This window comes from Nicotiana tabacum, chromosome 23, assembly GCF_000715075.1.
Source record: "Nicotiana tabacum cultivar K326 chromosome 23, ASM71507v2, whole genome shotgun sequence".
NCBI classification, from domain to species: Eukaryota; Viridiplantae; Streptophyta; class Magnoliopsida; order Solanales; family Solanaceae; genus Nicotiana; species Nicotiana tabacum.
The window spans coordinates 42,923,538-42,995,626 of NC_134102.1; the positions used below are offsets into that span (position 1 = coordinate 42,923,538).

At 37.8% G+C, this 72,089-nt stretch overlaps 1 protein-coding gene and 1 pseudogene across 10 annotated transcripts; one reads left to right on the plus strand and one right to left on the minus strand.

The window, feature by feature from the left end:
• Positions 1-7,248: 7,248 nt before the first annotated feature.
• Positions 7,249-28,416, plus strand: LOC107763751 (ent-kaurenoic acid oxidase 1-like; annotated as a pseudogene).
• LOC107763745 (transcription termination factor MTERF4, chloroplastic-like) lies at positions 21,749-32,774 on the minus strand. Of its 10 annotated transcripts, none has more exons than XM_075246213.1 (5): positions 31,029-32,774; positions 30,576-30,662; positions 29,523-29,663; positions 25,559-29,046; positions 25,229-25,460 (listed from the first exon to the last, which is right to left on the minus strand). In XM_075246213.1, the coding sequence occupies exon 1, from the start codon at positions 32,512-32,514 to the stop codon at positions 31,036-31,038; it is 1,479 nt and encodes a 492-aa protein (XP_075102314.1). In that variant the 5' UTR covers positions 32,515-32,774; the 3' UTR covers positions 25,229-25,460; positions 25,559-29,046; positions 29,523-29,663; positions 30,576-30,662; positions 31,029-31,035. The 10 variants fall into 10 exon arrangements, with proteins under 10 accessions (XP_075102305.1, XP_075102312.1, XP_075102310.1 ...); XM_075246212.1 differs by having other exon boundaries at positions 29,523-29,713; XM_075246205.1 differs by having other exon boundaries at positions 29,523-29,737.
• Between the last annotated feature and the right edge of the window lie 39,315 nt (positions 32,775-72,089).

The window sequence follows — 72,089 nt, forward strand, 5'->3', positions numbered from 1 at the left end:
ATAATTTTTTCGGAAAGTTTTATATGAAAAATGGATTAAAATGTGAATTAGAGTTTTAAAACTCAACTAAGTTGACTTTGGTCAATATTTTGAGCAAACAGACCCGGATCAGTATTCTGACAATTTCGGTAGGTCCGTATCGTGATTTTAGACTTTGGGCGTATGCCCGAAATTAAATTCCGAGGTCCCTAACTCGAGATATGGAATTTTGATAAAAAAATTAAAAGCTTGAAAGCTTAATAATTTCTAAGAAATTACTGATGTTAGATTTATTGACCTCGGGTCTGTATTTTGGTTTCGGAGCCCGATATAGGTCTACTATAATATTTATGACTTGTCTGCCGAATTTGGTGAGAATCGGAGTTGATTTTACGTAATTCAGATGTCCGGTTGTAAAAATATAAGTTTTAAAGTTTTCTTGAAAACTTCCTTTGATTTGTTGTCCAATTCGTAGTTCTAGGTGTTATTTTGGTGATTTGATCGCGCGAGCAAGTTCGTATGATATTTTAGGACTTGTGTGCATATTTGGTTTGGAGCCCCGAGGGCTCGGGTGAGTTTCGGATAGGCTACGGGATGTTTTGGACTTTGAAAATCTGGTATTTTGCTGCAGCAGGTGTTCTGGCATATCCTTCTTCGCGTTCGCGAAGATACACTCGCGAATGCGAAGAGTAAACTGCGCAGCTAAAGTTTTCTTCTTTGGAACGCGAAGGCTTGGTCGCGAACGCGAAGCGATGGGGGCAGTACCCTTCTTGAATGCGAACAGCTCCTCGCGAACGCGTAGTGTTAGGCACACCTGGGGGCGGGTTGATCATTTCTTCATCGCGAACGCGAGCAATGCCTCGCGAACGCGAAGGCCAGGGTGGGAAAGCCTTAGCGAACGTGAAGGAGGACTTGCGAATGCGAAAGTCACGGGCTGCTACTCATCGCGAACGTGACAGGCCCTTCGCGAACGCGAAGAAAGCCTGACCCTGTGACTTAAAACCTAACCAAAACGGGATTTTTTCTATTTTTCACAAACCCTCAATTATAACTCGGCTTAGGGGAAATTTCAAAGGAGTTTTTCGTGATTTCGAACCGGGTAAGTGTTCTTTATCAGATAGTGATTGTATTTCATAAATCTAAGCTTATATTCATCATTTATTTCGGATTTAGATGGAAGAAATTGAAATTTTTGTAAAACTTTCCAAAAACAAAAAATTAAGATTTGAAGGTCCATTTGATATCGGAATTGGACAAATTTTATATGGTTGAACTCATATCGGAACGGGTGTTCGGATTTCATGAGTTTTTTCGGGATTAGAGACGTGGGTCCAACTGTCGAATATTTTAATAAATTTCGGATTTTTTTCCGAAAAATTTATAAATTCATATGGAATTAATTCATATGATTAGTATTGAATATATTGAATTATTTGTGAATAGATTTGAAGCTTCCGGAGGCAAATTTAAAAGGAAAAGTTATGGTTGAATAATTGATTTGGAATTTACAAAATGAGGTAAGTGTCGGGGTTAACCTTGACTTGAGGGAATAGAACTCTTAAATTTTTTGTTATGTGAAATGCTTGTGAACGACGTATAGGCGAGGTGACGAGTGTCTATACGTCGTCAAATTAATTGTTTGTCTACTTACTTGAAAAATCATAAATTGTTTTAAATCATGAATTAATTGTTATAATATTTGTTTCTCTCCTATTCTTTGTCAAATATTAATTCTTGAATTCTTGCATTAATAGTTACATGCTATTGGAATTATGTGTCTTAATTGTTATTTGACATTTAGCATATTAAACATTAAACTGTCTATTTTCTCTCTGATTTCCATAATAACTTGCTATTTATCATTGTTTGTTTCATAATTAAATCATAATTATTGTATGCTTGTTGTCTTATAATTTTATATTAATTGTTGCATTTATTGGGGAAATTTCTTCTATAAGAATTGGTAAATGAATATATTGGAGGAGCGGGTTGCACGCCGCAACAACATTGAATTGGTAAATGTATATATTGGAGGAGCGGTTTGACGCCACAACAGAATTGATTGAAATGAATATATTGAAGGATCGGGTTGCACGCCGCAACAGACTTATTAAAAAGTCCATATTGGAGGATCGGGTTGCACGTCGTAACAGACTTATTAAAAAGTTCATATTGGAGGATCGGGTTGTACGCCGCAATAGACTTATTAAAAAGTCCATATTGGAGGATCGGGTTGCACGTCGCAACAGACTTACTAAAAGTAAATATTTGGGGGATCGGATTGCACGCCGCAACAGACTTATTAAAAGTCAATATTTTGGTAATCGGATTGCACGTCGCAATAGACTTATTTAAAAGTCAATATTGGGTGGTCGGATTGCACGCCGCAACAGACTTATTTGAAAGTCTATATATACTGGATTGAAATAAATATATGAAAGACTTGATTAAAAGGAATATATTGGGAGAGCGGGTTGTACGCTGCAACAGAATTAAATGTGAATATAGTGTGAGAGTGGGTTGCAGCTGCAACAGAATTGATGGAAATGATAATTGGTTATGACTGCTGAATTGGCTTCAATTATTATAAATGAGTTATCTGATTTATTTCTATTATGTGTTGTTGTTACTAATATTGCGTACAGGTTAATGTAAGTGAACCGCCTTAGCCTCGTCACTACTTCATCGAGGTTAGGCTCAGCACTTACCAATACATGGGGTCAGTTGTACTGATACTACACTCTGCACTTCTTGTGCAGATTTCGGAGTTGGTCCCAGTGGCGTACCATAGACTTGCTCGGATTTCAGCTACTAGAGGAGACTTGAGGTATAACTGCACAGCGTCCGCAGTTCTGAAGTCCCCGTCTATTTTACTTTAGCTGTGTATTTGTTTTCGGACAGCTTTATTTTATTCAGACCTTTATTTGTATTATTCTAGAAGCTCGTGCACTTGTGACACAAATTCTGAGATGGTATTTAGACACCGTTGTTTATTTATGGATTATTCACTATATTTCAGACTTTACTTCCGCATTTGTTTCTTTGTTATTAATAAATTTAAAAATTATTTTAAAATGGATAATATTATTTTAGCGTTGGCTTGCCTAGCAAGTAAAATGGTAGGCACCATCACGGTCCGAAGGTGGGAATATCGTATCGTGACAGTTTGATATATATTTTGGACCAAAATTATTTATTTATTTCCATTATTTATTTGCTCCTTTTAGGTTATTTTTTGCGCAGAATTTTAATGTTAAAAATTCGCAATTTTCTTTCTCCCAATGGTAATTTTTAAATTGAAATTCGGGACCGAATAGATATGAATGAACACTTTCGTCAACAGACACTGCCTTGTTTTCGAACAGGCACCTTCGCACCATTTCAACTTCAATTGGTTGGCTATAAATTCAGAGGCTTGACCTCATTTTACTCCAAAAAATCTGCAATCACGTTCCTCTTTTTTCTGCATTTCTGGATTGTTTTCAAATCAAAGGGCAAGTGTCAAGAGTGATTTGCTCCGCCATTTGAATTCGCTGAAGTTCTGTGATTTGTAATGCTACTATCATAGAATAGTTTTCCGTTCTATCCTGTGAGGAATTAATCCAAATACCTTGAGCAATAGCGATGGAATTAAATTCTTTAAAGGACACATAAGAAACTTATGGGTTTGGAATATTTTTTTCTTTTATTTTTTGTTTGTCTTTTATTTTCTGCTTTTCTGTTAATGAACACAATTTTATTAACAATTATTAATATTTAGTACTCAAAATTTTCATTAAAAACACTCTGATTTAATCTTTAGTATATATTTTCTCAGGAAATACTTTTCGCTCAACCAAAACACCTGGAATATTTTCCATGATAAAATGACTTATCATGCCACACACTATGTATATTACGTTTTCTTCTAATTGTTTCATCCATGATTCAATTAGATGTCATGAATGAGTCCTTGAGGCATAGATATGTTCTGCCTGCTGTTTACTTAAATCATAATTAATTGATTTACTTCCTATATTTCTATAATCTTTCATTTTGTTTTGGCAACCTAATAAGGCTAAGGGAATATTTCAAAGAATTGGACGATAAAACTTTTCATTGTAGGTCAATTGAGTAGTTTATTTAAGGAAATCTTACAAAAATGTCTCAAATAAATCCCAACTTACTAACCTCTAACCATTAATCATAAACTTATCAAAACTAGCCAAGCACAAATAAAAATTGAAAACCCAAATAAATAAGGTTCTTTCTCTCCAAGAATCACATGCAAAAATCTCCTTCCATATTTCTAAGCGTGATCAGCAACATTAGATGCAAGACGGAAAGGAAATTTCATGGATGAGGTAGCAAATAAGGTGATGAAATACAAAAAATATATATATACAAGATTCCAAAAATCTAAGCAAAAAAGGGACCTTTTTCAATAGGTGTGGTTGAAATTCATTGAAAACATATATATGAATCAACATAAAAAATTGAGGAAGACTGGAGGTGATTTGGACTGATTTGATATCAAAATTTGTAGTTAAAATCGAGTTCACAAAATTCTTCTGCGACACATGTATCACGCGTGTATCTCACACACACGTATACATGGATATACATGTGATACACATTTGATACAAATATGATACATATGTAATACACATATCATTTTTTTTATGTTAATCTTCTACTTCTAATTTTCAATTCAAACTACCTTAAAACTCCACTAAATCAATCCAAAACTGAGATTCAAGCTCCTTAAGATGTACCCAATCTATTCTAATAACACTCATTCAAAAGAAAGCAAAACTTTATCCATTTTTGGCTACAAATAGCTAATTGGCTAATATTAGTAATATTTAGAAATATTAATAATATTTTATGAATTGACCAATTTTATAAGAAGTTACTTATAAATGGACATAGCTGATAGTTTCCCTCTGCTTAAAGCAATAACAATGATGTCAGCTTATGCGTTTCCATGTCAAATAGGCATTTCGATAGTGGAATAAACACTTCACGCTAAAAGATACCAGATAAGATACTATTCTTTTTTTGTTCGATAATAGTGGCATGAGGGCCGGCGCGCACACCTCGACTACTTTCACGGGATATCTGTTATCTCCTACTAGCACAGGTACTGAGTAACTTTATCCAGCAAGGCTTGGACAGATGAGAAATAATCACTTTATATTTTTGCTTTCGTTGAAATTTGAATGATTCTGAACCTACTTTATTGACCACTAAGCTACACTTTTGAGCGCCATTAACATACTATTCTTTCAAAGATACTAGTCCAATCGCTAGTTACTAGCCTCAAGTTTTAGAAAACATCATTGGACAAGATAACAAGTGCATCTTTTACAAATAAAAAACGAGTACCTACTACATTAAGTCATCTAACAGAAACCTAGGCACAAAGAATGCCTAAAACATAAGTGCCTATAAGGCATATAGTACCTACTTATTGTTCAATTTTCTTGAGCTTGGTCAAAAAGGTTAGCACCAGAAAGTGAGAACGTCACTAAAATAAAGATAATTCTATTTTTAGTCAGCTAACTGAGGATCTAATAGATAAAATTGCTTCCCTCATTTTTCTTCCCATCCTAAATTTGTTCTCAAAGGTCTTTGCTTCTGCGTAGAAATAAACTCTCCAAGTTTATGACCAACATACGGCTTATGCGAAAGAGAATAACACTTACCAAAAAAATAATCCACTTTCCTAAAATCTAATCCAGACCAGAGATAAACCTACGTCAAGATAATTCCATCTCTGAAACACTTCGATAATGCTTCCAAATAACGAATCCGAGCACACCAAGCCATTTCCTTCATATAATATAAATTTGTTGCTTTTCTTTTGGTTCTTGTTTTAGGTCATGTTATGTCAAGTCTTAAAAATGTAAAAACATAGCTGGTTTAGCCACTTTTTGGACCAGCTATTAGAGTTTAGCCAGTTTTTCAAATGTGTGAGCAAAGTAGCCACCAGTCTGAGTAAATTGACGTTTTGCACCTAACTATGATACAGAACAGAACTCCAGCAATAGGAGTTCGAAGTTTTGACAAGGGGAACTCTAACACAATATGCTAGACTTCAAACTCCAAAAACGATTCCTCGTGTTTGAACTTTTACTAGTTCAAACTCCAGGATCGACCCCTAGTGTTTGAACCTTTACTAGTTCAAACTTCAGGAACGATTCCTAGAGTTCAAACATTTAGTATAGGAAATCTGGATTGGTAATTTATCTCCTTAAATACTAACTCTGAAATGGCTATGTTCTCATTGGTCAAATGACGACAACGACTGTCTTCTCCTTCGATCACTAACTTCCATGTTGCAGTAGCAGAGGACTTTTGAAACCAAACAAGGAGTAAATAGTAGGTGAAGAGATTAGTTACAGCTAATAGAGATGGATTTGACCACTGATCGGTCGAACTCCAGGTACGACATTGCAGCAGGCGCGAAGGAGAAGAATAAACCAAGATTCAGCATATGATACTAGGGTTTTACCTTTACAGATTTCGAACTCCAGTACACGGTAGTGGGTTTTCACCTAAGAGAATTTTTGAACTCGAGTACGGTGTGCTAGAGTTACACTTGTCAAAGCTTCAAACTCCAACACCAATTTTCTAGAGTTTATCCCCTATTTTAGTGTTGGGGGTATTTTTGTCCAAATATTTTTCCATGTGAAAGGAGTGGCTAATGATATTAGCTTTTTAAATACCTGCTAAACTCTAACAGCAGGGGTTAAAAGTGGCCATTTTTCAATTTCTCCCCTTAAAAGCTCTCCTGACCCTTTTTCACATTGCTAGGGTGGGTATATTTCGGTCCGAACCGAAAAAATCGATCGAACCGAAAATATTTTTATTTCGGTTATTCGATTTTTTCGGTCTCGGTTTAAAATTTTAAAATTTCAATTTTTCGGTTCGTTTTCGGTTATTAGTTTATTTGGTTCGGTTAACCGAAAAACCGAATTATTAGCAAACCAACAAATTTTAGGTTGGTTTCAGTCTAATTTATCAAAATTTTGAAACAAAACTAACAAATTCGTCAGTCCAATTATTACATAGAGAGAGCCCAACATAATAATATTCAAACCGAACCGAAATTAGAAAACCGAATTGAACCGAACTTATTTCAGTTCGGTTTCGATTACTACTTTTACAAAACCAAAAACCAAATAACTGAACCGAATTTCTTAAAATCGAACCGAACCGACCGAACACCCACCCTTACACATTGCACTTTGCTAATTCGGACAAAAAGGACTGTAGAAGGCATTTATGTTTGGTAGTAGTGTTATTGTTACAGTACCAGAAGCTTGCAGGAGGGTTTTAACAGATGATGAAGCCTTTAAGCCTGGGTGGCCAACTTCCACCATGAAACTAATTGGGGAAAAATCATTTATCGGTATCCCATATGAGGAGCATAAACATTTAAGGAAACTCATAGCTGCATAAGTGAACGGGCACGAGGCATCATCGATGTACATAAAATACATTGAAGAAAATGTAAGATCAGCACTGGAGAAATGTGCATCCATGGGACAGATAGAGTTCTTAACAGAACTGAGAAAGCTTACATTTCAGATTATAATGTACATTTTTCTAAGCTCTGAAAGTGAACAAGTCATGGAGGCTTTGGAAAGGGAATATGCAACTCTAAATTATGGTGTTAGAGCTATGGCTATCAATTTTCCTGAATATGCTTATCATTAAGCACTTAAGTTAATGTTCATAGTACCTCTTATCATATTGTTTATATCTTTGACATTTCATTTCATTTTCTTGTGTAGGCATATAAATTTTATTGGAATTAAATCAGTAAAATAATTTGGACTATATTTTAAAATTCAAGATATATTAGTTCAAATAAATTTATTGGGCTAATATAATTGGATTAGTTATATAAGTCCAACATATATGGATTAAATAAATAAATCTTAATTCATTGGGCTAGCCCAGTTAATTGGGCTAAAGTGATGAGCTCACTTAATTAAGCCCAAGATATCATCTTCCTAGAGGCCCAGCTTGGTGTCACATGTCAAATGACGTGGCACGTCAAGTCAAACGGAAGAGCCAACGGATCATGCCACGTGTCAAAATGACAAGGTATGCCAAGTCACATTAAAAGGCCAATGAAACTGTGCCATATGTGCAAGTGACTGTTTTGGCCAATTAAATGCAGCATTGTCACTCTTCAATCTGATTGGTCGGAAAGAGTTTGTTCTTATCATAACTCTTCCCTCCCACAACTATAAATAGGGGTCTTCATAATCCAAAAAAGGGACCAGAAGTTATAACAAGAAGCAAGAGGGAGCTCGTGGATCAAACGTTGCGGATTTCTCTAAAAGCTACAAGCATTCAAGTGTTTTAAGGATTAAAAGATCAAGACGAAGCTTCAAGAACAAGCTGCAAGCCCTTGGATTAAAAGTACGTCAAGATCAAGATCAAGCTTTAAGCACTTGGATTAAAATAAAATAAAATTCAAGATTAAGCTCGGAGGCTCTTTTATTTACTGTTGAAAAGAAGAATCATAGGATTCATACAGATTGTAACACTCAATTATTTGAAATAAAATACTACGATTGTTGCAATAATTTTCGGCCTGATTTTATTTTCTCGACGTAATTTATTGTTTACAAATTCTGGCACACCCAGTGGGACAATCTCTACCTCCCATCTCAACTTTTCAATTATCAAAGTTCAAGAACATTGAAATGGCTTCAAAGAAAATCAACTCGAGTTCAACTTCCACCAAGGCTGCTAATTTCAGGTTCTATGCTGATGTAGAAAGCATCCTCGATGTTACCTTTGGAAGCTTTGGACCAGTTACGAGGAGTAAAGCAAGCTCGTTAGGACAACAAGCACCCCAAGTGTCGTCCGCATCAACCCCTATTTTCGCATCTTCATCCTCAAAAGGAGCAAGATCTTCCACAAACATACCCGAAGGAGGAAGCGATGTTGCTGAAAAGATCAAGAAAACTATTGCTCTGCTTGACCTCTCCGGATCCAAGAACTCGGTTGTGAAGGAAGATGATGATGCTTCAAGTGATGGATCCTCCCCACTTACACCACATAGCGTGAGCCAATCAAGGATCAATCTATATGAAAATCCATGCTACTCTCCATCGTCCACGACAATCATGTAAGCCATGGTGACAAACACTTCATCTGTGAAGGAGCACTTGGCAAATTTGACGGAAGCAATCGCTGGCTTGACCAAGTGCATGCAAAATCAAGATGCTAGAATCGACAAGCTAACAGATAGGGTGGGAATCTTGATGGAAGAAGAATCCACCCATGCACCTGGCAAACTCCCAGAAGTTCAAGAGATTGATCCTCCCCCCACGACAAGTTGCATCCACTAAGAAAATTTCAGTCTCTTCGGAAGGGATGATTCCAATCAATCAACTAAAGGAGTTCATTGAAGGGACTATAAAAAACAAATATGAAGTCGCTTCCAGGTCCTCCTTTACCTACGCAAAGCCGTACACTTCAAGGATCGATATGTTGAAGATGCCTGCTGGCTATCAACCTCCAAAATTTCAACAGTTTGATGGCAAAGTCAATCTAAAGCAACATATGGCACACTTTGTTGAGACATGCAACAATGGTGAGACTTATGAAGATTATCTCGTCAAGCAGTTTGTCCGCTCATTAAAAGGAAAATACTTTTGATTGGTGTACGGACCTCGAGGCTGGATCTGTTGATAGCTGGGATCAACTAGAGCAAGAGTTCCTCAATCACTTTTATAGCACGAGACGTATTATGAGTATGATAGAACTTACAAATACTCATCAACGAAAGGGTGAACCAGTTATCGACTTTATCAATCTTTGGAGGAATGCAAGCCTTAACTGCAAAGACAGGCTTAGGGAAACTTCAGGCATAGAGATGTGCATCCAAGGCATGCATTGGGGATTGCGCTACATCTTGCAAGGTATCAAGCCTAGCACATCTGAAGAACTTGCAACTCGTGCCCATGACATGGAATTGAGCATGGCCTCTGCTGGAAATGAAAGGTTGCCCATCTTTAAACCTCGCAAGGGGAACGACAAGCAAGAAGTCAGGAAGTGGGGCAAGTTCGTACCCAAGCCTGAAAGCAAAGAAGCTATGAATGTCAACACATCACCTGTAAAATTCACGATGAAGGTGAGCAAAAAGCAGAGTATGAAATCCATTTCGTTTCAAGATAAGCCAAGTGAAAAGTTGACTCTAAAAGAAATGCAAGAGAACGAGTACCCATTTCTGGATTCCGATGTGCCAGCCATTTTCGAAGAACTCCTCGAGTTAAATCTCATTGAGCTTCCAGAGATGAAGCTACTAAATGAAGCTGGGAAAACAAATGACCCAAATTACTGCAAATACCATCGAATTGTAAGCCACCCTCTGGAGAAGTGCTTTGTCTTCAAGGACAAAGTTATGGACTTGGATCGCGAAAAGAAGATCGTGCTTGAAGATGAGAAAGAAAGCGCAAACCAAGTATCTATCACCTTTGGCTCATTCAGTCCGGATGAATTATGTGGTTTTAAAGAAAGTAAAGATGAAGTATTACTGGAGAACGACAAAGCTGAAGTCAATCAACCTGATGATGATGAAGGTTGGACGTTGGTGACTCATCGTAGGCACCACAAAAAGAGCCCACGAAAAATATTAGTAGAACAACCAACAAGGAAAATGATGGTAAAACAACCAAGGAGATGGAATCCGGTTAAGCACCTAAAGAAAGCAAAAGTGGAGATGCACCACTCTCAAAAGCCATGAAATCCAGTGACCTTGGAGGAGTTTTTACCAAGTTGGTTCCACATGAAGATTTCCCATGGGAGTATCGATGACTCTTGTTGTCATACTGACGAAGGGAAAGAAAAGAGTGATGACCTACCGTTGGCACCATCTCCAGAAAAGCTCATCGAGTCTATCCATCAAGAAGTTAACACGTGCGAGAAAAAAGTTACGTTCACAAATGACGACCTTCTACTAGGTGACACTCTTCATAACTGCTTGTTGTACCTGGTTGGCTATATGCGTGATTAAAGGGTAAATTAAATTTTGGTTGATGGAGGATCCTCAGTGAACATCTTGCCAATTCGCAATGTGAAAGAACTTGGTATTCCCATGAACGAACTCTCTGAAAATCGTGTGATGATCCAAGGATTCAACCAAGGGGGGCAAAGAGCCATAGGTGCAATCAGGTTGGGAATCACCATTGAAGATATGCAATCAAGTGCATGGATGCATGTGATCAATGAAAAGACTTCATACAATGTCTTGCTCGGAAGGCCTTGGATACATGAGAATAAAGTGGTTCCATCTACCTACCATCAATATTTGAAGTACTACGAGGGTGAAGTCGAGAAGAAGATAGTTGCTGATGATGAGCCATTCACCGAGGCTGAGTCACACTTCGCCGATGCAAAGTTCTACTTGAAGAATAGCATTGTGAAGGAGCTAAAAGCTGATGATGGCATGAAAAGCAAGAATGACGAGTCCACAATTAAAAGAGCTGAGGTGATTGTTGGTAGAGCCAAAGTTGTTACTGAGGAGGTACAACCCAACGCGAATAAGTCTCATAGAGGGGATATTGTGTCTTATGGAAAGAAAGTAAGTCATGTACTCCAATATGTCCCTAAAAGAAAGAAAAAAAGATGAAGGCGAATCATCTAATCTCCAAACTAACATGCTAAAAGAGTTAACTCTTCCGGTAAAATGAATTGATGCAGTAAAGTTGTCCTCAAAGCCCTTGCAGGGTTTGTAGCCCAAAATCGTTTGCAGAATGTGGCACTCCCTACGAAGCGAACAGATGAAGGTTTTGATCCTAATACTTACAGGCTATTTGCAAAAGCTGGATACAATCCCAATAAGCCGTGAAAGTTAGGGAAGCTCCCATCAGAAGATGCGATGAGGCAACCACGTGAAGGTTTGGGATACAAGCAACCGTCACCAGTGCGCATATCCATAAGAAGGGCGAGCAACAATTATATCACTGTAGAAGACGAATCTGTCGCTTCTAACAGGCCTTCAGTCTTTGATCGACTTGGAAAATCAACTGTGAGAACTTTTGTATTTGAGAGATTGGGTCCATTAAAGAAGAGGAATAAGTTCCATAGAAATTATCTAAATACAAAAACAGTCGCTTTGCCCAAAATTCAGAAGATCTCTAAAGATTTTCAAAGTTAAGTTACTTTTAGAATGAAGCAACAAATAAAAGTCATGATTTCGTGTGATGAGGTACTAAAGGTGAAGCCATACACTGTGGTCTACACTAAAGAACGTGATGAAGACGAAGAAAGTGTGGGTTTTTTGTATCATGTTACTGCACAAGGCGAGCATGGTGTTTTTATCTCTAATGGAGGATGACGAGAAATTGGACGATGTTTCACCGTGTTATCACATATCCTTCAATGATGGGGACCCTCAAGAAGATGAAGATGCGAAAGATGCTCCCCCGAAACTTGAAGAAGGGGTGAAGGCAACGATTGATGCCTTAAAAGAAGTTAACCTTGGCACTGATGAAGAACCAAGACCCACCTACCTAAGTGCTTTACTAGAAATTGATGAAGATATTGAGTTACCCAAGGAGTTTAGGGATGTCTTTGCTTGGAGTTACAAAGAAATGCCTGGCTTGGACCCTAAAGTAGTAGTCCATCACCTTGCAGTCAAGAATAGTGCTCGTCCTGTTAAGCAAGCTCAAATGTGCTTTAGGCCAGACTTTGTTCCCATGATAGAAACCGAAGTTAACAAACTCATTGAAGCTGAATTTATTCGGGAAGTTAAATACCCAAAATGGGTTTCAAGTATTGTCCCTGTAAGGAAGAAGAATGGCCAGATTCGAGTATACGTTGACTTCAGGGATCTCAACAATGTGTGTCCCAAAGATGAATTCCTGCTCCCTATTCCAGAGCTGATGATTGATGTTACTACTGGTTACGAGGCAATGTCTTTCATGGACGGTTCGTTGGGCTATAACCAAATTCACATGGCGCCAAAAGATGAAGAGCTTACTGCATTCCGTACCCCCAAGGGCATTTATTGCTACAAGGTAATGCCTTTTGGCTTGAAGAACGCTGGTGCTACTTACCAAAGGGCTATGCAGAATATTTTTGATGATTTTCTCCACAAGAATGTCGAATGCTATATTGACGACTTGGTGGTAAAATCAAGAGAGAAGAGCGACCACTTGAAAGACTTGAGAATGGTATTCGAGTTGCTCCGGAGATACCAACTTAGGATGAATCCATTGAAATGTGCCTTTGGAGTTACTTCTAGAAAGTTTCTTGATTTCATTGTCCGACATAGAGGGATCGAAATTGATCAAGCCAAAGTGGATGCCATTTTGAAAATGCCTGAGCCTCGGGATATTCACGAATTGAAAAGCCTCCAAGGAAAGTTAGCGTACCTTAGGAGATTCATCTCAAACCTAGTTGGGAGGTGCCAACCATTTAGTCATCTTATGAAAAAAGGTGTCCCTTTCAAATGGGACCAAGCGTGTAGCAATGCCTTTGAGAGCATTAAATCCTACTTGGTGAAGCCTCCAGTTTTGGCAGCCCCTATACTTGAAAAGCCGCTAATACTATACATTTCAGCACAAGAAAGGTCTATTGGAGTGCTGTTGGCCCAAGAAAATAGTGAAGGGAAAGAAAACTCCCTTTACTACTCAAGATTAAGCTCGGAGGCTGTTTTATTTACTGTTGAAAAGAAAAATCAGAGGATTCATAGAGATTGTAACATTCAATTATTTGAAATAAAATATTACGATTGTTGCAATATTTTTCGGCATGATTTTATTTTAAGGAAACTCATAGCTGCATAAGTGAATGGGCACGAGGCATCATCGATGTGCATAAAATACATTGAAGAAAATGTAAGATCGGCACTGGAGAAATGGGCATCCATGGGACAGATAGAGTTCTTAACAGAACTGAGAAAGCTTATATTTCAGATTATAATGTACATTTTTCTAAGCTCTGAAAGTGAACAAGTCATGGAGGCTTTGGAAAGGGAATATGCAACTCTAAATTATGGTATTAGAGCTATGGCTATCAATTTTCCTGGATATGCTTATCATAAAGCACTTAAGTTAATGTTCAATAGTACCTCTTATTATATTGTTTATATCTTTGACATTTTATTTTATTTTTTAGTGTAGGCATATAAATTTTATTGAAATTAAATCCGTAAAATAATTTGAACTATATTTTAAAATTCAAAATATATTAGTTCAAATAAATTTATTGGGCTAATATAATTGGATTAGTTTTATAAGTCCAACATATATGGATTAAATAAATAAGTCTTAATTCATTGGGCTAAAGTGATGAGCCCACTTAATTAAGCCCAAGATATTATCTTCCTAGAGGCCCAGTTTGGTGTCACGTGTCAAATGACGTGGCACGCCAAGTCAAATGGAAGAGCCAACAGGATCATACCACGTGTCAAAATGACAAGGTATGTCAAGTCACATTAAAAGGCCAATGAAACTGCGCCACATGTGCAAGTGACTGTTTTGGCCAATTAAATGCAGCATTGTCACTCTTCAATCTGATTGGTCGGAAAGAGTTTGTTCTTATCATAACTCTTCCCTCCCACAACTATAAATAGGGGTCTTCATAATCCAAAAAAGGGACCAGAAGTTATAACAAGAAGCAAGAGGGAGCTCGTGGATCAAACGTTGCGGATTTCTCTAAAAGTTACAAGCATTCAAGTGTTTTAAGGATTAAAAGATCAAGACGAAGCTTCAAGAACAAGCTGCAAGCCCTTGGATTAAAAGTACGTCAAGATCAAGATCAAGCTTCAAGCACTTGGATTAAAATAAAATAAAATTCAAGATTAAGCTCGGAGGCTCTTTTATTTACTGTTGAAAAGAAAAATCAGAGGATTCATAGAGATTGTAACACTCAATTATTTGAAATAAAATATTACGATTGTTGCAATATTTTTCGGCCTGATTTATTTTAAAGAAACTCATAGCTGCATAAGTGAATGGGCACGAGGCATCATCGATGTGCATAAAATACATTGAAGAAAATGTAAGATCAGCACCGGAGAAATGAGCATCCATGGGACAGATAGAGTTCTTAACAAAACTGAGAAAGCTTACATTTCAGATTATAATGTACATTTGTCTAAGCTCTGAAAGTGAACAAGTCATGGAAGCTTTGGAAAGGGAATATGCAACTCTAAATTATGGTGTTAGAGCTATGGCTATCAATTTTCCTGGATATGCTTATCATAAAGCACTTAAGTAGTTAAGTTAATGTTCAAAGTACCTCTTATCATATTGTTTATTTCTTTGACATTTCATTTCATTTTCTAGAAAGAATTTAAATTCTATGCACTAACAATGTAGAAAATATTTACACTATCATGTCACTTATAAGGTACTTACAGGTAAATCTTTATAATAAGGATCAATTAGTAACATGTTAAAAGTAGTAATTAACCTACTATCACATGTTATACTAAATGGCTAGCGTAAAGTGTTGAAATGTGAACAATATAAACTTATTGTTGCGGCCAAACGCACACGCAAGTATACGCGATCGTCAAGTAATAAAGTGACTAAAAGTCGGACTTCGAACCCACGAGGACTTGTGATTAACTATTAACTAAATTAGAATATCCTAATTATCTGAACAAGGATTAAACCCAAAAGTAGTGCTAAAGTAATTAAACTAAAAAGAAAATAACTAATGAACTTTAAACAGAGGAAGAGCAGATTTTTATATTATCAATGTGATGAAAACGATCTAGGGTTATGGGCTATCTAACATTCTTATTGTATTCTTTAATTGAATTGACTAACTAATTTATCTACTTTATTGGTTAACAGAGTTAATATTGCTCATAAAAATATGTCGAGTTCTTACTCACCTATTCAAACTAACCTAACGCCTATATGTCTATGGAATTAGAACTAACAAGAACGCATTTATAATTCCTGTAAATCAACCAAGCAAGGCAATCAGGTATATGTCTATCCTAACCGTGAATCCGTTCCCCGATGCCAGGTTCAAGAACTTGCTCTACTCAATCCTATGTGCAATCTAGAATTTTCACTTTCGAGTTCAATTCTAGATTCGTAGATAGTATTCAATTGGTGATCAAGCAATCAAATAATTAAGTGCAGGATTGAATAAATAAACTAATACAATAAACTAAGAAATTAAAATCAATATTCGAATAACAATAGTCATGAAAGAACCACAACCCTAGAACGTAAAAATTTAGCTCCACATAGATATGGTAGCAAAACAACAAATTATACAAAGAAACATAAAAATTACTAAGTTTGGTGGAAGAAAAGATGAAACCTGACCTCCACGGCGGCTATGTGCTCTCCCTTGGTCAAAAGTTACTATAAAAAATGTTCTTCCATCAAAATAGGTTTAGGTTGACTTTTCTATGAGTTGGGGGCGTCTTGGGGTCGAAATAACCGAGTCCCGGTCGAAATAGGACATGTTCCCGTTTTGAGCGTCCAGGGCAGCGTGGGGCGCTGGCCCTGGCGCTCAACTTTCCAACTTTCTGTTTTGTGACGCTGTCGGTGGCCCTCAAATGTGCACTTTTGTCTTTTCTTCCCATTTTCGCTCCAATTCGCGCACTTTCATCCCAAATCGCATCTGAATAATTCCTACATATAGAAATATCACAAATTAGCACAAATCATTATATTATGCATCCGAAATCTACGAGACATGAGCATAATGCGAGGCAATATGCATCAAAATAAGCATACATTAAGTCGAATATCAATACCCCACACTTAAGCGTTGCTCGTCCTCGAGTCAACCAACAAACTACTCTATCTTTGAGCACTCTATACCAATGATCATGGTTGATAGCAACAATTAAACTCCATCATATGCAATCACATATACTTCCCTTTACTTATGTCATTTTTTAAAAATATTCAAACAAAGACAACATGCTCACAACAATCCTAGCCTCAAAAATCAACTCAATGTCCCAATGCACTTGTGGCTTGCACACCCAATATCCTAGAGAAGTCTAATAATGTTACATATCCCTAGTGAAACCATGTGCCCTCACAACAAAAGGGAAGAGAGTAAGTTAAATCCACACATCTGAATCTCATTATCAAATATAGTTTAAGGACTCACTTATATATAAAAAGAAATCTCTCACTCTCACAAAGAAGTCATATGCATGCAATTGGATATTGGTACCATATGCTTGCCCTTAATGTAAATCTCTCATAATGTAGGATCGCTCGATCTAAAATCAATAAGGACTTTTTTGTGGTTGTAATGTGGGCTAAGGGACGGGTAGGATATATTTAGGAATAGTGGTTCACCCTCCTAAGCACTTTAACACATCACCAAATAACTTAAGAGCAAATTCTTCAATCCACTTCAATTTCACAAACAATATTACCCCAAAAAATATACCCTTTTTTCTTTAAGCACTATCGTTCTTTACACTCCACTAGCAAAAACAGGATATTTATTCATCTACATTTTTTTTTCTCAGATTTGTTTCTCTTTTTTTTTCCAAATTTTTCTTCTTCTTTTTTCCTTTTTCAATTTTCAATAGTGGTGTATTATTTTACAAAATAAGCGCACCCTTTTTTCTTTCATTGGTTCCACTCAAAAGTCACCCCACACTTAGTCCCTTATTACTTCGTTTAGCGCTCATTTCACAATTAAATTGATTTAAGAGGTAAAAGGATCAAAACAATGTCAATTAAGAACAAAATGGTATAAGCTTGTAATGTGGGTGCCAAATAAAAGTCTATAGGCTCAAAAGGGTTAACTAGGGATAAATTTTATTTGTGATAAGCACTAAGCTCAAAAAGATCAAACAAGGCCTAAAATCATTTTTCAAACCGAGCATCACCTAACATTTCGCTTCAACTCACATATCGGGCAAGTTCTAGACACAAGTACAATACATAGACTACACAAAAACCTTATCACACATGGCACATGACTCACTAAGGACGGTCCCATTCCGACTCTCAAACAATGCAAGTTTTTACGGAGCCACAAGATATTAAACATTAAGTACAAAGTGAATATAAGTCAAGTAAACGAGCCATAGGCGCCACAAAACATGTTATCCAATTTATAAAGGCATTATGATCAATTTTAAAACATAGGTAAGGTACTACACATGCCAAAGCCTAAATATGCTACTATCAAACAAGTCAAGAGCGCCTAGGAATCTCATATTTCTTCCTCCATTTATTTTCTAAATTCTAATCTACTCTAAAAATTAAAAAACTACTACCCGGTTCAAAATACATCACATGGAAAAGAACCGAGACACAAAGAAAAATTACGGGGGATTATTGCTACCTAAGGAAAAGTAAAAGACATTTTTTATGTGTTTTTCTATTTTTTATTTTTTTTATTTAGACTTTAATCCCGAGAGAAAACTGTTTAGGAGATCCATCGTCGGAAAAATTCCAATTTTGTTTTTCAATTTTTTTTAATTTTTTAATTAATCACATAAAATACTACACTACTCTAAAAAAAACAAAAATACTAAAATGAAAAAAAATAAGAAATTAACATACTAATATAATACTTCTAATGAACTTAAGGAATTCTTTCACCCCACACTTAAAAGAGTGCAGTGTCCCCAATGCACAAATAAAAGGGGAAAAAAATAACGAAGGTGGACAAGAAACTCTATGAAAGGCCAAAGGTCGAAGCACTAGCAGCTCACGGGGTACTCAAACTTCTCTCAAGAATGGTCTTTTGTGCGGGTACCTCATACTAGTTCTAACCATCTGGCTCGCTTTTGCACGCTTCCAATGACTTTTCTTCCTATGCTCGTAATCCTACAAAACAAAACAACACTACAAAAATAATAAAATAAACAAAAATAAATAAAGCAGTAGAGCTGAGTTACCTCCCAACAAGCGCCTAATTTAACGTCGCGGCACGACGTGAACCACTTTTTGCCTCCACCTCGAATTTATGAATTGAGCCCCTAACATGGCATCCAGTTTGCGGCTATACTCCAGTGGTAAGGCTACAAAGATAACCAGGCCAAATAATAAAATTTTTACTCTACACCTCTCGGCCTTTAGATGAGGAATATAATTTTTGCTTTTTGGCACGACAAATTCAAGAATATAGGCACTCTCATCCTCACTCTTTGACTCCCCCATTGGCTCAGATAGCTTGATTACTATCTTACTATCTAAACACAATGTTAGAAAAATGATTGGAATGAGGACCAATACGCCATAACTCTAGAATTTTATTACTTTTTACATCCTCATATTTACATACAAAAGAGTCTTCAAATATAACATTATCTGCTTCCTCACATGGCTCTAGTGTACTTTTCTTAACATGGGCATCATCAACAAAAATATGCTCGAATGATTGGCTCTCCACTTTTAGCTCCTCAATTTGGCGTATAAGCTCATTTTCAGCTTTACACAACTCATTACTATTTTGTTGGGCGTTAGACGCATCAACCTTTGTATTCAATTGAGCCTCTAAGTCGTGAATAGTAGTGCCAAATTTATCGATCTCTTGTCCCAATTCAGCTTTTCCTTCTATAAAGTATCTCATCTTATTTGTAATTTCCTCAAGTTGAGCCTCATATATTTCTAATCTTTCGGATTGTTCCACCAACGAATATGCTCAAAATCTCTACTTTTTCAAAATTGTCTTCTTGCTGGAACTCGCTCTCTTCATTCAATTCTTCCATATTGACCTTCATTTTTGTGATTGTTGCCCTCATTCTTTTCATATCTTTTTGTAGTTCATCTTGCTGCTTTGCTACTTGCCTCAATATATCCCTAATATATGCATCACGATCCATATCTTGCACTTCATTGCCCTATCAAACTCACAAATACTGTTAAAAAGATCATAATATGGGCTCAGAGAAAGATAAAAAGAATTAGGACAATTATCCCAATGACCACCTTGATCACCACATATATTATAAATATTACACTCACAGGATTGAGATTGTGCGCACAACTCGCTCCCGGGAAAATTCTGACAATATTTTCATCAGAGGGGTCCTCCACAATATGGACAAGGATCATCAAAATAAGAATAACCATCATTCGAACGATTTTTATTCCAAGATGCCATGCTAAAATAAAAAAAAAATACTAAACTAAAACAAAAAAAAAACATGAACAGATAAAATAAATAAATAAATATCTAATCTAGAAAAATAGCTAATTTCTAAGTCCCCGGCGACGGCGCCAAAAACTTGTTGCGGCCAAACGCAACACGCGAGTATACGTCAAGTAATAAAGTGACTAAAAGTCGGACGTCGAACACACGAGGACTTGTGATTAACTATTAACTAAATTAGATTATCCTAATTATCTGAACAAGGATTAAACCCAAAAGTAATGCTAAAGTAATTAAACTAAAAAGAAAATAACTAATGAACTTTAAGCAGAGGAACAGCAGATTTTTATATTATCAATGTGATGAAAACGATCTAGGGTAGGGTTATGAGCTATCTAACATTCCTATTGTATTCTTCAATTGAATTGACTAACTAATGTATCTAGTTTATTGGTTAACATGGTTAATATTGCTCATAAGAATCTTACTCGCCTATTCAAACTAACCTAACGCCTATATGTCTATGGAATTAGAACTAACAAGAACGCGTTTATAATTCTTGTAAATCAACCAAGCAAGGCAATAAGGTATATGTCTATCCTAACCGCGAATCCGTTCCTCAATGCCCAGGTTTAAGAACTTGCTCTACTCAATCTTATGTGCAATCTAGAATTTCCACTTTCGAGTTCAATTCTAGATTCGTAGATAGTATTCAATTGGTGATCAAACAATCAAATAATTAAGTGCATGATTGAATAAATAAACTAATACAATAAACTAAGAAATTAAAATCAATATTCGAATAACAATAGTCATGAAAGAACCACCCTAGAACGTGAAATTTAGCTCCACATAGACATGATAGCAAAAAAATAAATCATACAAATAAACATAAAAATTACTAAGTTTGGTGAGAGAAAAGATGAAACCCGGCCTCCACGATGGCTCTGTGCTCTCCCTTGGTCAAAAGTTACTATCAAAAGCGTTCTTCCATCAAAATAAGTTTAGGTTGGCTTTTATATGAGTTGGGGGCGTCTTGGGGTCGAAATAACCGAGTCCCGATCGAAATAGGACAGGTTCCCATTTTAAGCGTCCATGGCAGCGAGGGGCGCTGGCCCTGGCGCTCAACTTTCCAACTTTCTATTTTGTGCGCCACGGACAGCGCCCCACGCTAGGGCTGCTTATCGGGCGGATTGGGCAGTTAATTACTCTTAACGGTTTGGCTTGACGATTATCGGCTTTTAAATATATTAATCTGCTAGTCACCCGATAAGATATCAGGCGGATTGGTATCGGTTTAGCTCTTATCGGGCGGTTTATCGGCCTAATTCAATCTATATTGCGTGCATTAATTGTTTGTTGACCGCCTAGCATACAAATTCAGAATAGAAAATTATACATTGAGTCCAAACATACATGTCTGTTAACGCCTACATAAGAATGATGTAGTGAGTCATGTGTTGTAGAGTGAAAAAAAATGTGGCACAACACTGCTGTTCTTCTATTAAACATAGACAACAGGCATTAGTTTAAAAAAATCAAAGCAGAGGTGAACCGTAGACAGCAACTTAAACAATCTTGTTGTAGGGTGGGAGAATAAGCTAAGCTAAGCCAAACCTGGGATCTTCTGATGCATAGTACGTAAGAGTTCTGATTATTTAGGAATTAGGCATTAGAACTTAGAGATAGAGCACTGGAAGAAGTGGAAGGGTTTTTGATATTTAATATATATATATATTCTTAACGGGTTAACGGATTATCCGTTAAGAAAATTGAATAATCCGCCCTCAAACCGATAAGCCGTTAATAAAAAAATTTCAATCTGTTCCCCGTCCGTTAAACCGTTAACCCGATACCAATAAGCCATTAAGCTTCGGTTTCGGTTCGGTTTTGAACGCCCCTACCCCACGCTGCCAGTAGCCCTCAAATGTGCACTTCTGCCTTTTCTTCCCATTTTCGCTGCAATTCGCGCACTTTCGTCCCAAATCGCATCTGAATGATTCCTACACATAGAAATCTCACAAATTAGCATAAATCATTATATTATACATCCGAAATCTACGAGACATGAGCATAATGCGAGAAAATATACACCAAAATAAGCATACATTAAGTCGAATATCACTTATTTTCATGTGTTTACATTAGTTCATGAACTAGAATATTAATTTAGTACATGTTTTAGAGTATGAACACATTGATGTACTTTGGAAGATATAATGTCTAGTAGTATCATCCATGTACCTTAAAAGATGTGAGATGTGGACTTAGTTATTATGTTTACATGTAGTGTAGGCTAGATAGGCTAGATACATAAAAGATTTCTCCTATAAATAGCCATATATTCCTAGCCATTGGGAGCAAGTCAAGTTAAATAGAAATCATCATTTCCTCCACTTTCTTCTTTGTGGGTTTTGAGCATTCATTTATGTTGTCTTGCTCTCCCAAATTTTCTAACATTGTGATATCAGAGCCGGTGTGTTTGAGAGTCAACCAAACTTGAAGAGAAAATGATAAATTGTAATGGAACTCCATTTCAAATTCCTATGCTCACAAAAGAGAACTATGGAAATTGGTGTATCCCCTTGCAAAAGAGAAGAAATTTGAATACTATACTTGTCATAAATTTGATCACTTTTCCGCTTGAATATTATACTTGTCATAATATCCGCTTGTATTATACTTGTCATAAATTTGATCATTTTCCTAGGAATGTAAAAATAATGTGGAGAAAAAAAAAATTATGGAGAGCAAAAATGAAGATGGAGATGGTATTTTAGTTCTCGCTTGCAAAAGAGAAGTGTAGAGAGAAATCAATGGTACCTTGACTCCGGTGCAAGTAGCCATATTTGTGGAAAGAAGAATTTATTTGTGGGAGCTTGAAGAACTAAAAGAATTGAACTTTTAGAGACTCTTCGCGGGTTAAAATCAAAGGAAAAGGTACGATTTTAATTCGCTTGAAAGATGGTAGTCACCAATTAATTTTTAGTGTTTTGTATGTACCGGAGATGAAAAGTAATATTTTATGTTTGGGACAACTTTTGGAGAAAAATAATGATATTCATTTGAAAGATAAAAAGTTATTCCTGAGAGATGAAAATGGGAGATTGTTAGTCAAAGTTCCTATGGCTAATAATAAAATGTTTGTTTTGAAACTTCAATGTGATGTTCCAAGGTGTTTGCTTTCATGTACCAAAGATTCATCTTGGCTTTGACATATGAGATTTGGTCATGTGAATTTTGATAGTCTAAGGTTGATGAAGAAAGAAAGCACGGTGAATGGATTGCCAACTATTGATCATCCTAGCCATATTTGCGAAGGATGTCTCTTTGGAAAGCAAGAAAGAAAAAGCTTTCCTAAAGAGTCTTTGACTAAAGCACTATGCCCATTGGATTTGATTCACATGGATGTGTGCGGACCAATCAAGTCATCTTCACTTGGTAAAAGTAATTTTTTACTTTTCATTGATGATTTTTCTAGAAAAACTTGGGTGTATTTTTTGAAGGTGAAATCGGAGGTGTTTGATACTTTCAAAAAATTCAAAAGCATGATGGAGAAACAAAGTGGCTATCAAGTTAAGTCATTGCGGTCTGATAATAGTGGAGAATTCACTTCAAATGAATTCAAGGTTTTTGTGAAAATAATGGAATTCGTCACTTTTTGACTGTTCCAAGATCACCACAACAAAATGGCATCGTGGAAAGAAAGAAATGGACTATTCTCAACATGGCCCGGAGTATGTTGAAGAGCAAAAATATGCCAAAGGAGTTTTGGGCTGAAGCAGTTGCATATGCAGTGCATTTGTCAAATCAGTGTCACACCAAGAGTAATCGTGACAAAACACCTCAAGAGGCTTGGAGCGGTTTCAAGCCAAAAGTTGGTCATTTGCGAGTTTTTGGGAGCATTGCCTATGCACATATGCCGGATGAGAAGAAGTCCAAGCTTGATGATAAAAGTGAGGTATGTTTTCATTGGTTATGATCAAAGTTCTAAAAGTTATAAATTATATAACCCAAGAAATTGCAAGATCACCATAAGCAGAGATGTTGAGTTTGATGAAGATAATGCTTTTGAATGGAAAACTAAAGAGCAAGACTACTCTTTTAGTCCTTTATTTGATGAAGATGATGATGAAGTTGCGGAGCAGCCTATCACACCACATTCAACACCTCAAGCACAAGTTCAAGAAGAAGATGAGTTAAGTTCAAGTTCTTCAAGTGAAGTGCCTCAGAAAACTAAAAGTCTTCATGAGTAAAATACGAAAGTGGTAAGAAAAGATTTATATGATTTGACTGACTTTTGTTTGTTGATGGATATTGAGCCTTTAACTTATGAAGATGCTTCCCAAAATGTCAAATGGAGAGATATTATGGAAGAAGAAATCAAGGCAATCAAGAAGAATGATACTTGGGAATTAGCCATACTTCCAAAAGGTAAAAGCATCATTGAAATCAAATGGGTGTACAAGTGAAAGAAAAATTCCAAGGGTAAGGTGGAAAGGTACAAACCAAGATTGGTTGCCAAGGGATACAAGCAAAAGGCCGGTATTGACTATGATGAGGTATTTGCACCGGTTGCTCGTTTCAAAACAATTCGTTTTATTATTTCTTTGGCGGCTCAAAATCAATGAAAATTTCATCAAATGGATGTGAAGTCGGCTTTCTTGAATGGTGTTTTGGAGGAAGAGGTTTACATTGATCATTCTTTGGCTACAAGGTTGAAGGACATGAAAATAAAGTTACGGAGCTTGAGCACGTGAAGTCACAAGATAAAATTGCGGATATTTTCACCAAGCCGTTGAAGATTGAGCTCTTTCAAAAGCTAAGGATGGCTCTTGGAGCGATGAAAAAAGTTTAGGGGGGATGTTGAAATGTGAACAATATAAACTTATTTCCATGTGTTTACATTTGTTTGCATAAGTTCATGAACTAGAATATTAATTTAGTACATGTATTAGAGTATGAACACATTGATGTACTTTGAAAAATATAATTTCTAGTAGTATCATCCATGTACCTTGAAAGATGTGAGATGTGGACTTAGTTATTATGTTTACATGAGTGTAGGCTAGATACATGAAAGATTTCTCCTATAAATAGTCATGTATTCCTAGCCATTTAGAGCAAGTCAAGTTGAATAGAAATCATCATTTTCTCCACTTTCTTCTTTGTGAGTTTTGAGTGTTCATTTGTGTTGTCTTGCTCTCCCAAATTTTCTAACATAAAGAATCTTTACATTGTTAATGTACATAACTTAAATCTTTCTGGAAAAAACACGAAAATGTCCTCTTTTCACATTGAAAGCATCCAACATTATGTTTTACTAGAAAATTGAAAGCATATATATTTCAGGCACGTAAAAAGCTTGTGGCTATCTTCCAAACAATCGCGGATGAGAGAAGAGAGAAGGAAGCAAAATGAGCCTACAGAGAAGAAAGAGATATGAATATTCTGTTGGAAGTTGAAGATGAGAATGGTAGAAAACTGAATGATGAGGAAATCTGATGTTCTAATAATGTACCTTAATGCTGGTCATGAATCTTCTGGTCACATCACAATGTGGGTTACTATCGTTCTGCAGAAACACCCCGAGGTCTTTAAAAGAGCTAAGGTAGTCAAGACTTCATCATTTCAAAAAAGTAAATAGTCACCTTAAAGTTTGTTATTTCTCAAGAACATGTTTTGTTCTAAAAATGGGCAGAGCAAGGGGCAATTGTAAAAAGTAGGCCAACTGACCAGAAGGGTGTGACAATAAAAGAAATTAGGCAAATGGACTACCTGTCAAAGGTAACTTTCTGTTTATTATCAACACTATGCGTAGTTTTTTTTTCTCCAGCCAATTCCATGTACCTACCAAAATTCATCCGTAATCTTGAATCTTGAAGGTGATCGATGGAACACTTCGTGTTGTTGCCTTCTCCCTTGTAGTCTTCCGATACATGGTAAGTTACAATCTCGTTCGTCTTACATTTTGCTTCAGTAAAACCACATTGTGGCTGACGGACTGGACTCGCTTGGTTTCCAGGATATACTATTCCAAGAGGACGGAAAGTTTTAGTATGGTTTAGGTTTGTTCACTTGGATCCTGACATCTACAATGACCCAAAGGAGTTTAATCCTTCTAGATGTGATGTAAGTTTAAAAGCCATCTGTTTCACCTCCCTGAACACCCTGTCCACCCCCCACCCCACCCCAACCCTATAACACCAACCACTAATTAGAAAGTATAAACGTTCTTACTTTTCCTATTTGTTACTCTTTTTTGATGGCTCTCTAGGTCGTTTAACGTCATTTTAGGACGAAGAAGATGCCTGAAGAGTGGAGGTGGAGTACGATGGTTCCGTTGTACAAGAACAAGGGATATATCCAAAACTGCAACAACTATAGGGGGATATCAAGTCGTTGAGCCATACGATGAAAGTTTGGGAGAAGGTGATAGAAGGGAGGATGAGAAGGAGTGTGTCCATTTTCGCGAACCAGTTTGGTTTCATGCCGGGGACGATCGACTACTAAAGCCATCCACCTGGTGAGGAAATTGGTGGAGCAGTATAGGGTGATGAAGAAGGCCTTGCATATGTATTCATTGACCTAGAGAAAGCTTATGACAAAGTCCCGAGAGAGGTTCTATGGAGATGTTTGGAGGCTAAGGAAATGTTTGTAGCGTATATTCGAGTGATTCAGGACACATATGATGGAGCTAAGACACGGGTAAGGACAGCAGGAGGAGACTCTGAATACTTCCCAATTGAAATGGGGTTGCATCAGGGATCAGCACTTAGCCCGTTTTTGTTTTCGTTGGCAATGGTCGCATTGACGCGACTCATTCGAGGGGAGGTGCCTTGGTGCATGTTATTTGCAGATGACATAGTTCTGATTGATAAGACACGTGGTGGTGTTAACGAGAGGCTGGAGGTTTGGAGACATACCCTTGAGTCTAAAGGTTTCAAGTTGAGCAGGACCAAGACAAAATAGTTAGAGTGCAAGTTCAGCGGTGTTACTCAGGAAGCAGACGGGGATGTGAGGCTTGATACGCAAGTCATTCCCAAGAGAGAGTTTAAAGTACATGGGGTCTGTGATACAGAGTGATGGGGAGATTTATGAGGATGTCACACATCGTATCGGAGCAGGGTGGATGAAATGGAAGCTCGCTTCCGGTGTCCTGTGCGATGAGAATATGTCGTTAAAACTTAAAGGTAAGTTCTACAAGGTAGTGGTTAGACCGACTATGTTCTATGGGGCAGAGTGCTGGCCAGTTTAGAACTCCCATATCCAGCAGATGAAAGTAGCTAAAATGAGGATGTTGAGATGGATGTGTTGACATACAAGGTTAGATAGAATTGGGAATGAAGTTATTCGGGACAAGGTGGGAGTGGCCCATGTGGAGGAAAAGATGTGAGAGGCGAGGCTGAGATGGTACGGGCATGTTAAAAGGAGAAACACATATGCCCCAGTTAGGAGGTGTGAGAGGTTGGCCTTTGGGGATAAGAGGAAGGGTAGAGGTAGGCCAAAGAAGCCTTGGGGAGAGGTGATCAAACGGGACATGGCACAGCTTGAGCTAACCGAGGACATGACTCTTGATAGGAGGGTGTGGAGGTCAAGAATTAGGGTAAAGGTTTAGAGATAGTTGAGTGTTTCCCTTTGTCTTCCTTAGTTCAATAGTATTAGTGTTAGTATGGTATCCCTTTTATCCTTAGTTTGTTATTACCACATATCTTGTACTGTTATTACTTGCCATCAGTACTCCCTTAGTTTGCTATCACTACATATCTCGCACTGTTATTACTTGCTATCAAAACTTCTTTCATCTTCTCCTTTGCTATCTTGGATTTAGTTTTCTAAATATCTTGTATTGTTATTACTTGCTATCAGTGCTCCTTCCATCCTTTCTTTTAGAAGGGGGTCTACCGAAAACAGTCTCTCTACCCTTCCAGGGTAGGGGTAAGGTTGCGTACATCATACCCTCCCCAGACGTCACTTGTGGGAATACACTGGGTTGTTATTGTTATTTTGTTATCCTTTTATTTGCTTTTTCCTTCCTGATCTTTAGGGTCTTGCACCCAAAGCATGACCTTTCCTTCCTTTTGGAGGGGGAAGCAGATTGTCCCCAGGAAATGATCTTGCCAAGCTAGAAATATCTATCTTTCTTCATTATTTTCTTCTAGATTACGAGTGAGTCAAATTTGCAAAAGCTTTCTTTTTCTCCTTCCTGTCTGCTTTTTGGTACTTCACTTTTTTGGTTGATTACTTAATGCTTATTTCTTGTGTTTTGCAGGCTTGAAAGGCAAACTCCTTGCGTACTTGCCTCATTGCAGGCCTAAAGATAACTGCTTGGGTAGAGTAAGAAGTGTTTCATCAACTGCAAGTGCATCGGCAGAATAGCAGAAGGAACAAGAAAACCAATCTCTCTCTCTCTCTCTCTCTCTCTCTCTCTCTCTCTCTCTCTCAGTATGGAAATTATGATATGGGGAAAGCAATGGCCAAAATTCTTTAGTTGGGAGTAGGTAGAAAATGCAAAAGAAAAAGGGAATCTGGCTGATGTAGAATCTTAAGAGTAGAATCTTAGGATGTACAGTAGCAACTACAACAGGACAGGTGGAATAGGATGAACTTACATTTGAGTTGGGTTGGGTGAAAGAAGGAGAGAGGGGTTGGAGAAAGAGGATCAACGGGGAGTAGTTAGGAAGCCAAGGAGAGGCACGTTCGGGTTTTTGAAACCTACCCTCCGGAACTTTTCCTTCAACTAATTTTTGGAAGTTTCATATCACAGATTCAACATATTCATGTGCTGATAGAGCAAGGTACATGGAGACCGGTAAATAAGAAAAATGGATACAATACTGAAGATCAAAGTAACCCCACTTTGTTACCATTACAAGATTAAAAATAACTATCACCTGTCATGCCCCTATAAAGAATTCACAAAGTTAACCATGAGAAGGTGCTTCGTACCTTGCCAATACCACTGACTTCTGACCACTCATGCAGCCTTCTATCAAGTCTTTTTCCTGCCTGCTTAATCTCAATTCAGAAAATGTTTCATTTTAATGTGGGCATATATAAACCATTAAGGAAGAAAAGAACAGAAGCTAAAGCAGTAAAAAGAACACAGCTGACAATTACAAACTGCTAAACTTCACTTGAAACTTGCTGTGATCAAATTACTGACCATATTACCAGCTGGGGCAGGGAGGTCGATGCTTACTAGTGGAAATATGTAGAACTAATGAAGCACTTTGAGGATGGAGGAATCAGGTTTCGAAGTCAAATGGGGCTACGAGACAAACATGTAGTATACATGCATCATACAATGGGAAGAGAATACTGCTACTTATTGCAATGTCAATGTGTAAAAACTTGGAATCTTGGATAATAAGATATCCTGTCCAAAGTCAAAAGATGTACCCTAGCGATATTTTTTGAAAGACAGGACATCACCAGGCCTGTGGATAGAAACAAACATAAAAATAAAAAAAATTCATACATACTCATTTTTTCCTCAGCAGACATGGCAGTAGCTGGTGTAGTGCTTCACAAGCATGGCTGGTAAGATAACATTCACAGCTTAAAGAAGACACTTCTCCGGGTAATGTTTCAAGTTCATGGTTGGAAAAACCACCTAACCTACACTGCAAAGCCATCACCTCCTTTTGCAACATTGATCACTCCAGATCTGCTGCTATATAGAGCAATAAAAGAAAAACTTGCAACCAACAGTAAATTTAGTACTATAGTAGATAATAAAAACCAAAACAGATAGGAATAATTCAGCTTTTTGCACGCTCAATTCTATTTCACCACATTTTAATACTTCGCATCTGAATGATTTCAACTAGAAGATGTGTTCTACTAGGACATGGGCTCAACTTGGTCGTACTTACTACTCTATTATTTCATCAATCATGAGAAATGCAAGATACTGAAGAATTTCCTGCCTTCTTGGGGTTTGCAACCATGGGGCTTCTTTTTCTAATTATGACTATGATTGGGCCCTACACGCTAGAGTAAACAGGAGGTACTCCTTCCTATTGACAAGCCTAATACAACGGAAATTAATGCATGAGTGAGCTGCAAGTTAGAATGATAGAAATGGCATATCATCAAAGGGTGAGAGCTATAAGCCAATGGCAGGAAACACCATCTGCAAAGTATAATTTACACAGAACAGCTCGAAGTAATTATAATTGCTCTCACCAGCTTGTAGACCCCAAGCCCACGTAGTTGCTAATTTTCGATTTGCAGATTTTTAAAGCATAATCACGCATTTGATAACATTTTTGCCTTCAATTGACAGAAAGTACCCTCTTGGAGCTACATAATTTCTCAATTCAGGAATTAAAAAGCTAGTAAGCTAAGCAAACATCACAACTGTTATTTTTCAACTTTAAATCTGAAACAGAAATTAAAGAGCATAATCTACTTAAAAGCTCTGAAAGATCATTGTTCTTATATGAGACTAAACAATTTACCAATATGTAGAAGAGTATAACGTAGGAAGGCGAAAATCTAACATGTATAAAAGATAAGAGAAGTTTCCTTACATGGAGCTAGAAAATATCTCAGTTCAGGTTAAAAAGCTAGGATGCTAAGCAAACATCATAAGTTGTTATTTGTCAATGATTTCAAGCCTGAAACAGAGACATTCACCAATATGATAAGCAAAAACAAGTTAGATGTTCATCTTCCTACATTGTACTCTTCTAAAGATGGTCCAAACTGCTGAACTTGAGAAAAAAACAAACACAAGCAGTTAAAATCTGCTCCATTGGAGAATTGATAGCAATAGAAGTTAAAAATGCAGCATGGGGGAGATATGTATATAATAAGCCAGAAAGGGGTAAGGTCTGCGTACACACTACCCTCTCCAGACCCCACTTGTGGGATTCCACTGGGTTGTTGTTGTTGTAAGCCAGAAAGGCAATAAAAAAAGAGAAACTTATTGAAGAATTCAACTAATATTGAAAGATACCATAATTTATGCCCAATTCACTTACAAAGTTCCTACAAAGAAACAGTGCGTCTATAAAGTGATTCATCATCACTTTCCTCCTCTTCTGATACATTATCACTGCCTGACATTTCTAACTTCCCACCCATACAAAATGATGGACCGGAACTTTCAGGCACTATATAATCACCATACAATCTCTCTTCAAATCTTTGGTCACTGCAGTTGAGAAACCAAGCCAAAGAACATTTGATTCCCTTGCTTTGCAACCTCTGGTACCTCGGCTTGATTCTTAATTCTAAGCTATAAGTGAAATAGTCCGGAAAGTCCACAAGTTCTTCCATTGGCCTGCCTATATCACTCTTGAAAAAGTAATAGCCATTTTTCATGAGGCCAACTTGTAAAGCAACTAACTGAGGACATTTTATAATCATCTTAGCCACATCATCAGCTGAAAAACCCCGTCCAAGAAGGAACTCTACAGGTTTCAATATAACATGCTGTTGAAGGCTAACAATTTGCGGCATCCTCTCAATTACACGAGCAAACCCATCAGTATCGATCTTAAGCTTCAACTTAAGGAAATACTGTTGTGATGACAGCTTAGCCTTCAAAGGCAAACCAAGAATTTGCGGATATTGTGCAATAACAGAAGGCAGAGCTTCCCTGCTAATTCCAAAACTAAGCAAGCAATTTACATTCACTTTCACTGTCTGTTCAAGATCATATCCAAGTAGATACGCCCGTTTCTCGATCATCCTTGCTAAAATTTTCTTCGGCAAACCCAACGAAAGCAAATAGTCCACAAACGGTTTAATCATGGTCCCAACTCTCATCCCCAATAAATATGGATATTGTGTTACAATTGGCCCTATATCCCTCGGATTAACCCCTATACTGACCAAGTAAGCTACTGAAGTACTCATCGTTCCCTCGAGCTTAAACCCTAACAACTCTGGGTATTTCATTAAAACATATCCAATATCAAGCTTCTCGATATCAAGCCCCCGTAAAAATTTGACAACTGGAACAAGCTCCACTACAACACTAGCATTCAAACATTGTGGATAACTTTTAACAAATTCACCAAGACTTGACCTTTGAATCCCTATTTTTTCTAAATATGTCAAAACAGGGATTACATTTTTCCTCACACTATATCCAACCATTAAGGGATACTCATTAATATCATCAATTGTTAAACCAATATTCTGCAGAAATTCGACACGTTCACGCATGATTTCAACTGTGGATGGCAATTCTTGATCCTCTAATTCATTAGTGACTATGCCTATACTTTTTAAATAGTCAGAAATTATAACTCTTGAGACAAGTTTTTCTTTATTCTTTTGCAATATTCCCCATGTTACTGAAGGCATTTCATACTCGGGGAATTTTTTTGGCGACTGAGTTGAAAAGGGTCTCTGATTTATAGACCTAGGAAGATGAATAAATATTTTTTGAGGTTTTTGGTAGGCTTTTTCAAGAATTATCTTCAAGAATGTATCTTTTCTTCTGAAAATTGAACTCATTATAGAGAATCCTTAATTTTTTGAGTTTAAAACTGTTATAGAAAAAAAAAAAAAAGGATAAATAGAAATGGATGTGGAGGGGATTAAAGATTTACCTTCATTCAAAAACGAAAGAAGCTCACCTCCATAGCTTCAAAGGGAATAGAGGGATTTGGTGTCAAAGACGAGGAGTTAACTTTCTTTATTTTCCCCAATATGTTTCGCGTTAGAAACAATGGTCGCATCAGTAACTGCGTTTTATAAAGGGGACTAGTTACCAAGAGGACTATGCCCCCGGTGGAGAGTCAAATGGGCGGGTTTTGCTAAATTTGGACGAGTCAAGATGGGTTAGGTTAATAAATTGGTCATTGTTCAATCCAGTTCAAAGTGTATTTGGGCTAAGATGAGCTGGGTCAAGATAGGTTAAACAAGGTATTTTTTTATTCTTATACACTATTTAAAACCTTATTACAAAAGATATTCATGTTTTGATATTTATTCGACCTAAACATATTTTAGTTACAAAATATATACAATCCATCTTAAAAGACACCAAATCCATTATTTGTGCGTTCAATAAAGAGATTTAGTTACACCTTTTTTCTTTTTTCTCTCATTTCCTCTCTCTTCTCTCTTTCTTATAACACAAGATTGGCCCATTTCCATATTTTAAAATTAGAGCGAGAAGGGGCAATTTGTGAACGGGACTGTGTCATTTTAAAATTAGAAACGCTTCTGGAGCAGCTTTTTCATTTTTCGCAAAATTGTACAAAGTTTTTTTCTAATGACATCCAGTTGGTTCTACCAAAAATTGAGGAAAAGACATACTCCATTTTTTAGGCAGTTGACATACCAAGTCTAATAAATTTAGTAGTATTGGTTGACGACTTCAATGGAGGAAAAGACATACTCCATTGAAGGTGCACATACTTTTCAAACAGGCTTGATGTTTACAAATTGGATAAAAATAAAGAAAAAGTGTTTCGCCCAGACAAGGAAGAGAACAGTTATTTGTTTCGTCTTTTTTCTTCCACGCCATTGAAATGCATTAGCTCAATACTCTTTTGGACCCTATGAAGTTGACAACTTCAAGATGTATAGAAAATTGGTTGATGATTGATGGTCCCATGAGTCATGACACGATTGCTTTCAGAGCGTCTTTGATATATCGGTATTTGAATGAAAAACCCAATTCCTTGGCCCTCGATGGAATCACCTTCTGCCCATCCAACACTTAAAATACACATTACCAGGCATTTGGATAATATTTGGTTGAAGTTAATGGGAAAAAAATAAAAGTATAAAAGTATAATATATACATAATAGTTATATATTATACAACTTATCTATAATTTTCATATATTATTTCTACCCAGTTATATACAACTACAATATCATACAACTTAAATACAATTTTTATACAAATTTTATACAATATGTCTTTTGTATATTTTGTATTTGATTTATACATAGTAAAAATAATTGGGAATACAACTAATTATATATTATACAATTTATCTACAACTTTCATATATTATTTCTACACAATTATATACAACTACAATATGATACAACTTAAATACAATTTTTATACAAATATTGTTCAACTTCCATACAATATTTAAGTAAAAAAAATATATATATAAACAATAAAATATAATTTTTCTACAAATTTACTACAACTTTACTACAATTTCGTAAGTATAATGTATGTCATGTCGTCTTCTTCTTTTTCGAGTTTCAATCTGAAATGCAACTAAAATCAAGTCTAATCTTCACCAAAACACCCTCAAAATTGAGATATAAACTCCAAACAATATTCCTAATTGTTTGCAACAACACCCAATTCAAACAAATAATGGTTTTTGAAAACCCAAATTCGAATTCAAAACTTTTTAATGGCTGTCAATGATGGAATTGCTGCTCTATTTTTCTTTGCTCTACATTACTGGAATTAGGGATTGAGAGATATAGAGAGAGACGTAGAGAGAGAGAGAGCGCAAGAGGGAGAGAGAATAAGGATGGAAAATAATTGATTTCTAATATAAAGGGATACTCATTTAATTCATAAAGTGTATATAATTGGTAAATTTGTATATAGGATGTAATTAAATTGAAACTTGAGTAGGGGGGTAATAAAGTTTCAAATAGTGTATAAGAATATAAAAATCTCGCTAAACAATGAATCAAAACCCAACCCGCCCAACTTGACCCATGTTTTAGAACCATGCTCATCTTGCATAAATAAAGCCTTTTACCTTTCATACACCTATGTATAAAAGGTAAATAAATACTATTAGTATTTTGGGAATCAAAAAATATTTTCTTACATAACAAATTAGTATTTAAAATGTCTAAGTTGAAAAAATATTTTGCAGGTGGGGTGGATGGTGCAGAAAAATGAAAAAACAGAAAATTAAAAATACAAAAAAAAATAAAAAAATTGCGAGGGGTGGGGGTGGTTGGGGTGGTGCAGAAAAACGAAAAAACAGAAAACAGAAAATTAAAAATACAAAAAAAAGTTTTTAAAAAAAATCAGGTGGGGTGGATGACTAGATGGTGCAGAAAAACGAAAAAATAGAAAATTGAAAATTGAAAATACAAAAAAAAAAAAAATATATATATATATATATATATATATATATATATATATATATATATATATATATATATATATATATATGTAAATTTCTAGATAAGTTGGGTTGAAATCCCTTTGTTTTGGGGTGAGCTTCATGGGTTGTAATTGGGCTACTTTATGGGTCAGAATGAACTATAAAAAATAATGGGTTAACTTGGGTTCAGTCCAAATTGACCCATGAGCTAAAATGGTATAGCACAACCCATTAATCTCTGGGCGGGTTGGGCGAATTGGATGGGTTTGGGCTTAAATTGCCACCCCTAGCCCTAACCCAATTGCATAGTCAAGATTGTAAAGTTTGACTACCTCATTTGTTTTGCCCTAGAAGTATAATTGTAAATTATTTTTGAACATTCAATAATATTGTTGAGTAGCTTTTTTGCAACTCATATGTTTATTCCTCTTAAACTCTTAAAAATACAATACGTTTTAGTAATAGGTAATAATAGAGCAGTCTATAATCAAGAATCTCAAACCAAATGCAGAAATTTTGATGAAGTTCATGAAGAACCTGCAAAATATTGCAACTGTTGAGTACTATGCGAATGATGCACGAATTTATTTAAGTTTCAGCTAAGATCTGATCATGAGTGAAAGTTTTATTTGTGATGTACACATGAATCCTTGACCTACAAAATAAATGAACTATAAAAAAATTACTAGTGTATATCGTTCTTCTTTGTATGATCTAAAGTGAATCTCTCACTCTTCTTCTTCACATGGTCGGCAAGAGGAGGAGGCCTTTGCTTTTGCTTTAGGCCCTAACTTTTGAGGGGCCCCATTTCCTAATAATAGTACATGTATATGCTATTTTTTTCTAACAAAAATTAAACACTATGGTATAATAACTATAGAAAAACTATAAAAAGGTAAGTAAACTTTTGGAATAGCACTTAATATGTAGAAAAAAAAATTAGGTAACAACAATAACTCGTTTAGATCCTAACTTTCCTTTATATAAATTATTCTAGGTCTATTGGAATAAATAAGCTAAATTATACTTCTTATATTTTACTTCTTACGAAGAACTTATACTTTTATCTTTTTTTTCCCCTTGTCCAAGTATATTATTATTCTATCAAATACAAGCCCTGTAGTGCATTGCACATTTTTAATTACATTCTCTCCTTTTCACTGTTTCAAGCATTGCAATAAGCAAATTTACGTAGTGATACTCTAATTTGATATAATTAAAGTTATCAAAGTCAAGAATCAAGTTCAGTTATTCTAATTTTATTCTATTATCTTTTTTCAATCTAAATTTTGTTATTTTTATATTTTTATTTCATAAGTATATTATGCCTTTTATATTTTTCTTACCTTAGATCAACAATATATCAATATATCAAAAAATATTTAATGAATTTGATGTATATTATTAACTAAAAAGGAATTATTAGAAAAAATCAATTATTAAAAGAATAATTAACAATAATGCAACTCAAGCACGGAGGGTGTGAAGATTTTCTTATAGATGTTTAAAATAAAGGCTTATTATTATAGTTTGACTTTAGACAACCAAATTTATTGAACCGTGTTGCTTCTTCATCTTAATATTTCTAATTTATGCTCCAAAACTGAAGAAGTTCTTTCTTTTTCATAATTCTTTTATTTTCTTTAGTTACTTAGTAAGCCTTGTAAAACATGAATTTCTTTATTTGATGAAATTAGCCTTTTTCATCACCCAATGAGCCCCATTTTTTTTTAATGGTCTCTAGTTGTACTTTTTGTCCAACCTTATTTTTCTTTTAAAAAGTTAAAAAATAGTAGTTTAATTATTATTTTACATTATAACGTGACTTTTGGTCCATTTGTTATTCATGTCAGAATAAATGATGTTTAAAAACTATTCAAATATAAATAAAGAGTTTTGTATTTTCAAATGATTATTGTTTTCAGTTTTATACGCTTTTAATGTTTCTCTTTCTATATTTGGATTTCTCTAAAATTTAATTTCTGACATTCTGCGTGAGATGGAATCAACCATCTACGTTCATATCTTTTGAGCTGTAAAATATTTTCTTCCTTGTACATATTTAGTGTAACGATCCGATCGGTTGTTTTGAGTTCTAGCGCATCATTTAGTGGTTTGAGATCCTAAGCAACTTCACTTCAGGTATTATGACTTGTACGCATGGTCGGAATTTAATTTCGGGAAGATCGAAGATGATTTGGAAAGAAAATTCTAATTTCGGAAGCCTTAAGTTGGAGGAATTGAATAAAGTGTGATTTTTGAGTAGACGGCCTCAGAATCGGGATTTGAAGGTTCCAATAGGTTCGTATGATGATTTTGGACTTAGGAGTATGCCCGAAGCGGGCTTGGGATGACCCGAGAGCGTTTCAGTGCCTATTATGGAAGTTGGCATTTTTGGAAGAATTTCCTAAATTTGGATTGAAGTGCATTTCAATGTTATTGATGTCCGTTTGGGATTCTGAGTCTGGGAATAGCTCCGTATGGTAATTCTGGTATTGGAAGTGCGTCCGGATGTGGATTTGGAGGTCCATAGGTCATTTCGGGGTCATTTGACGAAAGTTAGAAATTTGAAGGTTTTGGAGAATTTGACCGGGAGTGAACTTTTTAATATCATGGTTGGATTCCGATTCCGGGAGTTGGAGTAGGTCCGTAATGTCAAATATGACTTGTGTGCAAAATTTGAGGTCAATCGGACGTGATTTGATAGGTTTCGGCATCGATTGTAGAAGTTGAAGTTTCAAAGTTCACTAAGTTTGAATTGGAGGGTGATTCGTATTTTAAGCGTTGTCTGAAGTGATTTAAAGGTTTGGTATATTTGGTTGAGATCACGAGGGCCTCAGGTGGATTCCAGATGGTTAACGGATCAAGTTTGGACTTGGATGAAATGCTGAGGCAGCTGATACCCGATGCAATCGCACCTGCATGAAAAGGGTCGCAGGTGCGAGCCACGAGTCGCAGGTGCGAAGGAGAGGAGGCTGGTTAGCAACCGCAGGTGCGGAACATTTGGGCACACCTGCGAAGGCGCGGGTGCGAAGTGGGCAACGCAGGAGCAAGCGATGGGCGCAGGTGCGACGCATGGACCGCAGAAGCGGACGCGCAGATGCGCTACATGGAGCACAGATGCGGGAATGTTGGGCTGAGCTTGAACCGCACCTGCGATGGAATTTCTGCAAGTGTAGAGCCGCATAAGTGGCTAGTGCACCGCAGGTGCGAGGATCGCTGGGCAATGAGGTTTTATAAAACGGGATTTTGGCTCAATTTCACTTCATTTCGTCCACGGGAGCCGATTTTGGAGCACTTTTGGAGTGCCATCTTCATCAACTATAATGGGGTAAGTGATTTATTCACATTGTGAGTTAAATACATGGTTGTTACATGTATTCATGCATGAAAATTTGTAAAAATTTGAAATTTTGAAGAAAAATCTAAAAATTGGTATACTTGGATTTTGATCACGAATTTGGGCATGAAATTGAGAATAAATTATATATTGGAGTTCGTAGTGCTATGGGTAGTGTCTGTCTTCAAAAATTTTCGGAATCCGGACACGTGGGCCCGAGGGTTGCTTTATCAATTTTTCGAGCGGAGTTGGAAGTTGTTATAAATTGATTAATTATGAATATTAGAGTATATTTTGATTGGGCTGCACCTTATTTGAATAGTTATGGATCAACGGGCATCTGTTTGAGGTGTTAGAGAGGCTTTGGAGCCGGTTATGAAATTTCGGAGCGAGGTAAGTCTCATGTCTAACTCTGTGAGGGGGAAATTACCCCTAGGTGTTGTATATTGATGTGTGCTACTTGTTGTGGGGGCTACGTACGCGCGAGGTGACGAGAGCCCGTACGTAGCTACATTCATGTTATTGTCCGGGTAGGCTTAGGTTCACATCATGTTATAGCTGTATTATTTGAGTAGTCTCTCGCCTATTAAATTCCTCTGTTTTACATTACTACTTGAGAGTAGACTTGTTATTGTAGAGACTTCACGAGTTCAAGATTAGCCACCGAATAACTTTACTCCTCCTATGACTTTTTTCTTATATATATATACACACTTCATTGAAAGGTCTTTATTAAAGAAATTATAACTCACACGTTTATTCGTGAGTGGGGTCAAGGACCCGTCAAAGCTTCTTATTTTAATGGGATCTGGCCGTTCGCCTCGGCAGGATATTGTATTTCACTCTTATGGGATCGGGCCGTTCGTCTCGGCTGGAATTTCTATTTCACTTCTTATGTGATTGAGTCATTCGCATCGGCAGGATTTATGTACCACACTCTCATGGGAGCGGGCTGTTAGCCTCGGCGGGTTAATTTATTTATTATATGGTTCGGGCCGTTTGACCCTCGGTAGTGCATAATTTTATTATTATGTTGGATCGGGCCGTACGCCTCGGCATTTCCTATATCACATTCCCATGAAATCGTGCGTAAAACTTGACAAGAAGCCAGTGTATCTGTAAATTTCGGATTCGAATTAACTTGATGAGTTTAACTATACATATATATATATATGCTCTGGTTAAGGAGGAAATTTCTAATAAAGAGATTGAGTTCCTCGCAAAGAGAGAGGATTTGTACAACGTGATCTATATTTGTCTATTTCACTTACTTACCCTGCCTTATATTTGCTACCTCTTTACTGTACTTTATGTTGTTGGACCACTAGTGAGTGTCTATGTCGACCCCTCATCACTACTTCTCTGGGGTTAGGCTAGATACTTACTGGGTACACGTTGCTTATGTACTCATACTATACTTGCTGCACAATTTTGTGCAGGTACATATATGTCTAAAGGCCATATGAGAGCAGTGGCATGTATACATGCGAGGATCTAGGTAAGCTACATTCCATTGTCGACCAGCAGCCAGCAGAGTCTCCTTTAGAGTATTTACATTTTTCCTGTCCAATTTGTATTCCGAACAGCTCCTGTATTTTATTTTATATTCCTATTTAATGCTCATGCACTTGTGACACTGGGTTTTGAGATGATTATGGGTTGTTCTGTATTGAATTTGTTAAAAGTATTATTATTTACTCTGTAAATCCTCATTCTTTACTATTTAAATTGAAGGAAAATATGATTTTAAAAATAACAAAAATGAGAACCCAATTAAGTAATTATTGTTGGCTTGCCTGGCAGTGGTGTCCGGCGCCATCACGACCTTTATGGATTTTGGGTCGTGACAACATGGTATTAGAGCACTAGGTTCACTTAGGTCTCACGAGTCATGAGCGAGTCTAGTAGAGTCTTGCAGATCGTTACGGAGACGTCTGTACTTATCTTCGAGAGGCTACAAGACTGTTAGGAGCACTTCCCTTCTTGATTCCTCATCGTGTGATTTGATTCCTTTGAGGCTTATGCCTTCATTTCCTTCCCATTCAATCTTATGCGACGTGAAGCGCTTGTTATAAATTTGGAATCGAGGAATTTTAATGGCAGTACTGATGTAGAGCAGGATGTTTCTCCCTGCGCATTCGATTGGGCTGATGTCGTCGCCTTGTGGAAGGATGTTCTGTCATCTCAGCTCAGTAGTTGTATTTCTGATGGTTTTGGGGCTATGCACCAATTGCTATGATGTTCACGAGTTGTTATCGTTCAGTATTAAAGCAATAGTAGGATACTTGTCTACGTATAGGGGCAATGAATGAATTAAAATGAGGTTTTTCTCAATGCGTGATTCAGAGGTTCAGTGTTTTATTTCTAGCGGAGGGAAAGGCAATCGGACTAAGAATGTTCAGGTTGGATTGATGGAGTAAAGAGACTTGGTATTTTCGAGTGTGGTGGAATCTTCATCTGAGATGTGGTGTCGTCGTCCTTTATTGAATGTGTTAAGTTCGCCTGTATTATGGCCTTCTTCAAATCGCCTTTGGGGCAGAGTATCGTGAATGGTGCCAGGGAAGCGGCTGTCAAATGTCGCAGTGTGCTGTGGTTCAGAATCGAATCGGTAATCCTATTGTTGATGGCTCAAGAAGGATGATCTTCGGAGAGGTTTAGAGTGGTAGCGATCTATTGGTTCGAAGTGCTACAGAGGTGGATTTAATATACGGCCACAACTGAGCATTTATGGGGAAGGACATGTGGGAGGTGTCTTGCAATGGTTAAAATTTTAGGAGGCCAAGTGTGTGAAGCAGAAGTCGGGTAGTTGCTTAAAGGAGAGGGTTTGACCAAAGCGGGAGAGTGGCAGAGTAGCATATGGGCTTTGTGGTAGGATAGCCATACGCCTTGAGAGAAGCTTAGAGAAATTTGGGAATCGTGATGGGCAGTGACTAGGCCCATGGATTTTATTTGGATGCAACATGACTTCGAGTTTGGAATGCGTTGTTGGACTTTTAGCTGATGTCAATGGGGAAGGAGGAACCTTGGCGGGTCCCATGGTTATATAATTGTAGCTTCAAGCTAAGTGGGAGAGCCCCACCGTCTATGATTGGATTGCGTAGTTGTCAAATTGTGCGGTTTCTGGTTATCGATGTATTGATGGGTTATTACGACTAAGGAAAGAAAACATCAGTGGTAACTTGAGAAAAGGATTTGAGGAATGTGTTCTATCTTTGGCCTTATCGGTTCATACTCAGGTCTTGGGTAGACTCAGAGTCTATGCTTTGTGGGGATGTGATGTATAAGGAAAGGGATTTAACCGGTTGCTTATTCGAGAGGGTGTTCATGTGCTAGCAGAGCCTTGGAGTTTGATTATATTCGGGGACAAGTTAGAGTAGGTGACTCTCAACAATGGTCCTAGTAGGTTCAAAATTAAAGTGCGGTACCTAAGGATTTTGAGCTAGTAGTATGGTTAATTATTTGAGCTATTGCAATAGATTATGAAAGGTGGCTTGGAGTATTCTACATTATCGTCGGTCTATGGTATGGAATTCGAGGAATGGGAGAAAATAATTTCGGATTCATAGAGTGATTTTTAGAATGGGTGTACCGGTTGAAGATGCGAATAAGCGCATAAAGAGGGTATGAGATGGTTCGTGGGTTTTAGAGACAACGTGGTCTCATGAAATAAGGTCACTCAGGATGAGTGCAGATTTGGGTTCATGATGTTTTGAATGGGGCTATTATTATTCCTAGGGCAAGTCCAGAGTAAATTAGAAGAAGTCGGATTCGGTTAGCTATGGTTGAATTGGCATGATGGTGGCAATGATCAGTTCCTTCAGCGTGTTGAGTTATACATTAATTTGTGGCGGTACGTGCGAGGTTTAACGACCGACGTAATTGATTTTATTTGGAGGCATTCGATTATTATGGCATGTTATGTGTAGATGGATACCGGAAGAATTATGGTGGTTTAGACCACCACTCGAGGATTGTATTTTTTGCGGTTATGGGGATTCAGTCACGTGTGGCAATGGTTCTCCTGAAATGAGTTAAGTGAAAAGTTTCTGTATGATGAAGTGTGTACCCTATTGGTGGTTCGGGAGTTATGATGAAATTCTTGTACTCTTGCATATTGGTATGTTGGGTGCAGTGAGCGGCATGTGAATTGAAAGTTGAGGATCAAGGTTGCAGTTGATGTCGACAAGAATGTCACGAGCTCGGATAAGCAGGGAAGAATTCAGATGTTTAGAGTAAGCTAGTATTGTCCTTAGCGTCACCTGAGATCAGTGTCCTGTGTAAGAGGCTTTGTGTACTGATTTGCAGCTTCTTGATTTGCTTTACAACATTTGTGTGACCGGTGGTATGGATGTGCAGACTTGTTACCTAGTGCGGAGGGTCGTGGGAGTGTATCCCACGGGAATATTGTATAAGTGTGACATGTAGTCACTTGATTGGTTAAAGATTTAAAACCAAGTATGGAGATTTTGGTACTATCGCTAATGCGAGAATTTATGCATGAAGGGCGCTTGGTTCATTTGGTTGTGGAATGTGGAAGTTTGTTCCGGATTTGACGGCTGCTCTTATGTGTCGTGAATAGGTCATTGTGGGTCTTTGAGGGGCTATTTAGCCAAGCATGGTATGATCAGAATCGGTTTGAGGTTTGTGGATGGATCTAAATGTGAATGTGGGCTCTATATCAGGCCGGATGTGTTCATTTCAGCATAGTGTTGTTTACGAAGGGTCTTCGGGCCTTGGATGATTATTTCTGTCGTCAGCTATTTCGTGTAATCTATATTATACCATGTGGGTTATGAGGTGGTTTGATTATTCGCACTCGTATTGAGGTCCCGTATGGTTTGTGGTATTATTTGAGCATGATGGCTCTCGAGATGCTGATCATATATCGCACCTTAGTTGTGCTTGAGTTTTGTAGAACGTGATGCTACCCGTCTCCCCAGGATTTGTATTATGCACTTGTCGTGCTTATGGTTGATATTCGGATATTTCGTGAGTATAAGCTTTACGGCTCGATGTGTGTGTTATTTAGATTATTATGTGTAGATCGGGTAGTACGCTGCCACGGGTATATGGTTGGATTGGGTGGCACGCAGCTACGGATATGTTATTTGGATCAGGTGGCACGCCGCCATGGGTATCATGGTTGGATCGGGTTGTACGCCGCAACGATATCATGTGTGGATCGGGTTGCACGTCACAACAACGTGTTTTTTAGTATAGTTTTCCATATCTATTATTGTGTGTTTTGCTTCTCATTTCCTGAGGAAGGTTCATAACATCCTTTCAATTATTTAATTAGTTATGTGGGTTGGGTCGTTCTTTCCAGAGTTTATTTTTCCTTATGTATCACGTTCGAGTTTGTAGCTTGTTGGCACATTGTGGCATCATACGAGATTTTTGGCAGTGTCTGAGGTGGCTTATTGCCTAAGCAACTTGTACTGGGTGAGATGAGATTATTGGACCTGGGATCAGTGCGATCAGATTTATATGAAGCATATTAAAGAGTAAATATTGTTATTCAGTCCATGATGAGGTAATGGTTCTTGTCGGGAGGAGAGGCTCCATAAATTGTGAATCGGCAGGTGGTTATGAGTTCTACACATCTTCTCGGTCGTGGCAGTAATGCAAGAGTTAGAACAGGACTTATATGAGTCATGAGGTGTGTTATGAGCATCAAATTCGTAGGTTTTCGGTTGTTGTTATCAGGGGATATTATTATGGTCATGTAAATTATGCGGTTCATGGTGTGGATTCCGTGAAGGTATGCGAACATGTATTTGTGCATCATGTAGTGATTAATACGGCGTTCGTATGTTGGAAACGGACCTGGTAGAGGATTTCATATGTTGGAATTTGGCTCTAAGGCTTATTTGACTAGATAAAAGGGAGGATTTTCAGGGTTTCTCGAACAAATATGCTCAACTAGGTTATGGTAAAACGGGTAGGTGCACGAGGTGTTAAACACCGATTTTAGACAACTCTAGAGCAGTTCTTAGCACGTTTGCGGACAAACGTATGTTTCAGTGAGAGAGAATGTAACAACCCGATCAGTCGTTTTGAGCTCTAGCGCGTCATTCAGTTCTTTGAAACCCTGATCAACTTCACTTAAGGTATTATGACTTGTACGCGTTGTCGGAATTTAATTTCGGGACGTTCGGAGTTGATTTGGAAAGAAAATTCTAATTTCGGAAGCCTTAAGTTGGAGGAATTGACTAAAGTATAATTTTTGAGTAGACGACCTCGGAATCATGATTTGAAGGTTCCAACAAGTTTGTATGATGATTTTGGACTTAGGCGTATGCCCGGAGCAGGCTTTGGAAGATCCGGGAGCGTTTCAGCGCCTATTAGGGAAGTTGGCATTTTTGGAAAAATTTCCTAAATTTGGGTTGAAGTGCATTTCAATGTTATTGATATCCGTTTAGGATTCCGAGTCTGGAAATAGCTCCGTATGGTGATTCTGGTATTGGGAGCGCATCCAGATGTGGATTTGGAGGCCCGTAAGTCATTTCGGGGTCATTTGGCGAAAGTTAGAAATTTGAAGGTTTTGGAGAGTTTGACCAGGAGTGGGCTTTTTGATATCGGGGCCGGATTCCGATTCCGGGAGTTGGAGTAGGTCCGTAATGTCAAATGTGACTTGTGTGCAAAATTTGAGATCAATCGAACGTAATTTGATAGGTTTCGACATCGATTGTAGAAGTTGAAGTTTCAAAGTTCACTAAGTTTGAATTGGAAAGTGATTCGTGTTTTTAGCGTTGTTTGATGTGATTTAAAGGCTTGACTAAGTTCGTGATGTGTTTTGGGACGTGTTGGTATATTTGGTTGAGGTCTCGAGGGCCTCGGGTGGATTCCAGATGGTTAACGGATCGCGTTTGGACTTGGATGAAATGCTGAGGCAGCTTATACCTGGTGCAATCGCACCTGCGTGAAAAGGGCCGCAGGTGCGAACCATGAGTCGCAGGTGCGAAGGAGAGGAGGTTGGTCAGCAACCGCTAGTGCGGAATATTTGGGCGTACCTGCGAAGGCGCAAGTGCGGTGCATGGACTGCAGAAGCGGACGCGCAGATGCGCTACATGCAGCGCAGATGCGAGAATGTTGGGCTAAGCTTGAACCACACCTGCGATGGAATTTCCGCAGGTGCGGAGCCGCAGAAGCGGCTATTGCACCGCTGGTGCGAGGATTGCTGGGCAGTGAGGTTTTATAAAATGGGATTTTGGCTCATTTTCACTTCATTTCGTCCATGGGAACCGATTTTGGAGCACTTTTGGAGTGCTATCTTCATCAACTATAATGGGGGTAAGTGATTTCTTCACATTGTGAGTTAAATACATGGTTATTACATGGATTCAAGCATGAAAAATTGTAAAAAATTTGGAATTTTGAAAAAAAAACCTAGAAATTGGTATTCTTGGATTTTGATCACGAATTTGGGCATGAAATTGAGAACAAATTATATATTGGAGTTCGTATTGCTATGGGTAGTGTTTGTCTTCGAAAAATTTCGAAATCCGAGGATGTGGGCCCGAGGGTTGCTTTATCAATTTTCCGAGCGGAGTTGAAAGTTGTTATAAATTGATTAATTATGAATATTAGATTATAATTTGATTGGACTGCATCTTATTTGACTAGTTATGGATCAGCGAACATCAGTTTGAGGTGTAAGAGAGGCTTTAGAGCCGATTATGAAATTTCGGAGCAAGGTAAGTCTCCTGTCTAACTCTGTAAGGGAGAAATTACCCCTAGGTGTTGTTTATTGATATGTGCTACTTGTTGTGGGGGCTACGTACGCGCGAGGTGATGAGAGCCCGTACGTAGCTACATTCATGTTATTGTCCGGGTAGGCTTAGGTCCACATAATGCTATAGCTGTACTATTTGAGCAGTATCTCACCTATTAAATTCCTCTATTTTACATTACTACTTGAGACTAGACTTGTTATTGTAGAGACTTCACGAGTTCATGATTAGTCATTTAATAATTTTAATCCTCTTACGGCATATTTCCGTGGTATATTCATTGAAAGGTTTTTGTTTAAAAAATTACAACTCACATGTTTATTCGTGAGTGAGGTCAAGGACCCGTCAAACACACACACACACACACACACACACTTCATTGAAAGGTTTTTGTTAAAGAAATTACAACTCACACATTTATTCGTGAGTGGGGTTAAGGACCCGTCAAAGCTTCTTATTCTAATGGGATTGGGCCATTCGCATAGGCAGGATATTGTATTTCACTCTTATGGGATCGGGCCGTTCGCCTCGGTAGGAATTTGTATTTCACTTCTTATGGGATCGGGTCGTTCGCCTCGGCAGGATTTATGTACCACACTCTCATGGGAGCGGGCTGTTAGCCTCGGCGGGTTAATTTATTTATTATATGGTTCGGGCCGTTTGACCCTCGGTAGTGCATAATTTTATTATTATGTTGGATCGGGCCGTACGCCTCGGCATTTTCTATATCACATTCCCATAAAATCGTGCGTAAAACTTGGCAAGAAGCCAGTGTATCTGTAAATTCCGGATTCGAATTATGGTAGCCACTTGATGAGTTTCACTATACCTATATATATCCTCCGGTTAAGGAGGGAATTTCTAATGAAGAGCTTGAGTTCCTCGTAAAGAGAGGGGATTTGTACCACGTGATTTATATTTGTCTATTTCACTTACTTACTCTGCCTCATATTTGCTACCTCTTTACTGTACCTTATGTTGTTGGACCACTAGTGAGTGTCAATGTTGACCCCTCGTCACTACTTCTCTGGGGTTAGGCTAGATAATTATTGGATACACGTTACTTATGTACTCATACTATACTTGTTGTATATTTTTGTGCAGGTACATATATGTCGAAAGGCCATGTGAGAGACGTGGCGTGTATACATGCGGGGATCTAGGTAAGCTGCATTCCATTGTCGACCCGCAGCCAGTAGAGTCTCCTTTAGAGTATTTACTTTTTTCCTGTCCAATTTGTATTCCGGACAGCTCCTGTATTTTATTTTATATTCCTATTTAATGCTTATGCACATGTGACACCGGATTTTCGGATGATTATGGGTTGTTCTGTATTGAATTTGTTAAAAGTATTATTATTTACTCTGTAAATACTCATTCTTTACTATTTAAATTGAAGGAAAATATGATTTCAAAAATAACAAAAATGAGAACCCAATTAAGTAATTATTGTTGGCTTGCCTGGCAGTGGTGTCCGGCGCCATCACGATCTTTATGGATTTTGGGTCGTGATAACATGGTATCAGAGCACTAGGTTCACTTAGGTCTCACGATTCATGAGCGAGTCTAGTAGAGTCTTGCGGATCGTTACGGAGATATCTGTACTTATCTTCGAGAGGCTACAAGACTGTTAGAAGCACTTCCCTTCTTGATTTCTCATCGTGCGATTTGATTCCTTTGAGGCTTATGCCTTCATTTCCTTCCCATTCAATCTTATGCGACGTGAAGCGCTTGTTATAAATTTGGAATCGAGGAATTTTAATGGCAGTACTGATGTAGAGCAGGCTGTTTCTCCCTGCGTATTCGATTGGGCTGATGTCGTCACCTTGTGGAAGGATGTTCTGTCATCTCAGCTCAGTAGTTATATTTCTGATGGTTTTGGGGCTATGCACCAATGGCTATGATGTTCACGAGTTGTTATCGCGCAATATTAAAGCAATGGTAGGATACTTGTCTACGTATATAGGCAATGAATGAATTGAAATGAGGTTTTTCTCAATACGTGATTCAGAGATTCAGTATTTTATTTCTAGCGGAGGGAAAGACAATCGGACTAAGAATGTTCAGGTTAGATTGATGGAGTAAAGAGACTTGGTATTTTCGAGTGTGGTGGAATCTTCATCCGAGATGTGGTGTTGTCGTCCTTTATTGAATGTGTTAAGTTCGCCGGTGTTATGGCCTTCTTCAAATCGTCTTTGGGCCGGAGTATCGTGAATGGTGCCGGGGAAGCGGCTGTCAGATGTCGCAGTGTGCTGTGGTTCAGAATCGAATCGGTAGTCCTATTGTTGATGGCTCGAGAAGGATGATCTTCGGAGAGGTTTAGGCTAGATACTTACTGGGTACACGTTGCTTATGTACTCATACTATACTTGCTGCACATTTTTGTGCAGGTACATATATGTCTAGAGGCCATGTGAGAGTAGTGGAGTGTATATATGCGGGGACCTAGGTGTGCTGCATTCCATTGTCGACCCGCAACCAGCAGAGTCTCCTTCAGAGTATTTATATTTTTCCTGTCCAATTTGTATTCTGGACAGCTGCTGTATTTTATTTTATATTCCTAGTTAATACTCACGCACTTGTAACACCGGGTTTTGGGATGATTATGGGTTGTTCTGTATTGAATTTGTTAAAAGTATTATTATTTACTCTGTAAATCCTTTTTACTATTTAAATTGAAGGAAAATATGATTTCAAAAATAATAAAAATGAGAACCCAATTAAGTAATTATTGTTGGCTTGCGTGACAGTGGTGTCCGGCGCCATCACGTCCTTTATGGATTTTGGATCGTGACATTTATTTTTTCTTTTCTAGTTGTTTGATATATTGTATTAACTGTGTATCTCTAATGTAATTATATAAACTACTAATAATTTAAGCTATAATTTTGGATAATCTGAATTTTTAAAAAATTGGAAATTTGTTCTTTTTCTCTTCAATTCCACTTATTTATACCTTACAATTTACGAGAGTATCACAAAAATAATATAATGATAGTGGAAGTGAAATTGAAATTGAAGAGGTTTTACTCTTCGAGAAACTAAATAAGACAAGTTGCTGGTAAGATTTTATAGAATTTCAGCAAACTGTATCATCTCAGCGGTGAAAGTGATTGTAAATTAGATTAATTCAATTATGCAACCAAAAAATTCTCATATTTATCCATTCAGCAGTCACCCCACCATGCATCAATTTTGAGCACTCATTATTCACAAAAATTGATCTTTTAAATTTTTTTTACAGGTTTTCTAAGGATTTGGCTACAGTTAGGACATAACATAAATCATAAAGTTTAGGTAGCCCCCAGTTGTACAACACACTTAGTGAACTACATCATACGTGTTTAACAGAAAGTTTGAATGGGCCCATCTTTTGTTTCTTGACTTCATCCGCTGAGAATTGCGGCAGAAATGAATTGGAAAAGATAATGATACTCTCTTTAAGCATCAGGCAGGCATGTTGATGAAACAGGCGAGCGAAGGACCTCAACTGTTGCTTCTAATATAAGAGAAAAAGGGTCAAATATACACCTTTACTTTGAAATATTATTCGCATTTATTATACGTTATACTATCGGGATATATCTACCTTTAACGTTAACCAATCTTTTTAAAAATGTCCTTCACTTAACGAAAAGTCACCAAATTAAAAAAAATTATATTTTAAAAAAAAACTCATTTATAACCCGGTTAAACCCCTTTTATTTACTACATTTCTTCCTTACATATTAGTCATCTCCTTCGTAGTCACTTGTTAAACTCAAAAAGCGAAAGACATAGAAATACCGAAAATCATATATTCATTTATACATTGAGTCCCAATTCTTTTAATATCCTTATTGTATGTTTATTATATTCTACCTTTTCCAATTTTTTTTTTTTCTTCTAGCTTCTCTCTTTATTTTTTTTCCACCATGTCGAACTGTACCAAGTATTCATCATGATTTTATTTCTACCATGACTTAAATATTTATAGCATCTTATTAGGTTGGCAGTTCTGAATTCTTAAAGAAGCTACCGAAGTATAACTTCCTCCAACTGTGAGCCTTTAATGATGAGTATTCACGCACCATAATTTTTTTATTCTGCTTTAAGCATTTGGGTAACAAGTAATTATCGTCAAATCACCCCTTAAGACTCAAAGTTAGATTCCAAGATATAGGATGTGATATTGATAATTCTTAGTAACAACTGAACTTATAATGAACAAAAATTAAAAAATAATTAGAGGAGATTCAATTTAATATCAAGCTACAGTCCGAGGAATTCATCAAGAATGAAAGAAAGTATACCAACAAGTTGGAAAGCAACTTAACAACATAAGTATACTAACTTAATGTATTAACTAAACATAAGTGCTATTAAAGTATATATCAGTTGTTACCAACATACTAACTAATTGTCAAGTGTGTATTACATTAAACATAGGAATGCCATATTATAACCACACAAAAAAAAACTGAAAGTGATAACATGTCATCCTAATGCCACCATGAACAACTAATAACAAAAAATATAAATTCTTACTAATCCTACTTCCACCCTCATTCTCCATCTCTCTCTAAATAAATAAAATGTGTTAAGACATCTTAGAAATCTAGGTTTTGTATTTTTAAATAATGAGTTTAACGGGTTTGGATTAATAATTTTTTTTTAAAATAATTATTTTATTAATCTGGTGGCTTTTCGTTAGGTGGAGGGTATTTTTAAAAAGTTTGACTAACGGTAAGGGTAAATATGGTCCCGTAGTATAACAGATGGTAGATATGAATAATATATCAAAGTAGAGGGGTATATTTGGCTCTTTTCCCTTTATAAAGTTCACTAGTTACTAGTGGCCCAAGCTAAGTAATAAAATTAAATTAGCAATAATTTATTTAGATTATGCCTTTTTTTATATTTCCTATTGTACACTTGCTTTGCCCAATCATATTAGTCATAACATATGTCTTATGAAAAGAATTATGATCTATAATGGAGCATTCAATACTTGTTGTATTTTTGGTGCTTGATTATTTTCTTTTATTTTCTTGTATTTTCTTTCTTGCTACATTAATCTAAAATATAAGAGGCTTGGTAAAAAATTAAAATTTTAAATAAATATATTCAGACTTAAAACACCATCATAACGCTGATACAAATACTAAAGATTTATCTTCCAATTGCCCTCTCTTATTTTGCTTCTGAATTTGGTTGTAACATGTAACTTTAGCAATGCAGAGTATTGTATGGGATAAAATTGATGAACGACATGTGGATGCTCGTTGAGTTGACACGTGGCAGTGAAGACAAGTAAGATATGAGTCAGCAAATAGCTGGCACCGGTTACGAACATGTGACCGGTGTTGAATGAGTTTTGAAGATGTTGGAACCGAAGACGAAAATCTGAAAGGAACATATCGGTCGAAAAAGACAAAATTCAATGAGCAACTATTACAAAGAATTTTTGCATTTATACTCAACCTTTATGCAACCACCAAGAGAGATTTTATTAGTTATATTTGATTTTTAATAAATTATTGCAAAAACTATTACTAACAGTTTTTAATAAAAAAGCATGGAGAAAATTTTTTTAATGTTTTTTTTTTAGTCCGTGCCAAATTATAAAAACAAAAATTAAATTGACCTTTTATTATAATTGTTACACCTTGTGCGTCCCAAGGTGATGCAATGAATATGAGACTAGTTAATCATGATTTAAATGAGTTTAAAGTCATAATATGACTATATACGATGTTTGGATAGAAAATATATGGTTTGAGAAAAATGGGATTAAAGTTGCGGAAAAACCGACTAAAGATTTGTCTTGTAACAGAGCTTTTTGAGAAATAACTTTCATGTGCTATATGGGGTATTTTTGGAACATATTATATATCAAATTGCATATCTACAAGTCTAGTTTCCAACGCATTAAACCGTTCGTCGATACGATGTGGGAGTAGAGAGATATCCGCATTTTTGCGAGACTACATAAGTAGCTCGGTTGGGACCCACTTGAGACGACCACCGACCTTATGTCTTTTAAAAGACGTTTCAGCCTCAAATCGGGTCATTTCTCAACCAAATTTCGTCCACAAGCTCTCCAAAACCCTCCCTAACATATCCTAAGATTCCAAGAACCAAACTCAAGGGAAATCAACTCAAATCATCATCAAAGGTGTTAAAGACTACAAGAAAATACTTCTATGATGTAGTGGTGTGATTGAGGGCTATTGTGAGCTACGTCGAGATAGGGTTTCGAGTTGTAACTTCTGTCCAAGGTATGTACAACCTCTTGTTGATTGTGCTTAAGGTTAATCTTGTGTTGGTTATTTTGTTTGAGTGAATAATCATAAGATAGCACTTGAAAGAACATGGTATATGATTATCTTTTTGATTGGACTGTTTTGTGGCTAAATATATGGTTTGTGGTGGCTGGAAATTGTGAAAAATAATTTGATAATGTTGTGGCTGTTGTTGTTAAGTTTTTCTAGGTATTAATTAAGTTGATTGAAGAAGAAAAGATGAAAAACAAGTGATTGACGATAAAAATTTAGGTGCTAGACGTATGGGGCTGTTTTGGAAGGTATTTTGTGGATGTTTTGAACTAGAAATAAAATAGTACATATAAGTATGATGTTTTGAATGTTGTAAACTAATTTATAGAATAAGAGTTGGATTCAATTTATATCTTGTTATGAGTAAAATCGAGCTTTCCGCTCAATATGATTGCTAAGATAATCGGAGATACTCATATTGGAGTATATTGTTGTTGTTGTTGTTATTGTTATTATTGTTGATTATAATTGTTGTTGTTGTTGGGCTGTTGATGACCCTTAGTGATCTTTGGGATGTATTAAAATAGGGTAGTTGCTGCCTGATTTACCTTAAGCCATACGACTAGCCAAATACGATGGTACATAATTATATGTTAACGGCAATATCATTTCACTTGTTGTGGATGCAAGAAGTTGGGTTGAGCTTAGTTGGAGATCATACAGGTATGTTAAGGCTATCCCTTCTTTCCTTTTGGCATGATCCATATCATACAATGAAACGAGCAAGCACGCCACTTTCACAAATAATTCTATTCTTAGAAGTACTAAGGTTGCCTATGTTCTTGATTCCCCATATGTCCTACTATCATATCGTCTGTTCATGGGTCTCATGACATTCCGAGAGATCATATTGGCTTACTTTATTATGCATTGCATTCATTTATACATGTACATTGACCCATGACCAGATGACATTATATACGCGTATATTATATGTATATGGGGTACAGGGAAAGGTTATGACATTATATACGCACCACCACCTGATCAGTTGGTATAAGTTCATGATTTTGCCCACAGATACCGAGTTGATATGATGGGATGCCCTCAGAGGCTTGATGATGTTATGTACGCATATACCTATGCATGATATGACATTTATATGCACACGCATGACATTATAAATATTTTCATGATTCACAGAGCTATTCAGACTTACAGGTTGAGTTCTTTACTCCATGTTTCTTTCATGCCTTACATACTCGGTACATTATTCGTACTGACGCCCCTATTGCTTGGGGGACCTGTGTTTCATGCCCGCAGGTGCAGGTAGACAGGATGACAGTCCCCCTTCTTAGGATCCTTGCTCAGCGAGAGTTGGTGTGCTCCATTTGATCCGGAGCTGCTATTGGGTTTTGGTACAATACTTTTGTATACATATAAGGGTATGACGGGGCCCAGTCCCGTCCTTCTATTAGAGGTTTGTAGACAGTCATCTATAGTTGGATAGTATGTGGCCTTATCGACTCGCCATACTGTATTCCGCATGTATATGCATATATGTCTTTTGAATATGTCTCTTCACGTATGTTATTCACATGATTCAGGAGTTTAGGGACAGATGTTATGCATGACCTATACTTATTTCATGTTTATATCTTAGACGTATGCTTAGGGGTGTTTGGTAGGTAGAACTCGGGCACTCGTCAAAGTCCATAGGTTTGGGTCATGATAAAAGTGGTATCAGAGCAGTTCCATCCTAGGGTTGTCTACAGACCGTGTCCAGTAGAGTCTTGTTTATGAGTGTGTTGTGCACCACAATTATAAACAGGAGGCTACATGACATATAGGATGTTACCCTCCCTTCTTATATTAGATCGTGTGATATAAGAATTCATTTTTCTAACGTTATGTTATGTTTTCAATGATACACAAGAAGGCTACAGCCGCCCAAAAGAGAAAGTCCGTGGATGATGAGACTCCAAGTCAAGCGCCACGAGTTACCAGGGCTCGGGGAGAGTCACATAGTGAGACTTCATCTCAGACTTCACATACCCTACCCTCTCCGGAGGAGATCTGAGGGGCATCTACTCCAGCGCTAGCCCCAGTACCCTCAGTTCCTCAGCCAGATGTATAGGGTCTGGAGATAAGAGATGCTATTCAGCTATTGACTTGATTAGTGGCCGTACAGGCTCGACGCCAGGAGGTAGGTATCGGTCATGCAGATAGGGCCATCAGTGTGGGGGTTCGCGATTTCATTTATTTGGACCCTCCCGTATTCATTGGAGCAGATCCAAAAGAGGACCCTTAGGTATTTACTGATAGGATGCAGAGAACTTTGAGGGTAATGAAGGCCACTGCGACTGAGTCAGTTGAGCTAGCTTCCTATAGAATTCGGGATGTTGCAGTTAATTGTTACGAGTCTTGGGAGTTGTCCAGAGTGAGGATGCCTCTCCAGCAGTATGTGAAGAGTTTATAAAGGCTTTTCTTTGTCATTATTTGCCACCAAAGCTTAGACCGGCCAGAGTTGATAGGTTCTTGACCCTTTGACAGGGTAATATGAGTGTTGGGGAGTACAATCTTTAGTTTGATACTTTGGCTAGGTATGCTCCCACTATTGTAGCTAAGATAGAGGATTGGGTTCACCGGTTCGTGATGGAGTTGGAGCTGCACCTGCTTAATGACTGTATGTCGGTCTCACTTCAGCCATGTATAGATATTTCTCGTATTCAGGCATACGCTTAGGGTGTAGAGGAGCGTAAGAAGAAGCAGAGGGTCGATCGTGAGCATGATAGGGGCCAGAGTAAGAGAGCAAGATCTTCAGGTCCTTCTAGTGAGTTTCGAGGTGGTCAGCGACAACAGTACCCAAGGTATCCAGCCCAACCATCGGCTAGTGCACCCCCTCATTTTTCCTATAGGAGATTTGATCGTTCTACATATTCGGGGTCCAGTCAGAGTTCCAGGGCCTCTAGTTCTCTGTATAGGGGTGAGTCAAGTCAGATGAGGCCAACCTTGCCACGATGTGCTCAATGTGGTAAGAAGCATGCCGGGCAGTGCCTTGTAGGGTTGGGTGTTGTTATACTTGTGGTTATCCAGGCCACGTTATGAGAGATTGTCCGACGAGAGGTGGTGTAGGTAAAGTTCTATCAGCGAGATCTGTAGCTAGTTCGTCATCATCAGTACGCCCCCCTGGGTAAGGTTCGCAGGAACCAGCTTGTCATGGTAGTGGCAGAAGTGGAGAATCTATCTCGAGCGGTCCTCAAAACTGTATTTATGCATTAGCGGGTCGACAGGATCAGGAGTCATCACCTGATGTTGTTACAGGTATATTATCAGTCCCCTCATATGATGTATATACATTGATTAATCCAGGTTCCACCTTATCGTACGTCACTCCGTTGGTTGCTAGTAAGTTTTGGATAGAACTTGAGTTAGGGATCCATTGATAGCTAGATGGGTATATAAAGACTGTATAGTAGTAGTTCATAGTCGCTCTACAATAGTAGACCTGATTGAGTTAGATATGGTGGAATTTGATGTTATAATGGGTATGGATTGATTGGCTTCTTGTTATGCTAACGTTGATTGTAGATCAAAGATGGTTCGGTTCCAGTTTCCAGGGGAGCCAATTCTGGAGTGGAAAGGTAATACTACATCCCCAAGAGGTAGGTTTATTTCCTATCTTAAGGCAAGGAAGATGATCAGAAAGGGCTATATTTTTCACTTAGTTAGGGTACAAGATGTGAAAGCAGAGTCACCGACACTTCAGTCTATCCCGGTGGTTAATGAGTTTCCCTATGTTTTTCCCGATGAGCTTCCAGGCCTTCCGCCAGAGCGGGAGATTGAGTTTGGTATTGACACATTACCAGATACCCAGCAGATATCTATTCCTCCGTATAGAATGGTACCTGTAGAGCTGATAGAGTTGAAAGAACAACTGAGAGATTTGCTTGAAAAAGGCTTTATCAGACCCAGTACATTACCATGGGGAGCACCTGTGTTATTTGTAAGAAAGAAAGATGGTTCCTTGAGGATGTGTATTGATTGCATGCAGTTGAATAAGGCGACGATCAAGAATAAGTACCCGCTCCTGAGAATTGATGATTTATTTGATCAGTTATAGGGTGCCAGGTGTTTCTCGAAGATAGACTTGAGGTCTGGGTACCATCAAGTAAGGGTTAAAGAGAAAGATATTCTGAAGACAACATTCAGGACCAGATACATGCACTTTGAGTTTCGAGTTATGTCGTCCGGGTTGACCAATGCCCCAACAATATTCATGGACTTGATGAACTGTGTGTTCAAACCCTTTCTAGATTAGTTCGTGATTGTATTTATAGATGATATTTTGGTTTACTCCCGTTCAGAGGCTGAGCATGTAGATCATTTACGTACTATACTTAGAGTTCTACAAGAAAGGAAGTTGTATGCAAAATTCTCTAAATGTGAATTCTGGTTGAATTCTGTAGCCTTCCTTGGTCATATTATTTCAGGTGAGGGTATCCAGGTTGATACACAGAATATTGAGGCAGTGAAGACTTGGCCTAGACCCACGACACCGACGGAGGTTCGTAGCTTCCTGTGTTTGGCAGGTTATTACAGGAGATTTGTAGAGGGATTTTCTTCTCTTTCAGCACTATTGACAAAGTTGACTCAGAAGGCAACTAAGTTTCAGTGGACTGATGCTTATGAGCGGAGTTTCCAGGCATTAAAGGACAGATTGACTTCGGCACCAGTTCTGACACTTCTAGAAGGGACCGATGGTTATGCTATCTATTGTGATGTTTTGGGCATTGGATTGGGTTGTGTATTGATGCAACATGGTAAGGTTGTCGCTTACGCTTCTAGACAACTAAGAAACCACGAGAAGAATTACTCGACCTATGATTTAGAGTTAGCCGCGGTGATTCATGTACTAAAGATGTAGAGGCATTATTTATATGGCATTCATGTTGATATCTCTATGGACCATAAAAGCCTTCAATATATATTCAAGCAAAAGGAATTGAATTTACGTCAGAGGCGATGGTTGGAGCTACTGAAAGACTATGATGTTGATATTTTATACCATTTAGGGAAGGCGAATGTAGTAGTCGAAGCGCTCAGCCGTAGATTTATGGGTAGCCTATCATATTCACAGCCAGAGAAGAGTGAGATAGCTCGTGAGATTCATCATCTAGCTAATCTTGGAGTTCGATTACTAGATTTAGGTGGTACCAGAGTTACCTCAGGACACGACAACATCCTCTCTAGTAACTGAAGTGAAGGAACGCCAGTATAAAGATCCTGTGCTAGCTTACTATAGAGATACAACCCCTCAAAAGGAGAAGACACAATTTGAGATTACAGGAGATGGAGTCCTTAGATATCGAGATCGATTATGTGTTCCTAATGTGGCAGGGTTGCGCCAACAGGTTATGGGAGAAGCTCACTATTCTCGTTATTCTATTCATCCAGGAGCGACGAAGATGTATCATGATATCAGGGGAATATACTGGTGGGACAGAATGAAGAAGGATATAGAAGAGTTTATTGCTCAGTGCCCTAATTGTCAGCAGGTTAAGATTGAGCATTAGAAACTGGTAGATTATTGCAGGCTATAGAGATTCCGACTTGGAAATGGGAAGTGATTAATATGGATTTCATCATAGGCTTATCTCGTACTCAGTGTAAGTTCGATTCTATATGGGTTATTGTTGATAGACTTACAAAATCAGCCCATTTTCTGCATGTCAGGACTATGTATTCAGCAGAGTATTATGCAAGGCTTTACATTAAGGAGATAGTACGACTTCATGGTGTCCCTATATCTATTATCTCAAATAGAGGTGCTCAGTTTACAGCTAATTTCTGGAGGTCCTTCCAAAAAGGATTGGGGACTCATGTAAGTCTTAGTATAACATTTCATCCCCAGACAGATGGTCAGGCTGAGCGTACTATTCGGATATTGGAGGATATGCTACAGGCTTGTGTGATGGACTTCAGGGGTAGCTAGGATGATCATCTTCCACTTATTGAGTTCGCATTAATTATAGTTATCATTCCAGCATTAGATGGCTCCATACGAAGCTCTTTATAAATGGAAGTATAGGTCTCCTATCAGATGGTTCGAGATTGGGGAAACTAAGTTAGTAGGACCAGAGTTGGTACATCAGGAAGTTGAGAAGATTAAGCTTATAAGGGAAAGGCTATTAGCAACTCAGAGTCATCAGAAGTCCTATGTAGATAATTGACGACGAGACTTGGAGTTTTAGGTTGACGACTGGGTATTCCTAAAGGTATCACCGATGAAAGGCGTTATGAGATTCGGTAAGAAAGGAAATCTTATCCCTCGATACATTGGACCTTATAATATTATACGCAGAGTAGGCCAAGTAGCATATGAGTTAGACTTGCCTTCCAACTTAGAGTCTATACATCCAGTCTTTCATGTGTCTATGCTCCGTAAGTGTATTGGAGATCCCTCTAAAGTCATTCCAGTTGATGATGTTTAGGTTACAGAGCAACTATCATATGAGGAAGCTCTCATTGCTATACTAGATAGACAAGTTCGGAGATTGAGAACTAAGGATGTAGCTTCGGTTAAAGTACTTTGGAGAAACAACAATGTGGAGGAGATGACTTGGGAAGCTGAAGAAGAAATGAAGACTAGGTATCCTCACGTTTTTCCTCTTCCAGAGGAGGATCGGACTGAGACATCATAACCTTTAGGTACGTATATGATACTTGACTTTTATGTTAGTTATTGTTATTGGTCGTGTGAGGCCATTGGTGTTATTGATGATTGTGGCCCTGTGTGGCTTTGTATTGTTGGGTTTTCTATGTGACATGTTAGTAGTAGTACCATTACAGAGGATACTCTGCCAAAATTTCTATAGATTTCTAGGAGTTTAACATTCGAGGACGAATGTTTCTAAGGGGGGAAGATTGTTACACCGTGTGCGTCCCAAGTTAATGTAATGAATATGATACTTGTTAATCATGATTTAAATGAGTTTAAAGTCATAATATGGATATATATGATGTTTGGATAGAAAATATAAAGTTTGGGAAAAATCAGATTAAGTTGCGGAAAAACCGACTAAGGATTTGCCTTGTAACTGAGCTTTTTGAGCAATACGTTTTGTATGCTATATAGGGACTTTTTGGGACATATTATATACCAAATTGAATATCTATGAGTCTAGTTTCCAACACATTAAACCATTCATTGATATGACATCGTAATAGAGAGATATCTGCATTTTTGCGAGACTGCGTAAGCAGCTCGGTTGGGACCCACTTGAGACGACCACCGATCTTACGTCTTTTAAAAGATGTTTCAGCCTCATATCGGGTCATTTCTGACCCAAATTTCGTCCAAAAGCTCTTCAAAACCCTCCCTAACATATCTTAAGATTCCAAGAACCAAACTCAAGGAAAATCAACTCAAATCATCATCAAAGGTGTTAAAGACTACAAGAGAATGCTTCTATGATGTTGTGGTGTGATTGAGGGCTATTGTGAGTTAAGTTGAGATAGGGTTTCAAGTTGTAGCTGCTGTCCAAGGTATGTATAACCTCTTCTTGATTGTGTCTAAGGTTAATCTTGTATTGTTTGAGTGAAAAACCATAAGATAGCACTTGAAAGAACATGGGATATGGTTGTCTTTTTGGTTGTACTATTTTGTGGTTAAATATATGGTTTGTTGTGGCTGAAAATTGTGAGAAAAATTTGATAATGTTGTGGCTGCTGTTATTAAGTTTTTCTAGGTGTTAATTAAGTTTATTGAAGAAGAAAAGATGAAAAACATGTGATTGACGATAAAAATTAAGGTGCTAGACGTATGGGGCTATTTTGGAAGGCATTTTGTGGATGTTTTGAACTAGAAATAATATAGTTCATATAAGTATGATGTTCTGAAGGTTGTAAACTAATTTATTGAATAAGAGTTGGATTCAATTTATATCTTGTTATGAGTAAAAGCGAGCTTGCCGCTCAATATGATTGTTAAGATAATCGGAGATACTCATATTGGAGTATATTATTGTTGTTGTTGTTATTGTTGATTATAGTTGTTGTTGTTGGGCTGTTGATGACCCTTAGTGGTCTTTGGGATGTATTAAAATAGGGGAGTTGCTGACCGATTTACCTTAAGCCATACGACTAGCCAAATACGATGGTACGACATTATATGTTAACGGCAATATCATTTCACTTGTTGTGGATGCAAGAAGTTGTGTTGAGCTTGGTTGAGTAATAAGGAAAAGATCATACAGGTATGTTAAGGCTATCCCTTCTTTCCTTTTGGCATGATCCATATCATACAACAAAACGAGCAAGCACACCACTTTCACAAATGATTCTATTCTTAGAAGTACTAAGGTTGCTATGTTCTTGATTCCCCATATGTCCTACTATCATATCGTCTGTTCATGGGTCTCATGACATTTTGAGAGATCATATTGACTTACTTTATTATGAATTGCATTCATTTATACATGTACATTGACCCATGACCAGATGGCATTATATACGTGTATATTATATGTATATGGGGTATGAGGAAAGGTCATGTCATTATATACGCACCACCACCTGATCAGTTGGTATAAGTTTATAATTTCGCCCACAGAGGCTGAGATGATATGATGGGATGTCCTCAGAGGCTTGATGATGTTATGTACGCATATACCTATGCATGGTATGACATTTATACGCATACGCAAGACATTATAAATATTTTCATGATTCACAGAGCTATTGAGACTTACAGGTTGAGTTCTTTACTCCATGTTTCTTTCATGCCTTTTATATATTGATTTTTATGCCTTACATACTCGGTATATTATTTGTACTGAAGCCCCTATTGCTTGGGGGACCTGCGTTTCATGCCCGCAGGTGCAGGTAGACAGGCTGATGGTCCCCCTCCTTAGGATCCAAGCTCATCGAGAGTTGGTGTGCTCCATTTGATCCGGAGCTGGTATTGGGTTTTGGTACGATACTTTTGTATACATATAAGGGTATGACGGGGCCCAGTCCCGTCCTTTATATAGTTTTACACTTTATTAGAGGTTTGTAGACAGTCATCTATAGTTTGATCATATATGGTCTTGTTGGCTCGCCTTACTGTATTCCGCATGTATATGTATATATGTCTTTTGAGTATTTCGCCTCACATATGCTATTCACCTGATTCAGCAGTTTAGGGGCAGATATTATGTATGACCTACACTTATTTCATGTTTATATCTTAGACGTATGCTTAGGGGTGTTCAGTAGATAGAACTCGGGCACTCGTCAAAGTCCATCGGTCTGGGTCATGACAATGATAAAGTTACGTAAAAGAAAAATGAACTAATACTTGTTTACCCGTAAAACGGTACCGTTAAATTTGTATCGTGGTTTACGTGAATTAATTTGATCCAAGAATAAAATAACGAAGAACAGAAATAAATTAATTAAAGAAACTTAAAGAAAATACAAGCCTGATTGTGAAAAGAGCCTCTCTGAAAGCAAGAGTAAGAACAAATATTGAGCAGAAAGAAAGAATGTAGTTAATAGAATAAGAGTACGTTTAGCCTTTTCGCGTACATATATTTTCGTATCCTTGTAATGAATACAGATTCTTCTATTTATAGTTAAATTCAAGGAGACAAGACCCTCAAATGAAGATCTTCTTTAATATGAATAAAATCCCTCTTGATGGCTGCATAATGGTTGATTATTAATGCAAAGATTCTTTGTGACGGCTGCTCATTGAATGATGTCTTTTCCAACTTATATCTTCCTTTCAGATTTTCATCCCTGGTTCCAGCGTCTTCGAAACTCATTCAGCACTGGTCATATGTTCATAAGCGGTGCCAGTTATTTGCTGACTCATATCTTACTTTTCTTCACCACCATATGTCAAATCGACGATCATCCACCTGTTGTTCGTCACTTTTACTCCATACAGATACTCTTGGACAGGCAGGTTCAAAAGTTGAGGTTAAAGAATATCGCATCAGTGAAAGTTCAGTGGAGGGGTCATTCGGTCGAGGAGGCGACTTAGGAGACCGAGCATGATATGCGCAGCCGTTATCCTCATCGTTTCACCACTTCAGGTATGTCTCTATACTCGTTCAAGGACAAACGTTTGTTTTAAGAGGGATTTTATTGTAACAACCCGTCGGTCGTTTTGAGAGTATTAGCCCCGAACCCCTAATTATTTCTCCCTCTATCTCATTTTATGGTTACGTGACTTGTTGGGAGGTTTGTATTTTAGTTTCGGCGTAAAATGGGACACATAGTCCTTAAAATAGAAGTTTAAGTCGTAAGAATTGACCGTAGTTCGAATTATATGAAAACAACTCCGGAATGGAGTTTTGATAGTTCCAATAGATTCGTAGGGTGATTTTGGTCTTAGGAGCGTGTTTAGATGTTGAATTGGAGGTCTGTATTTCATTTTAGCGTCAAATGGCGAAAGTTGAAAAATTGGATATATTTTGGAAAGTTTGACCAGGAGTGGAGTTTTACTGCAGGTGCGAGCTCGCAAAAGTGAGCATTTGGGCACAGATACGGGGCTGGAGGAAATGGCATATGGTCGCAAGTGCGACGTGAATGCTACAGAAGCAGAGTTGCTTCTGCGGAGGAATGACCGCAAAAGCGGAATTGGGCATGGGGCTGGGTTCCGCAGTAGCGGCTTGGAGGCTCGCAGAAGCTGAGTCTGCAGGAGCAGATGAAGAGACCACCGGAGCGAGGGAAGCCGCAGAAGCGGGTATGTTATCGCTTCTGTGACGCTGCATAAGCGGAAGTGCCAGACAGAACACTTAAATAGAAGGGTTCACGATTTTGCTTCATTTTAAACATTTTGAGCTCGGGTTTTGGAAATGTTTGAGAGAATTTTCGAGGGAGTTTTTGAGGTAAACCACTTGTGAACATTTTTATTCAATAATTTTGTTTCCTCATTGAATTTTGTATTTAAGGCGGAATTTGGGAGTTTGAGGCTAGGGATTTAGAGAGTTTAATTTGGGGATTTGAGTGGCGATTTGTTATCGGATTTTGGTAAAATTGATATGGTTGGACTCGTGGTCGAATGTGTGTTTGTTATTTGTGACTTTTACCTGATTCCAAGACGTGGGCCCAGGTCGACTTTTGGGCAGAATTTTTAATTCTTTGCTAAAGTCGTAGTTTTATTATTTAAATTAGTTTCTTATAGTTATATTTATAATATATAATTGTTTTGGCTAGATTCGAGCCGATCGGAGTTGGAAAATCGAGGGAAAGGCATTCTTATTGACTGATTGAGCTTGGTTTGAGGTAAATGGCTTGTTTAACCTTGTATGGGGGAAACTCTCCTTAGATTTTGGTACTATTATGGTATTTGCAATACGTGAAGGCCGTGTACGCGAGGTAATGAGTGCGTACTCGGGATTGAATGTTGAAAAATCCGGTTCTTGCTGAGTAGTTTTCTTTTAAATCCTTAACTGAGTTGCTCTAGCCTGTGTAGTCATCATGTTTAGCCTAATGCCGCATGTCTACGTGTCTTAACTCTTATTTTCAATTTGTGCAACATGCTTAGTTGAATTACTTGCTTCCTTGATTCTTGTATTCAGACTTTAACTATAGGATTTCTTGCTGTAAATTCGTTGTTCCATAAGTTATGAGTTGTGTATTTACTTTGGGACTATAAGGTGGTACCTCGGGAGCTCCCCCTGTTGCATATTTACTTTTGGGACTACGAGGTGGTACCTCGGGAGCTCCCCTTGTTGTATATTTACTTTTGGGACTACGAGGCGGTATCTCGGGAGCTCCCCCTGTTATGTATTTATATTTGGGACTACGAGGTGGTACCTCGGGAGCGCCCCTATTGTTTTATCTCTATTTGTTGTGTTGTACCTTTCTGTAAATTCTCATTGTTCAATTCTCAGTCATTTCATTATATTATTATATCTTCTTCCTTGTTTCCTTTTTAGTCCAGTAGGGCCCTAACCTGATCTCGTCACTACTCTACCGAGGTTAGGCTTGGCACTTATTGGGTACCGTTGTGGTTAGGGGTGGGAATAATACCAGCCGAACCGACAAAAACTGGCCGAACCATAAATTTCGGTTTTTTTTGTGTCGGTTTAATCGGTTATTCGGTCGGTGTACGGTTTATAAATTATTAAATTTCGGTATTCGGTGCGGTTTACGGTTTTAGTGTTCCGGTTTTCGGTTAAATCAAAAAATCGAAGTTAATAATCGTTGAGTACTAGAGTTACCTTTCTTATCCGTTTGTTCTGATGTCTTGCTGATTCTGATTGTTGTGCTCTTTCTCCGTGCAAAGTGCAAACTATGCTGCCTTCAGGAAGAAGTATTATTCCCATACTCATCTCACTGATGTGTTTAGATTGTCTCTTTCTGTTTTTCGTTCTCCTGTGGTGAAGTTCCCATACCCATACTCTCGCTTTCCTTCAACAATTGTAAGATGCTTATGAATCTCAGTGTTTCGTAGTTTTACTCATTTCATGGCGAGTAGTAAGTATTACCTGAGGATGAGGGAATTTGTGGAGCATAATCTATGCTTTTAGTGCCACAACTGGATTCATCTCCTTTCTGGTTTGTATGTAATAAGTTATCCACCTCGACACTATCAAGGTGGATATCCCTGTTAATAACCGTAAAAATCTTGCACCGTTAATAATAGAAAAACTAAACCGAAAATAACCGAACCAAACCTTAAAAAAACTACACCGAACTGTAAATACTTTGGTTTAGTTTGGTTATTAATATTACAAAACCGAAAATCGATAAACCGAACAGTACTTTCATACGAACCGACCGACGCCCATTCCTAGTTGTGGTGTACTCATACTACACTTTTGCACATCTTTTTATGCAGATCCAGGTTCTTCCTACCAGGCCAGATACCAGTGAGATAGCCATGCGTTGAGACTTCAAGGTACTTCTGCCAGCATCCGCAGACCTCGGAGTCCCCCTCTATCCTTACTATGTTATTTTCTTTCTTATGTTCCTTAGACTCTGATGTATAGAGACACTTAGGCCTCATTTGTTTGCACTTAATGGAGGTCTGAATCTTAATCATTTAGATCTCAGATATTAAGTGCATTTATTTTTAAAGTCTGAATCTTAATTATTCAGATCTTAATCGTTAAGTGTGTTTATTTTTTTTGCTTCACAACCATTTAATGGGTTTGAATAGGTCTATATGATTAAGATCTATAACAGAGACTTAATTTCATTAAGATGCTATCATCCATATTTATTATTAACTGATGCAACCGCCTACCATTATCAACTACTACCATACTTAACCACCACCACCATACTCAACCACCACCACCATCATCCTCAATCATAGCCGCCACCATTGTCGACTACCACCACCCACCATCCCCATTACTCTCACCACCATCATTCTCAATGACAACCAATACTCATCCACCTCAACTACCTCAACTAATCACCCCATCACCATCAACAACCATAGCTGTCACTGCCCATCATTATAAATTATCATGACCCACCACCATCTTCCTTAATCATAACTACCACCACCCGCTATTATTAACTATCACAATCCACTACCAACATCCTCAATCATAATAGCTATCACTATCAATCACCACTAACTACTACCCTAAACTACCACCATCAACCAAATCTACCACCAACCAAATCTACCACCAACTACCACTTTTAGTTAGCATTCACAAGTACTATCATTAGCCATCACCATCATCAACTATCATATTTTAAAAAATTATATATTTTATTGATGGAATGTTTAGATTAATTAGTATTTTATTTGAATTTTATGTTTATTAATTTTTAAATAAAGGTAAATTTTATACATTCAGATGTTAAAAATCAAATAGTCTTAATCATTTAGTATTCAAATCTTAATACACATCTTAATATTCAGGTGTGTATTCAGATTCAGATGTCTTAATCTTAACACACATCTTAATATTCAGACGTGTATTCAGATTCAGACGTCCTAATCATAAAAAAAATAAATGAGGCCTTAGTATTTCTTTTTAGAGTTTGTGACTTATTTCTACCGGGTTTCGGAAGTTGTAATTATTTTGAATCGTAGTTTTTATATATATTTCATATATTGAGATTTGAGTTCAGTTTTATATTCTGTTATTTTGCACAAATGTTAGGCTTTCCTAGTCATAGAGATTAGGTGCCGTCACGACATCCTACGGAGGAAAATTTGGGTCGTGTCATTTATTCATATTAAAGAAAATAATATTTCGTGGTGCCGAATTTGGCTTACGTGTTTGAGGATTTTATAAATTCTTCGCGGCTCGGACTTTTTGGGTTGAACAATGCACCGAAAAGTAAAGAAAAATATTTGGCAATGAAATGCATTTCTACGGTCGACTCTACGGACCGCATAATGGACGCAGAGTGAAGCAGTTAATTGGGCCAGTGGGAAGCAATTATGCAGTCGACTATGGGCATGTGGGAAGCAATTATGCGGTCGACTATGCGATCGCATAATAGTTATGCGGACCGCATAGTGACCATAAACACATGCAGATTTTGGTCGTTTTGGACACCAATTATACGACCGATATGCGGTCCGTATAACAATTATGCCACCGCAAAACCTGTTCCGGAGCTTTATTTTTTAATTTTTAAAACCCGACCCTACTTTATTAAATACACGTTTTGGGTTATTTTTGAGGCATAATCTGACATTTTAGAGTGAGAGAGAGTGCCCTAGAGTGAGAAGGTGTTCTTCAATAATTGTTCTTCGATTCTTGCTCAAGTTTTTGAAGATTACGAAGGGAAACTCACCAGATCTTCATCCTAGAGGTAAGATTCTACACCCTAACCCTCAATTTCGAATTTTGTCTAGAAATAGGTAATTAACAAGAGAATGTTTGGGCATGAGAGTTGTTTTATTTACATGCATGTATTATCAAAGGGTGTTGGAAGATTGTTGAGCTAAAAATGGTAAAGATTGGGTTGTGGGATGATGGAATCCTCCATAAAAGGATCTTGAAACCTTATGCACACCTAGTGTTTGATAAAATGCTCAAATGAGCTAGAACCATGATCATCTTCCCAATTTTGGTTCAATTTGTTATAATTCTAAAATAGATTGAAGTTGCTAAGAATTTCGGAACATTTGGAGTGTAAGTAATCTCAAGTGAGATATGTTGGATAAACTCTTCTCTTAGAATTGAATCCCACGATATTCATGTAAATTATGTAAGTCCCGAGTGATTCATTATAAAATTGGCTATTTCGAGTAAGATTGGGTTGAAAGATATATGTTCAACAAGTATCCCAAATGCTTTATTCATGTTATTTTATCAATTGAGGATGTGTTAAAATATGGGTTGTGCATTAATAATGTTTCGACTTCAAGTCAAGTTCAAACGAAGGCTATTATGCCAAATTTTGTGAAATATCTCTATGTGCCTTAGACTCTAAATTGCTCACATGTGTATTACACATCTTGATTTGAATTGTATTTGTTGTTGTTGTTGATGATGATATTTGAAATTGAAAAGGGTGAGCATGAAATACTGAATATGGCCAACGTGCCAAGAATGATCTTATAATTATGGCCATTAGTGCTAATAAAATAAAAATATGTGAAAGTAATATAAAATGCGATGATTGATATAAAAAGGTTGATGTCTCAAATAAGACAACCTAGCCGGTCGGGTCGTGATCGGACACCATGCCGCACACATGGTGGTGATTGTGCTGGAAATTATATTTGAAATTGTGATTGTGGTCGATGTCCCTAATGGATAGCGTAGCCGATCGGGTCGTGATCAGACTCCGTGTTAAAGACGGTGGTATTGATATTAAGAGTATTTGTGGTTGATGTCTTGAATAAGATAGCCTAGCCGATCGGGTCGTGATCGAACTGCGTACTGAGAGTACGGTGGTATTGGTATTGTGAATAATGTTACTGGTATTGTGAATAATGGTATTGTGGACAATGGTATATCGATACTAAAAATCTCTCAATGTGAGATATGAAAATTGATTGGAACACTGTATTGATCCTAAATTAAGGTTTGATGTTGATTAAAGCTTTCATTAACATTATGATAATCTTGTTTGTATTATTTAGCATTCTATTAAGAGGGTGTTTAGTTATATATACTAGTGCTATTTGATAGTGCTAACGTCCCTTTTGCCGGGGCACTGCATCTTTAAATGGATGCAGGTGGATATTGATCGGTGATAGCAGTTCACCTTCTTCCCAGCTGACTTGATGAGCCCCACTTCATCCTGGGGTCATGTATCTTTTGCTCTTTATGTATTCTGTTTGATATATAGCCAGGACTTTATTGCCGGCATTATCATTGTACTCTTCCTTATCTATAGAGGCTCCGTAGACATAGTGTGAGTTGTGTATTGGTGCTGGGAAAGACAAACTATTTTATGTTGTGATTGTATTATTTGTTCCATTTGAGACTTTAAAAATGATAAAAACTATTGGTAATGAATTGGTATTGTAGACATGGTCATGTTTTGTCTAATTAATGAAAATATGCATTATCTCCATTTGTGGATGAGTTTGGGTAGAAGAAAATCTAACAGGCTTGCTCGGTTGGGTTCACTCGGTTGAGCGCCGGTCGCGCTCCTCGATTTTGGGGTGTGACAAACTTGGTATCAGAGCCAAGTTTTAAAGTGTCCTAGGATGTCTCGGAGCCCTGTCTAGTAGAGTCCTTATTATCGGTGTGTTGTCGACCACATCTATAATTAGGATGCTACATGGGCATTTAGGAATAATACCCTTCTTTCATGTTCTTGATCGTGCGATAAAGCTGGTTATAAGATTGTCCCTCCTTTAACTCCTAAGTTGCTCTAATTTTCAGTATATGGCACCTAAGAAGAAGGCAAAGAACTAGCCAAAAAGCCAATGTCACCCAGGAGTGACAATTGATCCTATAATTGATGGTGCGGGTGAGCACCCGAGGAGTGAGAATATTCCTCCAGTTACTACACTGCCTAACTCTACTACAACTGATCAGACCGCACTTGTCCCTACACCTACTGAGGGTGCAACGGCCCCTCCAACTGATACACTAATTCCACCTCCAGTTCCATCTTCCGATTCTGGTGTTTCTGATGTTTATCTTAGGGGAGCCATACAGATGTTGGCTCAGATAGTGGCATCCCAGGACCAGAGATCAAATATTGCACCCACTTCTTCCAGTCAGCCAGGGGATTCTACTAGTTCCAGGGTGAACAGGTTTCTCTAGTTGGATCCTCCAGTGTTCACGGGTACTAACCCAGAGGAAGATACCCAGGACTTCATTGATGAGATGTACAAGACTCTCCGAGTTATGGGTGCTACTGAGATAGAGGCAGTGGAATTAGCCTTCTATTGCCTGAAAGAGGTGGCTTATTCTTGGTTTGAACTATGGGAGAAGTCCCGTGAAGAAGGGAGCCCTTCGACGAGGTGGGGTGAGTTTGCCAATGCCTTCATTGATCATTTCTTGCCTGCCGAGACTAAGGCAGCCCGTGCTGCTGAGTTTGAGAACTTGAGGCAAGTTAGCTTGAGTGTGTGGGATTACCATATGAGATTCGCGTACCTGTCTAAGTATGCTATTTACATGTTGCCCACTATGGAGGCTAGAGTGCACCGATTTGTACAGGGCCTTAGTCCCTTGGTAATTAATGAGGCCACTACAACAGCCTTGAATTCTGATATGAACTACGGAAAAATGGTGGCATTCGCTCAAGCCACAGAGACCCGCAAATGAAGGAACAAAATAGAGCTAGAGGGTAGTAATAAGGCCCGATCTACGGGCAATTTTGGTAGTTCTTCTGGTGGCGGCAGGTCAGCCTTTAGAGGAGGGTCGTCAGGGCCATCACAGTCCTTTGCTCAGTCTTCAGCTAGTACACCGCCATTAGGGCCCAGTCAGCAGCAACAGTGGAGCCGCTTCAGGCCTAGTCAGGGCAATAAGGGATCCAATTAACAGGGTCATCTTGGTGGTAGATTCCAGCAGAAGAGGAGGCCCCCATGTCCTAGGTGTGGAAAGATTCACCTAGGAATATGCTACATGGACTTACCCATATGCTACGGATACAGATTGAAGGGTCACATTCAGAGGGATTGTCGTTCGTCCCGCCAGGGTGCGGGCAGGGGCATGGCACAACCGGCCAGTTCCGCAGCTACTACATCCACAACACCTCCTCTAGCTCGAGGTACTCCAACACCAGCAGGGCGTGGTGCAGCTAGGGGTGGAGCACGGAGTTCGGGAGGATCCGGCCGTTTCTATGCTATGAGGGGTCGCCAGAATTCAGAGACTTCTCCAGATGTTGTCACAGGTATATTGACTGTCCAATCTCATGATGTATATGCTCTTATTGATCCCGGTTCCACTTTGTCATATATCACACCTTATGTTGCTATGGAATTTGGGATAGAACCAGAACAACTTTATGAGTCGTTCTCTGTATCTACTCCGGTTGGTGAGTCTATTTTGGCCACGCGGGTTTATAGGGATTGTGTTGTCACGTTGTGTGGTCGGGACACCATGTCCGATCTTATTGAATTGGGAATGGTCGATTTTGATGTAATAATGTGGATGGATTGGCTTTATTCTTGTTTTGCCAAGCTTGATTGCCGAACCAGAACTGTTAGGTTCGAATTTCCAAATGAGCCAGTTATTGAATGGAAGGGTGATGATGTACTGCCGAAGGGTAGGTTTATTTCTTACCTTAAGGCCACAAAGATGATCAACAAAGGATGTATTTACCAGTTGGTCCGAGTTATAGACACCGATGTTGAGGCACCTACACTTGAGTCCGTGCCTATTGTGAATGAATTTTCGGGAGTCTTTCCGGATGAACTCCCTGGGATCCCACCAGACAGGGAGATTAATTTTAGGATTGATGTGATGACAAACACACATCCTATATCTATTTCTGCCTATAGAATGGCACCGGCAGAATTGAAGGAACTAAAGGAGCAGCTGAAGGACTTGTTTAGAAAAGGGTTTTATCCAGCCAAATGTGTCGCCTTGGGGTACACAAGTCCTTTTTGTAAGGAAGAAATATGGGTCACTGAGAATGTGTATTGACTATCGGCAATTTAATAAGGTAGCAATCAAGAATAAGTACCCACTGCCAAGGATAGATGACTTGTTTGACCAATTGCAAGGTGCTAGGTACTTCTCCAAAATTGATTTACGATCCGGGTATCACCAATTGAAGATCAAGGAGCGGGATATTCCGAAAATAGCTTTTAGGACCCGGTATGGGCATTTTGAGTTTCTAGTGATATCTTTTGGGCTAACAAACGCCCCATCAGCCTTTATGGATCTTATGAATCGAGTTTTTAAGCCATTCCTTGACTTTTTTGTGATGGTGTTTATTGGCGATATTCTTGTATATTCACGAAGTCGAGAAGACCATGCCGATCATCTCAGGGTATTTCTGCAAACCCTACATCAACACCAGTTATATGCAAAGTTTTCAAAGTATGAATTTTGGCTTGAATAAGTCATATTCTTGGGTCATGTAGTTTCTAGTGAGTGAATTAAGGTTGATCCTAAAAAAATTTCAGCTGTGAAGAATTGGCCGAGGCCTACCTACAACTCCAATAGAGATTCACAGTTTCTTAGGCTTAGCTGGATATTACAGAATGTTTGTGGAGGGGTATTCTACTCTTGCCTCTCCATTGACTAAATTGACACAG

Coding starts and splice junctions, on each gene's coding strand:
- LOC107763745 (XM_075246204.1), bottom strand. CDS start 32,514: ATGAGTTCAATTTTCAGAAGAAAAGATACATTCTTGAAGATAATTCTT.